Source organism: Triticum aestivum, chromosome 1B, assembly GCF_018294505.1.
Source record: "Triticum aestivum cultivar Chinese Spring chromosome 1B, IWGSC CS RefSeq v2.1, whole genome shotgun sequence".
Taxonomy (NCBI): Eukaryota; Viridiplantae; Streptophyta; class Magnoliopsida; order Poales; family Poaceae; genus Triticum; species Triticum aestivum.
The window spans coordinates 18,817,032-18,889,120 of record NC_057795.1 but is presented as its reverse complement, the minus strand read 5'-3'; positions in this window follow the sequence as shown (position 1 = coordinate 18,889,120).

The following is a 72,089-nucleotide window of genomic DNA, read 5'->3' as shown; positions in this document are numbered from 1 at the left end:
CAAAGATGGAGATCAAAGGAGCTATATGATATTGGCCATATCATGTCACTACTATTTAATTGCATGTGATGTTTATTATGTTTATGCATCTTGTTTACTTAGAACGACGGTAGTAAATAAGATGATCCCTCATAATAATTTCAAGAAAGTGTTCCCCCTAACTGTGCGCCGTTGCTAAAGTTCGTCGTTTCGAAGCACCACGTGATGATCGGGTGTGATAGATTCCACGTTCACATACAACGGGTGTAAGACAGTTTTACACATGCAAAAATACTTAGGTTAACTTGACGAGCCTAGCATGTACAGACATGGCCTCGGAACACAGAGACCGAAAGGTCGAACATGAGTCGTATGGAAGATACGATCAACATGGAGATGTTCACCGATGATGACTAGTCCGTCTCACGTGATGATCGGACACGGCCTAGTCAAATCGGATCATGTAAAACTTAGATGACTAGAGGGATGTCAAATCTGAGTGGGAGTTCATTAAATAATTTGATTAGATGAACTTAATTATCATGAACTTAGTCTGAAATCTTTGCAAAAATGTCTTGTAAATCAAATGGCCAACGCTCATGTCAACATGAACTTCAACGCGTTCCTAGAGAAAACCAAGCTGAAAGATGATGGCAGCAACTATACGGACTAGGTCCGGAACCTGAGGATCATACTCATAGCTGCCAAGAAAGCATATGTCCTAGAAGGACCGCTAGGTGAAGCACCCATCCTAGAGAACCAAGACGTTATGAACGCTTGGCAGTCACGTGCTGATGATTACTCCCTCGTTCAGTGCGGCATGCTTTGCAGCTTAGAACCGGGGCTCCAAAAACGTTTTGAGCAACACGGAGCATATGAGATGTTCGAGGAGCTGAAAATGGTTTTCCAAGCTCATGCCCGGGTCGAGAGATATGAAGTCTCCGACAAGTTCTATAGTTATAAGATGGAGTAAAATAGTTCTGTCAGTGAGCACATACTCAAAATGTCTGGGTTGCACAACCGCCTGTCCCAGCTGGACATTAACCTCCCGGACGAGGCGGTCATCGACAGAATCCTTCAGTCGCTCCCACCGAGCTACAAGAGCTTTGTGATGAACTACAATATGCAGGGGATGGTGAAAACTATTCCTGAAGTATTTTCAATGCTGAAGCCAGCAGAGGTAGAAATCAAGAAGGAACATCAAGTGTTGATGGTCAATAAAACCACTAAGTTCAAGAAGGTCAAGGGTAAGAAGAACTTCAAGAAGGACGACAAGGATGTTGCCGCACCCGGTAAGCCAGTTGCCGGGAAGAAGTAAAAGAATGGACCCAAGCCTGAGACTGAGTGCTTTTATTGCAAAGGGAAGGGTCACTGGAAGCAGAACTGCGCCAAATACTTAGCGGACAAGAAGGCCGACAACACTAAAGGTATATGTGATATACATGTAATTGATGTGTACCTTACCAGTACTCGTAGTAACTCTTGGGTATTTGATACCGGTGCCGTTGCTCATATTTGTAACTCACAGCAGGAGCTGCGGAATAAGCGGAGACTGGCGAAGGACGAGGTGACGATGCGCGTCGGGAATGGTTCCAAGGTCGATGTGATCACCGTCGGCATGCTGCCTCTACATTTACCCACGAGATTAGTTTTAAACCTCAATAATTGTTATTTAGTGCCAAGTTTTAGCATGAACATTGTATCTGGATCTCATTTAATATGAGATGGCTACTCATTTAAATCCGAGAATAATGGTTGTTCTATTTATATGAGAGATATGTTTTATGGTCATGCCCCGATGGTCAATGGTTTATTCTTAATGAATCTCGAACGTAATGTTACACATATTCATAGTGTGAATACCAAAAGATGTAAGTTGATAATGATAGTCCCACATACTTGTGGCACTGCCGCCTTGGTCACATTGGTGTCAAGCGCATGAAGAAGCTCCATGCTGATGGACTTTTAGAGTCTCTCGGTTATGAATCATTTGACACATGCGAACCATGCCTCATGGGCAAAATGACCAAGACTCCGTTCTCCGGAACAATGGAGCGAGCAACCAACTTATTGGAAATCATACATACCGATGTATGCGGTCCAATGAGCGTTGAGGCTCGCGGAGGATATCGTTATGTTCTCACTCTCACTGATGACATGAGTAGATATGGGTATGTCTACTTGATGAAACACAAGTCTGAAACCTTTGAAAAGTTCAAGGAATTTCAGAATGAGGTAGAGAATCAACGTGACCGAAAAATAAAATTCTTACGATCAGATCGTGGGGAAGAATATTTAAGTCACGAATTTGGTACGCACTTAAGGAAATGTGGAATCGTTTCACAACTCACGCCGCCTGGAACACCTCAGCGTAACGGTGTGTCCGAACATCGTAATCGCACTCTATTGGATATGGTGCGATCTATGATGTCTCTTACCGATTTACCACTATCATTTTGGGGATACGCTCTAGAGACAGCTACATTCACTTTAAATAGGGCTCCGTCTAAATTCGTTGAGACAACACCGTATGAATTATGGTTTGGGAAGAAACCTAAGCTGTCGTTTCTAAAAGTTTGGGGATGCGATGCTTATGTCAAGAAACTTCAACCTGAAAAGCTCGAACCCAAGTCGGAAAAGTGCGTCTTCATAGGATACCCTAAGGAAACCATTGGGTATACCTTCTACTTAAGATCCGAGGGCAAGATCTTTGTTGCCAAGAACGGATCCTTTCTGGAAAAGGAGTTTCTCTCGAAAGGAGTAAGTGGGAGGAAAATAGAACTCGATGAAGTACAACCTCTTGAACCGGGAAGTAGTGCAGCTCAGGAAAATGTTCCTGTGGTGCCTACACCAACTGGAGAGGAAATTAATGATGATGATCAAGGTACTTCGGATCAAGTTGCTACTGAACTTCGTAGGTCCAAAAGGACACGTTCCACACCAGAGTGGTATGGCGACCCTGTCTTGGAAATCATGTTGTTAGACAACGGTGAACCTTCGAACTATGAAGAAGCAATGGCGGGCCCAGATTCCAACAAATGGCTTGAAGCCATGCAATCCGAGATAGAATCCATGTATGAAAACAAAGTATGGACTTTGACAGACTTGCCCGATGATCCGCGAGCGATAATAAACAAATGGATCTTTAAGAAGAAGACGAACGCGGATGGTAATATTACCATCTATAAAGCTCGACTTGTCGCTAAGGGTTATCGGCAAGTTCAAGGGGTTGACTACAATGAGACTTTCTCTCCCGTAGCGAAGCTGAAGTCCGTCCGAATCATGTTAGCAATTGCCGCATACTATGATTATGAGATATGGCAGATGGACGTCAAAACGGCATTCCTTAACGGCTATCTTAAGGAAGAACTATATATGATGCAGCCTGAGGGTTTTGTCAATCCTAAGAATGCTAACAAAGTATGCAAGCTCCAGCGATCCATTTATGGGCTGGTGCAAGCATCTCGGAGTTGGAACATTCGCTTTGAGGAGATGATCAAAACGTTTGGGTTTATGCAGACTTATGGAGAAGCCTGCGTTTACAAGAAAGTGAGTGGGAGCTCTGTAGCATTTCTCATATTATATGTAGATGACATACTTTTGATGGGAAATGATATAGAACTTTTGGACAGCATTAAGGCCTACTTGAATAAGTGTTTTTCAATGAAGGACCTTGGAGAAGCTGCTTACATATTAGGCATGAAGATCTATAGGGATAGATCGAGATGCCTCATAGGTCTTTCACAAACACATACCATGATAAGATATTGAAGAAGTTCAATATGGATCAGTCAAAGAAAGGGTTCTTGCCTGTGTTGCAAGGTGTGAGATTGAGCTCGGCTCAATGCCCGACCATGATAGAAGATAAAGAAGATATGAGTGTCATCCCCTATGCCTCGGCCATAGGATCTATTATGCATGCCATGCTGTGTACCAGACCTGATGTAAACCTTGCCGTAAGTTTGGTAGGAAGGTACCAAAGTAATCCCGGCAAGGAACACTAGACAGCGGTCAAGAATATCCTGAAGTACCTGAAAAGGACAAAGGACATGTTTCTCGTTTATGGAGGTGACGAAGAGCTCGTCGTAAAGGGTTACGTCGATGCTAGCTTCGACACAGATCTGGATGACTCTAAGTCACAAACAAGATACGTGTATATGTTGAATCGTGGAGCAGTAAGCTGGTGCAGTTGCAAGCAGAGCGTCGTGGCGGAATCTACATGTGAAGCGGAGTACATGGCAGCCTCGGAGGCAGCGCATGAAGCAATATGGATGAAGGAGTTCATCACTGACCTAGGAGTCATACCCAATGCGTCGGGGCCAATAACACTCTTCTGTGACAACACTGGAGCTATTGCTCTTGCCAAGGAGCCCAGGTTTCACAAGAAGACCAGGCACATCAAGCGTCGCTTCAACTCCATCCGTGAAAATGTTCAAGATGGAGACATAGATATTTGCAAAGTACATACGGATCTGAATGTCGCAGATCCGTTGACTAAACCTCTTCCGCAAGCAAAACATGATCAACACTAGAACTCTATGGGTGTTCGATTCATCACAATGTAACTAGATTATTGACTCTAGTGCAAGTGGGAGATTGTTGGAAATATGCCCTAGAGGCAATAATAAAAGGATTATTATTATATTTCCTTGTTCATGATAATTGTCTTTTATTCATGCTATAATTGTATTATCCGGAAATCGTAATACATGTGTGAATACATAGACCACAACATGTCCCTAGTGAGCCTCTAGTTGACTAGCTCGTTGATCAACAGATAGTCATGGTTTCCTGACTATGGACATTGGATGTCAATGATAACGGGATCACATGATTAGGAGAATGATGTGATGGACAAGACCCAATCCTAAGCATAGCGCAAAGATCGTGTAGTTCGTTTGTTAGAGCTTTTCCAATGTCAAGTATCTTTTCCTTAGACCATGAGATCGTGTAACTCCCGGACACCGTAGGAGTGCTTTGGGTGTACCAAATGTCACAACGTAACTGGGTGACTATAAAGGTATGCTACGGGTATCTCCGAAAGTGTCTATTGGGTTGACACGGATCGAGACTGGGATTTGTCACTCCGTATGACGGAGAGGTATCTCTGGGCCCACTCGTTAATGCATCATCATAATGAGCTCAAAGTGACCAAGTGTCTGGTCACGGGATCATGCATTACGGTACGAGTAAAGTGACTTGCCGATAACGAGATTGAACAAGGTATTGGGATACCGACGATCGAATCTCGGGCAAGTAACGTACCGATTGACAAAGGGAATTGTATATGGGGTTGCTTGAATCCTCGACATCGTGGTTCATCTGATGAGATCATCGAGGAGCATGTGGGAGCCAACATGGGTATCCAGATCCCGCTGTTGGTTATTGGCCGGAGAGTCGTCTCGGTCATGTCTACGTGTCTCCCGAACCCGTAGGGTCTACACACTTAAGGTTCGGTGACGCTAGGGTTGTAGAGATATGAGTATGCAGCAAACCGAAAGTTGTTCGGAGTCCCGATGAGATCTCGGACGTCACGAGGAGTTCCGGATTGGTTCAGAGGTAAAGAATTATATATGGGAAGTCCAGTTTCGGCCATCGGGAAAGTTTCGGGGGTCACGGGTATTGTACCGGGACCACCGGAAGGGTCCCGGGGGTCCACCAGGTGGGGCCACCCATCCCAGAGGGCCCCATGGGATGAAGTGGGAGGGGAACCAGCCCCTGGTGGGCTGGTGCGCAGCCCTGGGCCCCCCTCCGCGCCTAGGGTTGGGAACCCTAGGGGAGGGGGCGCCTCCACTTGCCTTGGGGGGCAAGTCTCCCCCTTGGCCGCCGCCCCCCTTGGGAGATCCCTTCTCCAGGGCTGGTGCCCCCCTGGGGTCCCTATATAAAGAGGGGGATGGGAGGGCAGCTGCACCCTGACACCTGGCGCCTCCCTCCCCCCTTGCTACACCTCCTCCTCCCGTAGTCGCTTGGCGAAGCCCTGCCGGAACCCTGCTGCATCCACCACCACACCGTCTTGCTGCTGGATCTTCATCAACCTCTCCTTCCCCCTTGCTGGATCAAGAAGGAGGAGACGTCACGCTGACCGTACGTGTGTTGAACGCGGAGGTGCTGTCCGTTCGGTGCTAGGATCTCCGGTGATTTGGATCACGGCGAGTACGACTGCCTCAACCCCGTTCTCTTGAACGCTTCCGCTTGCGATCTACAAGGGTATGTAGATGCACTCCCCTCTCTTGTTGCTAGATGAACTCATAAATTGATCTTGGTGAACGTAGGAAAAAATTATTTTATGCAATGTTCCCCTACAGTTGTGACCACCTTGGTTGTTTTGGTTGCCCTGATTATTCTGAAATCCAGAGTTTGAACCACCGCCGCCTTAACCCGACCCGTGAAAACATGGACCTGAACCGCCGGACGGACCCTGATCATACCGGAACAGATCAGAGTTTTTGAACTCCTTCATAATGAAACAATCCTTCCAAAGGTGTGTTGCTGGAACCTCCTTTGTCCCATGCTTTGGGCAGGGCTGGTTTAACAGGCGCTCCAGATTCATGCCTCCACCGCGCTGGGGCGGTTTACCCTTACGACGCTGCACATTCCCTTGTGCATTGGTGTTAGCCACAAAATCCGAATTATCCGCTTTACGCTTACCATTGTTCCCGTGGTTTGTCTGGTTACTCTGTCCTTTTGAATCGGCATTCTTCTTTCCCTTCTCCTTCTTCTCTTCGTCAGAATCGGGATCTTTGGTATTATCAGAATCAGCATATTTAACCAGAGCTGCCATGAGTGTGACCATATCATTGCAGTGGCGTTTGAGCAGTCCCAACTTCATTTTCAGTGATTTAAACCGGCAATTACCCTCCAACGTCACAATTGCTGTATCCGCATTGATGCGGTCCGACGAATGCAGGATTTCTAAAACCCGGCGCACCCAATGCCTTGTCGATTCGTTCTCTCCTTGAACACAAGCCGCCGGATCCACAATGGACACGGGTTGTTTGCACGTATCCTTGAAGTTCGCTATAAACCGGGCCTTCAATTGATCCCATGACCCGATGGAGTTAGTAGGCAGGCTCTTCAACCAAGTACGAGCTGTTCCTTCCAACATCATGGTGAAGTATTTTGCACATGCCGCTTCATCCACTTCCAGCATCTCCATGGCCATCTCGTAACTCTCAACCCATGACTCGGGGGGTAAATCGGCGTTGTAATTAGGCACCTTCCGCGGGCCCTTGAAATCCTTGGGTAACCGTACATTACGCAGAGCCGGAGTGAAACACGGCACTCCCCATGAGTTGAAAGCCAGCCCGGTACCTCACTCTAATGACGCCGCTGGCTGAACCGGGGCGGGTTGATGATGACCCGCGTACTGTGCTGCTAATGCGGCCTCCCTTCATGCTCTGCCATTATCTACCACGTCCTGAGAATTTTCACCACCTCGTGCCGGATTAGGCCCTCGAGTGGCGTCATGGTTCCGCGCACTGCTTGACACCGCCGGTTCATCCATGTGCCTGTTGTAGCTCCTGCTCGGTCGAGGGGTTGAATGAATCCTCTCTCGGTTGTATGAATAAGCCTGCTGTTGCACCATAGCCGTCTGAAGAAGATCCCTGGCCCGCCGCGTCTCAACCACCGCTAGCGACTCACCCTCCATCGGAATAGCTGCCAATTGGGACGCTGCAGCGATCATGTTGTCAAAAGGGGTGGATAAGTGACTCGGCGGGGGTGTCGTGTAATGCGGCGGGGGTGTTGTGTATTGCGGCGGGTTATCTGTTTGTCAAGGTGGGCCCATCATCCGACGCTCCGGTCCTTGGCACGGCAGTCCGGTTTACCGCTGCCGGGTTGCTGGTTCCTGCTCCTGGCATACTGAAGAGATTCATTGCATTGTAATCCGCTGGCAAGCGAGACTGATGTCTCCTCCTCAATACGTCATTCAAAGCATTCTGATCCAGCAAGAGTCGATAATTTTCGTCCTGAATCCTCTGTGACTGGGCATCTAAAGCGGCCCGTTCCTCAGCCATCCTGGTTTCCTCAGCCGCTAAGTCCTCCTTGGCCTGAGTTATCTGATCCCGCAGCTTTGTGACCTCCGCGTTATGCTGATCTTGAGTCTCCGGGGTAACTGTTGTGGTTAACAACGCCGTCCAAGTGTCCAACAAATTGGAAAGAACTTGAGCCGGCCGGCACGCGGGGCCTCCTGTCCCGGCTGCTGATCCAGAATTCACTGCCGCTGCAGTTGAGTTTTGCAATGCTGGCTGTGTACTGGCCATGAAGATTGCAACCCGATTCGGCGGTTCGAGAAATTCCAGAATACTACTGCCATTGGAATACCCTTCGAACAGCCCATCCGGAACTTGATACAAAGACTCGGTCTCACCGGTGGATGACTCGCCATCGGAATAAACGGCCGTCTCACCCTCGGACACCGGTTCATATTCGATCCCATGGATACATCCTACAAACGCATGCTTCATGGCAGGCTGAATCTGGGCAAGACTCGCACGCTGAGCCGTCTTGACGAGGTAAGTGCAAATGTCCGACTCAGGGCCCGATTCGCCGATCTTGCCGATGAAGACGTGAATTCCTCCAAAGGGGACCCGGTACCCGTACTCGATTGAGCCGGCGTCGGGGCCCCAGCCTGCATCGTCGATGTAGAGCTTGCCACGACGACTCTTGGTCATCCGGCCCACTGCGTATCCCTTGAGCCCTTCGAAATTGCGCTCTAAGAACTTGAAACCATCATGCACGGTGGGCGCCAACTATCGTGGAATTATCACGTCAGATGTCCTAGTGAAAGGACTTAGTCGTGGAGCCATCGCGACCGGGTTAGCTTAGAGGGGTTAAACCGGAAAAAGGACACAGGGAGTTTATACTGGTTCGGCCCCTTGCGGTGAAGGTAAAAGCCTACGATCCAGTTGTGGTGTGCTTGATGTGGTCTCGATTACCAGGGAGAAAATATGATTTGCCTAGTTTTCGAGTTGTTGTCTCCTGTCCCTGAACCACTACCGGGTCGTCCCTTTATATACACAGGTTGACGCCCGGCCGGTCTACAGAATCCCGAGGCCGGCTCATACAAGTGTCCGGCTCGGTTTCTCCTTTCCCTGACTTACAATACAAGTTATACATCTATGACGGTTTACTACTATGGGCCCTAATCCACCATTGGGCTCTAGGCCTCTAGTCTTCATAGTTAAAACGCCATAGCCTTCATCTTCATGGGCTCTTGTATAAGAATCCTTGTGAGTGTAAAACGGCCCCTCCTGGGCGGTTTAACTCAGTAGTCATATCCCCAACACCGTGGGACAGGTGTCTTAGCGACTTCCAGTGAGGTTGCAATTTTTGATCTTTGTCAACATGGTTTCTGGTGGCGGATTGTCTTTGGGTCGTGAGATCCGTCTCGGCGCACTCACGTTCATCGCCGATGATTCGGCCTGGCTTCAGGAGGCCCCCCTCGACGTCGAGGCACTCCCCATCCGCAGGGAGGCGCACTTCCATGCGAGTGCTTGCGGCATCCTCCTGCGGCAGCGGTGAGTCAATATTGATCGGCTCTCGTGGCGTCTTCGCTTCCTGCGGGTCATCGCCGCAAGCGATCCGGCCGCTCGTGGTGCCAGCGGTGTGTGAAGCACGCGGTGGCTAGTCAGTTGGCCACTCCTCAAATCGCGGCAATCGAGCCTGATGATTCCTTTTATGGCTTGTTCGACCTGTCGACTGGCCATTCAGACACTCTCTTCGAGTGTGAAAGCAACGACCCCACGACAGAAGTTCTCATGGTCAGCTCCCAGTGAAGCCCGCTGTGATTTCCCCATGGCGCGGGTAGCAGCAGCGGTCACGCGCGTGACAACGACGAGTATTATCCCGAAGCTCTCAATGCAGAGCAGAGGGAGGAGTTGCAGCGCAGACAAGATCAGGCTTTGGAAGCTCTCCAGACCCCCATCGTCGGGGAGACCCCCGAGGCTCGGACTTGGAGGTTGCACGCGTAGCCACTTTGGTTGAGCGTGTGTGCCTGGAGAATCTTCAACAAGCACTCGACGACCGCGCCTGCAGACATATCCCAAGTTCTAGTCGACATCATCGGCAACTGTTTCCGACTGGACCTAAGGATGGTTGTCAGGTATTCTATACTCCAATCCAGAATGTTGCAGTAGCTGCATGTATTGCAGAATCGATCCAGCCGTCCCGTTCTGAGGCTGGTAGAGGCTTACAACAGATTTGGACATTGCTCAGAGCGGCGGGGGAACAAAACTAAGCTATTTCTCAGTCGCGCAATAGGATTCACTACAGGTCAGTTGTGGCAGATATAGTTCAGTCGGCTCGAAGCCCAAGATCGCCCTTGCGGCGTGAAAATCATGGTTACCACTAGGACCAGTACATGGGGAAGAGGCCACGGCCAGTTTGACCCTCAATATCACTGTGATGACCGCCGTCGAGTGCCTACACCCTCTCCGAGGGGGTGGATTGATGGGACACATAGTAATTCAAAAAAATTCCTACGATCACGCAAGATCTATCTAGGAGACACATAGCCACGAGACGGGAGAGTGTGTCCACGTACCCTCATAGACCGAAAGCGGAAGCGTTTAGTAACGCGGTTGATGTAGTCGAACATCTTCACGATCCAACCGATCCAAGTACCGAATATACGGCACCTCCGCCTTCAACACACGTTCAGCTCGATGACGTCCCTCGTGCTCTTGATCTAGTTGAGGACAAGGGTGAGTTCCGTCAGTATGATGGCGTGGCGATGGTGATGATGATGTTACCAATGCAAGGCTTCGCCTAAGAACTATGATGATTTGATCGAGGTGTGTAACTGTGTGTGTGTGTGGGGGGGGGCACCGCACATGGCTAAGGAAAAACTTGGTGTGTTCTCGTAAGTGCATCTAGCGCCCCTTAGTGATTTTGGTGTATTGAAGACTTATAGGTTACTGATGCGTTTATGAGTGTACACAGGTCTATAAGTCTATGAGGAGTTTGATATTTACAGAGAAAGTCGACCCCTAAAAATGAAGTTCTTCAACTGAAGACTTTGGATTTCTGAAGACTTTCTGAAGACTTTGAAAGTGAAGAAATTGGTGTGACCTTGAAGACTTGGCAATCATTTGAGGAACATGAAACGCGAAGACTTTTGTTTTCGTAGTTTCATTTTATCTTTCTTGAGTCATAGGAAACACTGTACTGTTAAAGGGGGTCGAGGAAATACTAAGGAAAAATTTCCAAGTGATGCTAAACTCAAAATCCTACACCTACCAATCCCTTCGAGTGAAGCCATTGGAAATCTCATACAGTTCAGTCATATTCTTCAGTGACAGAGATGAAGTTCTTTTGGTCTCTGAGGAATTTGTTCTGACTGAGGAGTTAGGAATTCACCAGTGCGGATTGCCTACATAGTGAGGAACATGATAGCCCTGAGGAATTTGAGAGTCAAAATTTTGACCGTTGCTATGCTATGCGCCAGCTGTCCCGAAATATCTTCCCACCTAACAGTCATATCAGACAAGGGCATTTATGTCTTATCATGTCAGATGCTCCCAAGGCTATAAATAGCCGTCCCCTACAACCACTAGCTGGTTGGCAACTCCGAGAGAAACTGACACTTGTCATTTGAGAGCATCCCATCCTCTGAGGACTTTGAGCGAAAATCATCAAGTGAGGAAAACCCAAACCCAACACACCTACATACCCAAAGTGATTGAGCATCACTGAAGAGTTTGATCCTGCGTGGATTCGACGCTTGTTACCTTTGAAGACTGTGCTTCTTCCAGATGGTTAGGCGTCATGGTCTAGAGCATCCAAGAGGAATTGTGGATCACCGAGTGACCTAGTCTGTGAAGGTTTGGAAGTCACCTGAAGACTTACCACGAGTGATTGGGCAAGGTCTATGTGACCTTAGCTCAAGGAGAATACGGTGAGGACTGTGTGTCCTCGAGTTTAAATACTCAGCTGCTCCAACCAGACGTACAACCGAGACAACAGTTGGAACTGGTCTACCAAATCATTGTCTTCACCAAGCTTACTGGTTCTATTTCCTGAACTCTTTCATTTCCTCAGTTCAGTTGTTGTGTGCTTGTTCATATCTATTTGAAGACTTTGACTGAAGACTTTCTCAATTTCCTCAGTTCAATTTCTTTAGTCTGTTCGTCTTCATCTTGTGTTAACCTGTGCTTACGCTTTTTGTACTTTGTGCTTGTTTTCATTCCATCATGATGACCATGCTTGTGTTCTGCTATGTTTACTTTTGAGTACTTATTCCGCTGCAAGTAGTTCTTCATTTAGGAATTTCCTCACCAACAAATTCCTGAGTGAAGAATTCATAAAAATTGCCTATTCACCCCCCTCTAGTCGATACAACGCACTTTCAATTGGTATCAGAGCTAGGTACTCCCTTGTTCTGTGTGATTTTGGTTTAACCGCCTGGAGTTTTAGTTATGTCGACCGCGGGTATGATCAAGGTCTCTGATGGGTGTCCTACCTTTGATGGAACGGACTACCCCTACTGGAAGAATAAGATGTGAATGCATCTTGAGGCAATTGATAACAATCTCTGGTATGTTGTGGAAAATGGTGTTCCCTCAGTCACACCTTCCCTAAATGCTGCTGATGTGAAGAAATTCAAGCAACTCGATTCTCAAGCGAAGAACATCATATGTGGCCATCTGAGCAAAGGGCAATATGGTAGAGTGAGTGCTTTGGAAACTGCTAAGCTTATCTAGGATAGGATTTCCAAAGTGAATGAAGGAGTCTCAACTCAGTATGATTCTCGTGTTGACGTTCTTCGCAATCTCTTCAACCGCTTCAAAAGACTCGACAATGAAAATGTTCAGCAAACCTTTGATTGCTTAACTGATATCTCAAATGAGCTTCAAGCGCTTGGTGCCACTGACATCACCGACCATGAGGTGGTGAAGAAATTGCTGAGATCGCTCGATTCTTCATTTGACACTCCAGCACTGATGATTCAAGAGCGTGCTGATTACAAGTCACTTGATCCTGCTGATATCCTCGAGAGGCTAAACACTCATGAGTTCCAGCTTGCTGAGAAGAGAGATCTCTATGGTTCGAGCTATGTCAAACCATGTGCTCTGAAGGCCAAGGCAGTCTCTGAGTCTGAAGAAGAGGACTCTACTAGCAGCCTTGGTGATCCTTAAGAATTGAGCCAGGAACTAGCACTGCTCGTGAAGAAATTTCAGAAGTTCTCAAGACGTGGTCGCTTTGGAAAATCATCAAGGAGTAATGATTCCTCATCCATTGACTACAAGAAGAGGCTATGCCACAAATGCAAGAAACCTGGTCACTACATTCAAGATTGTCCTCAGTGGGATAAGGAATTAAAGAAGAAGAAATACAAGGATTACAGTTCTGATGATGCCAAGAAGAAAAAGAAATCTTCAAAGTCTTCATCATCAAAATCCTCAAAATCTTCATCTCACAAGAAGAGAAGCTCCAAGAAGGCTCGAGCATTCATTGGCAAGGAAATGGACTCTGAGGCTGAATCTGAAGAACATGAGGAAGAGGAGGCATCCGAGGAGTCCGAGTCTGGTGTGACAAGTCTAGCTCTCGCCACGACATTCGTCAGCAAGTCTATCTTCAACTCTGAAGAAAATGGCTTCACCAACAGGGCTGATGAAGGCAATGACGACTACGCTCCCACCTATTGCTTCATGGCAAAGGGTGCCAAGGTAACTAAATACGCCTCCTCTGAATCTAGTGAGGATGAATCTGATGAAAACCTCAAGCCCAGCTACTCTAAACTTGCTAAGATTGTTGTGAAACAACAAAAGGTTATTGAAAAAATTCAAAACATGCTAGATAAAAGTGATGATATGTTGGGTGAAGAAATGGATCGTACTAAAACCTTGACTGAAAATCTTCAGAGACCTTAGTCCAAGTTTGACAACCTTCAAGGTCATCATAACACTCTCTTATCTGATCACGAGGAGCTTTCTTATGAATTTATTCAAAGAAAGCAAGATCTTGAGAAGCTAAGAGTGAGTTATGAAGATCTTTAGAAGGAGCGCGATTCATTACTTGCTCAACAAATCAACGCTACTCAGGAAGAATTTGTTCCTCCATGTCTGAAGTGCATTGAACATGAATCTGCTAATTCTTCACCTGAATTTTCAAATGATTCTAATGTTACAAATTCTTCACCTGTCTCTGCTATCACTAATTCCTCATCTGAGGATGTTGCTAGTATCACTGATGATGCAGGGCTGAAGGAATTGTACATGACAGGCATGTACAAAAGCCTTAAAGGGCATCAGACTCTTTGTGATGTGCTTAAAAAGCAGATCCTCAACAGGAACCCTAGGAAAGAGGGTATTGCCTTTGAGAGGAAACTCAATGCTGATGGAACATATTGGAAGCCTGAGCAGTACCACAAAACCTCATGGGTTGCTGCAAAGGGACCTCAAGTTGATCCATCCAATTTATCTGGTTTTTCATGTGAATCTCCTCATTCTTCTCATGAGTCATTTGACTCCAACTATAAACTGTTCAAAAATCAGAATGGTGAAGTATTTGCTAGATATGTTGGCACTAACTGCAGGAATGGTTCCCCTATGAAGAAAATCTGGGTTCCCAAAAGTTTCCTTGAAAGTCTTCAGGTGAATGTACTCATGACACCACCTATGAAGAATAGGAACTCCAGATCAAATTCTTCATATGGACCAAATTCTTCATATGGATCCAAGTCCTCATACGGATCAAATTCCTCACGTGGATCAAATTCCTCAAAAGGATCAAAGTCCTCACATGATCATCATCGTGTTAACCCCTCTGTTTCGCAGGGTAGAGCTAAGGGCTATGAATATGAGCATTATTCTTCCAATCATTATGCTCATAAGTCCTCGAAGAATTTACCCTAACCCCTCTCATGTGAGATGAAGTGGTCTGGCTACTATGCCACCTTTCTCATATGGTGCTCGCAGAGTGATGAATTCTTTGTCACCCCTTCAGATGTGGGTGGTGAAGAAAAAGAACTAATCTCTTATGCAGGGTTAGGTCTCCAGACGTGCTTAAAACGTCTTAAGAATTTGCTGGAGACCTGAACAGTGCCTGAAAGGACGCATGCTAATCATGAAGAAATGCACTTTCATTTCTCACGTCCTCATACTGTTTTATCTGTTCTTCTGCTTGATGAGATTGATCTGATGATATTGATGTCATATTCTTCACTGATGAAGTATATGAGTTCATAAGTTGTACTAATTCATCAACAGGATAATCAACCCAAAGCCAATGAGTGGGTCCTCGATAGTGGATGTATGAATCACATGACTGGTGACAAGAATCTATTGATGGATGCTCCTTTATCACCATCGCATCTTAAGGATATCATCTTCCCTGACAAAGGCAAAAGTCAGGTATTGGGTCTAGGTAAGGTTGGATCTCAAAGGATCGACACATGGACAAAGTCATGCTTGTCGAGTCCTTAGGATATAACCTCATGTCTGTCTCAATGCTTTGTGATCTCGATATGGTTGTTGTCTTTGGAAAATATCGTTGTGTTGTGATCATGGAAGTTGACCATGCCAAAGTCTTCGAAGGCTATAGGAGAGGAGACTTGTATATCGTTAATTTCTCTACAGGACCACAACCAGCCGTATGCTTACTTGCAAAAGCTTTAGAAGGCTGGTTATGGCATCCACGACTTGGTCATGCTGGCATGAGGAATTTGCACACGCTTGCGAAGAAGAAGCATGTCATTGGCATTGAGAATGTCAAATTCCTCAAGGATCACTTATGCGGAGCCTGTGAAGCTGGAAAGATGACAAAGGCCAAGCATCCAACGAAGACTATCATGACTACCACTTGACCATTTGAATTGCTTCACATGGATCTCTTTGGTCCTAATCATTATTCTGCTGTTACAAATGATGTATCTCTATATGGTTTTGTTATTGTTGATGATTATTCTCGTTATACATGGGTGCACATTGTCACTTACAAACATGAGGTGCAGGAAGTCTTCAAACGATTTTCCTCAAGGGCTTCAACCAACTTTGGTGTGAAGATCAAGCACATTAGAAGTGACAATGGGACTGAGTTCAAGAATTCTGGTCTTGATGATTATCTTGATGAACTTGGTATTACTCATGAGTTATCTGCTCCTTATACTCCTCAGCAGAATGGTGTCGTGGAGCGCAAGAATAGAACTCTTGTTGAGATGGCTCGCACTATGCTTCATGAATACAAGACACCTCATCGTTTCTGGATTAAGGCTATTGATACTGCATGCCACATCATCAATAGAGTATATCTTCACAAAGTCTTCAAGAAGACTGCTTATGAACTCCTCACTGACAAGAAACCCAATGTGAGTTACTTCAAAGTCTTCGGTGCTAAATGTTGGATTAGAGATCCTCATCACAACTCTAAATTTGCACCGAAAGCACATGAGGGTTTTATGCTTGGTTATGGAAAGGACTCGCACACCTACAAAGTCTTCAACACCATTCTTCACAAGGTTGTTGAAACTGTAGATGTGCGGTTCGATGAAACTAATGGCTCACAAAGAGAGCACCTACCTTCTGTGTTAGATGAACCAGCACCTGAGGAATCTACCAAGTTCAAGGCTACTAAGGATGTCATTCCCACCGAAGAATCTGCTGAGGAATTCATTCCAGAATGCGATGAACGTCGAGCTGGCGCACCTGAAGAAAATGGTGCTGAGGAAAATGCTCCTGAAGAGAATGCAGATCAAATTCCTTGACAACCCGCTCATCCTCGCATTGCAAACGAAGTGCAAATCGAGAAGATCATCGATGACATTGAAGCACCAGGTCCTCTCACACGCTCAAAATCTTCACATTTATCTAACTTTTGTGGGCACTTTGCTTTTGTCTCTATCACAGAGCCCACTAAGGTAGATGAAGCATTTCTGGAGCCTGAGTGGATTCATGCTATGCAAGAAGAATTACATCAGTTCGAGCTCAACAACATCCAGGAACTGGTCAAACGTCCAGATCCTCGCAAGCACAACATTATTGGCACAAAGTGGATCTACCACAACAAGCAAGATGAAAATGGTCTTCTGGTGAGGAATAAGGCACGGCTTGTAGCTCAAGGCTACACACAGGTTGAAGGAATTGATTTCGATGAAACTTTTGGACCTGTTGCTAGACTTGAGGCTATTCGCATATTACTTGCTTATGCTAACCATCATGATATTATCGTACAACAAATGGATGTGAAAAGTGCATTCCTCAATGGTAAGCTTGAGGAAGAAGTATATGTTGCTCAACCCCTAGGTTTTGAAGATCCAAAGCATCCTGACAAAGTCTTCAAACTCAATAAGGCCCTGTATGGCCTCAAGAAAGCCCCTCAGGCTTGGTACGATACTTTGAAGAAATTCCTCATAAAGAAAGGCTTCAAATCTGGTTCACTTGACCCAACTCTTTTCACTAAATCTTATGATGGTCAATTGTTTGTGTGCCAAATTTATGTTGATGATATCATTTTTGGCTGTACTGACCAACGATATAGTGATTAATTTGCCTATATGATGAGTGAAGAATATCAAATGTCTATGATGGGAGAATTGAAATTCTTTTTAGGTCTTCAAATTCGTCAACATCACAATGGCATATTCATTTCTCAGGAGAAATACCTCAAGGACGTATTGAGGAAATTCGGCATGCAAGATTGCAAAGGTGTCAAAATTCCAATGCCCACAAATGGCCATCTATGCACTGATGAAAATGCTAAAGACTTCGATCAAAAGGTATACCGCTCCTTGATTGGCTTTTTATTGTACCTATGTGCATCTAGACCAGATATTATGCTTAGTGTTTGCTTGTGTGCCTGATTTCAAGCTATACCGAAGGAATCACACCATAAGGCTGTGAAGCATATTCTTCAATATCTAGCTCACACACCAACACTTGGATTATGGTATCCCAAGGGCTCTTCGTTTGATCTCATTGGATATTTAGACTCTGACTATGCTGGTGATCGTGTGGACCGCAAGTCAATGTCAGGCACATGCCATTTCCTCAGACGATCTTTGGTCTGTTGGTCCTCGAAGAAACAGAACTGCGTATCACTCTCCACTGTAGAAGATGAGTACATTGCTGCTGGATCGTGCTGTGCTCAATTACTATGGATGAAGCAAACACTCAAGGACTATGGCATCAATGTGAAGAATGTGCCTCTCTACTGCGACAATGAGAGCGCTATCAAGATTGCTCATAACCCAGTTCAGCACTTGAAGACCAAGCACATCCAGATTCGTCATCATTTTCTTCGTGATCATGTGTTGAAGGGAGACATCTCCATCGACCATGCAAGCACTGAAGACCAACTGGCCGATATCTTCACTAAGCCCTTGGATGAGAAGAGATTTAGCAAGTTGCGGTGTGAGCTAAATATCCTAGAATCTTCGAATGTTCTCTGAAATGGACACTCATCCTAACACTAATGCTGACTTGATGACTTAGATGCGCAACACACAAAGTAATGTTTTTCTTCAATTAATGAAGACTAACCCTCTAAGTGTGAAGAAATTAGTGAAGAAATTGATTCTCAGAGCCCTACAACAATTGTACACGGTGTCTGAAATCAGCTTTCTTATACGTTGGGTTACGCCACCAACCAAAGTTGAATCTTCAAATTTGAGTTTTTTCTTCGTTTTGAAATTACTCAGTTTTTTTCAAATTCTTCAACTTTGCATTGTATTCACTCTTTCCGGTGTTGTTCTTTATTTGAATATATATATATATATATGTATATATATATATATATATATATATATGAGTTTATGTCCTCTACAACATTCACTTATTGCTAATTCTTCAAGTTGATTTCTTCTGCTAAGTGAATGTGATCGGACCCTTCCCCCTCTATGCTAAACTCAACCTAGTATGTTCACAAATACTTCATGTGCGTTCTATTTGAAACTCATTCAAAATCTTCACTGTGTCCTTGACAGCTGAAGAAATTACGAACGGAACCTTTAACTTATCTTATCTGAATTTTCGGCTTTGCCGCTCAAACCGTTCCGCATCCCACGACAATACTTATCTATTCACCCACGATCCTACACGATTGCCACCTCTCAGTATGTGGGTGACACATGTCAAGCGAATGAGAAGGGCCAGAGGCACGTTCGTCTGATTTCCTCGGGCGTACAGTGTTTCACTCCCACTATAAATACCCCTGCTTCTTCTTCACTTTGTTTTTTACTCCGCTCGCTCTCACTCCCACTCAAGCTTCCCAAACCCTAGCGCTGCCGCTACTTCATCGTCACCATGAGGAAGAGCTTCACTTCCTCGACCTCGTCGCCGTCGTATTCGCGCCGGTTGCGGATTTCTTCACTTCGCCGCCGCCGTAGCCGTCTTCCTCTACCGAGTTAGGGCGTGGAAGATCTGAACTGACGAACTTCACATCTACACTTCCTAGTTCATCGAGTTCTTCATTTCGGGTAATTAAAAGTTACTTTTATTGCCCTCTTTGATTCATATGTTTTCCTAAAAATCTTCAAAGGGTTTATTCTTCAACTCTTCACACACATGAACACCTCACATGTCATCTGCTCTTGATTCATTTCTCTAAGCGATGATTTACTTCAAGATTCCTCAATTGTGTGGATTTTCAATCTGTACAACTTGGGAACCTAAGATTAAGAATGCTTAGTGAAATTCTTCAAGACTCATCTGGTCAAATTCCTCAAACCTATTCTTTTTGAAAATCCTCTGAGAAGACATATGACCTCTCCAAATTCCTCGCAACTATACTCTGTTCACAGGTAGTCATGTCCGCTGCTGAATCACTAGGTTCTCATCAACTTAACTCATTTGCAGCATTCCTCGAAGAAAAGTTGCACACCTCTTGAGAAACTTCAGTTGTTCATATTACTCAGCTGAAGAAAATGGCTGAAGGTAAGAAGCCACAGAAGGGAGGAAAGAGGCCCGAGGTCAATACTGCTTTAGAAATTCCAGAGGACATTTATGCTGGATACTGCACTCCTGATGAGGCCAAATTTGGCAAGGAGGACAAAAATCAGCGCAAGGTGCACATACAAAAGATAGAAAGGAGATGGGCACAGGAATGGAGGGAGTACAGGTATGTTACTCCCAAGTACATGAAGAAATTTGCACTCAACCCTCCATGCTCAAGACCTCCATTGGCACCAGGCCAATTGGCAGATCCCACCAGCCTCAAGCATGGTGAGGACTATGCTGATGAATGGGCAAAGCGCCAGGCCAAACTGGCCAAGCAAGCAAAAGGATGCAGTGAGGAAATTCAATGCAGACTCCGCTGCTGTTGCTGCCGCTGCCGAGGCCTCTGCTAGTAAGCCGAAGAAGGCGATGCCTAAGAAGACTGCACATAAGTCAAGTGCTTCTCCTTCAATGCCCTCACGGCCAAGCTCCTCAGCAATGCCCTCAAGGCAAGATTCTTCAAAGCCCTCACGACCAATTCCTCATACTGCTCCTCCTCCTTCAAAGTCCTCGGCTCCTCCGACAAAGTCTTTAGCTGCTCCGACCAAATCCTCTGCACCTGTGCATCTCGCCACGTGCCAAAGGACTACATGCATCTCAATTGCCTTAGGAGCATCTCCAAGTTCCTCTGCTGCACCAAACTCCTTAGCTGGCCACTCTCTGCTGAAGAAAAAGGCCACTACTGGACGAGGCCTTCGACCAAGTCATCACAAGAAGCAGGTCGCCTTCCAAGTGCCCTCTGATGACGATGAGGCTGATGATGAAGAACTTGCCGAAATCATCAGAGACATGCAGGCTAGGGCTGCTAGAGCCAAAGGCAGCAATGTGCCACTACTATTGGATCCAAAGTTGATCCTCGACTTCATTAACCTATGGCACAAAGACCCTAACACACCTTTGCCGGAGATGAATCCTACTCCTGGTTAAAGTCATGTTCTAACTGCCTTGATTGAGGAAGAGAAGTGGAAATTAGAAGAAGACAGAAGGCTGAAGAAAGCGCAGTACAAGAAGCAGCACTACCTCAAGGACAATGTCCTCACTCTTACCCCTGATCAACTCATTGCCTTGCAAGCTGAAATCAAGCAACTGAGTGATGAATTCAATCGCTACTATGCTGATTGGAAGGGCGCGAAGGTCTGGTTTGTCAATTTGATGAAGAAATTCACTTCAAGTGCTGCTGCTCCTGTGCACATTGAAGTTACATCGGCTGAAGCATCTGCTTAGCCTACTGAAGAACATGCCAGCACCGCTGATGACAATTAGGCTGCTGAAGAAAATGAGAGTACCAGGGCTGATGACTGCATTCCAGCCGCTGAAGAAATTGCCAGGGAATCCACTAGCGGTGCGCCTGAAGAAAATGAAGAAGTCGGGGCAACTGCATCAGTTGTGCCTGAAGAAACTGAACCAAAGTCCTCTGCACCTCTTGCGCCCACACCCACTCCGATCCTTCCATCTGCATCAGATGCGAAGAAGACCAAGGGTGCAGAGCGTGCAGCTGTGAAGAAAAGGAACGCATCAACTTCATCAAATTCTTTAGCTCAGAAGAAGATGAAGCCTCTGACTAGCTCAATTGACAACCCAATTGATGTTGTTCCTGTCTCTTTCATGGCATCAAAGGACCTTGTTCTTTTTGGTGAAGATTATGTGATTCCCAGTGAATCCGATGGAGAGAATCCTTCTGCTTCTTCGTCAGAGCAGTTGGATGAAGAAATTGAAGTGGATGCAATCCCTTCAACCCTAGTTGTTTCCTCACCTATGCCTCAGTTCACTGCTGAAGAGGCAGGTGTTGAAGAAATAGAAGATGAGGATGTGTACATTGGCTGTACCACACCTGTGCTAAATGATGACTTTTGGGAAAGTCAGCACCCCAACTCTCCAATGTTCACTCCACTTCAAGCAATTTCTCAGTCCCCTGCTGCTACTGAAGTACAAATGGGATCTGAAGAACCTCATGCAACCCTGTCTATCCATGAAGAAATTCTAGCCACTAGTGCTAGAGAAATTGTAAATGAAGAATTGAAGACCCAGGCTGCAGCTGAAGAAGAGCCTGAAATTTCGCAGTCTGTGGATCCTGAGATTGTGATTCCTGAGGTGGTAATGCAATTAACTGACATTCCTCAACCCAAGCCAAAGGATCCCTTCTCAAAGAAGAAAAAAAAATTCAAGGCTGATGATTTCTTCGGCGAGCATGTGTTCTTCACTGAGTTCAACCCTTATGACAATGCTCGTCTTAGAAGGAAGCGTTTCTGGACTGCCAGCCAGGCCAACTTCTATTCTTCACTGCTCTTCAACAAGGACAAAGTCTTCGACCACGATCATATTCCTCACATGGACATGGAATCAATGCCTTGCTTCTCTCAAGTCCTCAGTATGCTTCATGATGCAGGCTTGCTCAACTTTTGCTCAGACATAGTTGATTGGAATGAAGAGCTTATTCTTCAGTTCTACGCAACACTGCACATCACAGGTGAAGCTAATGACATCAACTCTTGGGTGTTGGACTGGATGACCGAAAACACTCACTACAAGGCATCATCCTCTGAATTGCTTCGTGCCCTGCCAATTAGTCCTCCACCTGACGGTGCTTGTTGTTTGTACGATGAGCCTGAACTCACTGCTCATTACGTGCAAGTGCTCATGAAGCCTCTAAAGCCTGGTCAAGCCCCAAGGACCAAATTCCTCGTGAAGGAATTGATGTATGTGCCAAGAACCATCTATCGCATTCTGACAAAGACTATGAGTCCCATCAAAGGCCACGACTCATCTGATGAGGAAATTGTTGGGATGATGAAGAATATGCTATTCAACATCATGCATGGCATTCCTATTAATTATCATGATTTCTTCATGAGGACTCTGGCGAATGTTGCACTTTCACCGTTTGAGTTGAAGCCTTATGCTCCGTGGATCATGAGATTCCTCAGAACAAGGTCTTCACTCAACTACAAAGCTGACTTTCAGAATCACCTCAGCTACTTGCTCCCGATTGAAGTCCTCTAGCGGACATATTCCTCAGCTGATGAGAAGAGCAAGACACCAACTCTTATCGATGAAGGCATTCGTCCATTGGATGGCCAGTTCCGCAAAGCTGCATCTTATTCCGCCAATGATGACTCTGCCACTCATGATTCTGCTGCCAATGCTCCCAAGTCAAGTCCTCAAGCTACTGCTCCTCGTGTGATGACTGACCGTGAGCTGCTTCTAAGTCTTCACCAAAAGGTGGATCAAGACCACAAATGGGTTAAGCGTCAGTTTGGCTCTATTCTTCACAACATGACCTCTACACATAATGCAGTGAAGAAAAACCATTACTACCTTCATGAAGTTTTTGATCGCACCTGGCCTATTCTGTCTCATCTCTATGGTGAAGAAGATCTCAAGCAAATGGGCTTCAAAGAAGATTTTGACTGGTTTGCTCCTCCACCGAAGAAATTCAAGAAGGTCAAGGTTCTTTCCTTGGTCACCAATTCATATTCTTCATCGCGTGACACGGACAAGTTCGAAGACTTGGACGACACTGCGGCAGGCCCTACAACGAGTCAAGACCCCAATGACGCTGGCGCTCCTCCATCATCATGATATTCTTCAGGGGCGTTAGTCCTCATTTTTCAACCCTTTTGGTCATTCGATGACAAAGGGGGAGAAATTTGAGTTAGTCTTCAAGCGGTTCTATCTTATATGGGCGTTTTTTGGTTACAACTCTCATTGTTTTGATGACTTTGCTGGATCGAGTTGTAATCTTAAACTCTATGGTGGCCTGATACTTTTGCTGAGTTTCTTCTGCATGCTTATTCCTCATTAATGTCAATACACGCATGCTGAATTACATCAGTCACCATATTTCATCATGCATTTCAGATTCTTCATATTATATGTCAAATGCGTGTATGAATTACAAGATATAGGGGGAGATCTCCATGATTATACTCTTCAAGTGTGCATTTCTTCAAAAGCAAATTCCTCACTATGCACATCTTCAGGGGGAGTTCCTCTATATCTTGCAATCAAATTCCTCAACATTAGTATTTACACTTCATATATTTATCCCTATTGAAAACTTAACCTATAATGTCATCAATCACCAAAAAGGGGGAGATTGTAAGTGCATCTAGTGCCCCTTAGTGATTTTGGTGTATTGAAGACTTATAGGTTAAGGGACTGATGCATTTATGAGTGTACACAGGTCTATAAGTCTCTGAGGAGTTTGATATTTACAGAGAAAGTCGACCCCTAAAAATGAAGTTCTTCAACTAAAGACTTTGGATTTTTGAAGACTTTGAAAGTGAAGAAATTGGTGTGACCTTGAAGACTTGGCAATCATTCAAGGAACATGAAGCGTGAAGACTTTTGTTTTCATAGTTTCATTTTCTCTTTCTTGAGTCATAGGAAACACCGTGCTGTTAAAGGGGGTCGAGGAAATACTAAGGAAAATTTTCCAAGTGATGCTCAACTCAAAATCCTACACCTACCAATCCCTTCGAGTGAAGCCATCAGAAATCTCATACAGTTCAGTCATATTCTTAAGTGACAGAGACGAAGTTCTTCTAGTCTTTGAGGAATTTGTTCTGACTGAGGAGTTAGGAATTTGCCAATGCGTATTGCCTACACAGTGAGGAACATGATAGCCCTGAGGAATTTGAGAGTCAAAATTCCGACCGTTGCTGTGCTACGCGCCAGCTGTCCCGAAATATCTGCCCACCTAATGGTCATATCAGACAAGGGCATTTATGTCTTATCATGTCGGGCTGCTCCCTAGGCTATAAATAGCCGCCCCCTACAACCACTAGTTGGTTGGCTGCTCTGAGAGAAACTGACACTTGTCATTTGAGAGCATCCCATCCTCCGACGACTTTGAGCGAAAATCATCAAGTGAGGAAAACCCAAACCCAACACACCCACAAACCCAAAGTGATTTAGCATCACTGAAGAGATTGATCCTGCGTGGATCCGACGCTTGTTAGCTTTGAAGACTGCGCTTCTTCTAGACGGTTAGGCGTCATGGTCTAGAGCATCCAAGAGGAATTGTGGATCGCCGAGTGACCTAGTCTGTGAAGGTTTGGAAGTCACCTGAAGACTTACCATGAGTGATTGGGTGAGGTCTGTGTGACCTTAGCTCAAGGAGAATACGGTGACGACTGTGTGTCCGGGACTATGTGTCCTCGAGTTTAAATACTCAGTCGCTCCAACCAGATGTACAACTGAGACAGCAGTTGGAAGTGGTCTACCAAATCATTGTCTTCACCAAGCTTACTGGTTCTATTTACTCAACTCTTTCATTTCCTCAGTTCAGTTGTTGTGTGCTTGTTCATATCTGTTTGAAGACTTTGACTGAAGTCTTTCTCAATTTCCTCAGTTCAATTTCTTCAGTCTGTTCGTCTTCACCTTGTGTTAACCTGTGCTTACGCTTTTTGTACTCTGTGCTTGTTTTCATTCCATTATGATGACCATGCTTGTGTTCTGCTATGTTTACTTTTGAGTACTTATTCTGCTGCAAGTAGTTCTTCATTTAGGAATTTCCTCACCAACAAATTCCTCAGTGAAGAATTCATAAAAATTGCCTATTCACCCCCCCTCTAGTCGATATAACACACTTTCAGTTCTAGGGTGCCCCTGCCCCCGTATATAAAGGAGGGAGGGGGAGCTGGCCGGCCAAGCTAGGTGCGCCGGGAGAAGGGGAATCCTACTAGGACTCCAAGTCCTAGTAGGTTTAAACCTAAAGCAGAAGGGGGAAGGATGGGAGAGGGGGGCCGCACCCCCAACCCCTTGTCCAATTTGGATTGGGCTTGGGGGGGGGGGCGCCACCTCCTGGCGCTGCCTCTCCTTCCCACTAAGGCCCATTGATAACCCACAAGTGTAGGGGATCGCTACAGCTTTCGAGGATAGAGTATTCAACCCAAATTTATTGTTTCGACACAAGGGGAGCCAAAGAATATTCTTAAGTATTAACAGTTGAGTTGTCAATTCAACCACACCTGGATAACTTAGTATCTGCAGCAAAGTATTTAGTAGCAAAGTAGTATGATAGTAATGGTAACAATGGCAAAAGTAAAGATAGCAGTATTGTAGTGATTGTAGCAATAGCAGCGGTAAAGTAAATAAGCGAAGCACAATATGTGAAAACTTCGTAGGCATTGGATCAGTGATTGATAATTATGTCGGATGCGATTCCTCATGTAATAGCTATAACATAGGGTGACACAGAACTAGCTCCAGTTCATCAATGTAATGTAGGCATGTATTCCAAATATAGTCATACGTGCTTATGGAGAAGAACTTGCATGACATCTTTTGTCCTACCCTCCCGTGGCAGCGGGGTCCTAGTGGAAACTAAGGGAAATTAAGGCCTCCTTTTAATAGAGTATTGGACCAAAGCATTAACACATAGTGAATACATGAACTCCTCAAACTATGGTCATCACCGAGAAGTATCCCGATTATTGTCACTTCGGGGTTGTCGGATCATAACATATAATAGGTGACTATAGACTTGCAAGATAGGATCAAGAACTCACATATATTCATGAAAACATAATAGGTTCAGATCTGAAATCATGGCACTCGGGCCCTAGTGACAAGCATTAAGCATAGCAAAGTCATAGCAACATCAATCTCAGAACATAGTGGATACTAGGGATCAAACCCTAACAAAACTAACTTGATTACATGGTAAATCTCATCCAACCCATCACCGTCGAGCAAGCCTACGATGGAATTACTCACGCACGGCGGTGAACATCACGAAATTGGTGATGGAGGATGGTTGATGATGACGATGGCGACGAATCCCCCTCTCTGGAGCCCCGAACGGACTCCAGATCAGCCCTCCCGAGAGAGATTAGGGCTTGGCGGTGGCTCTGTATCGTAAAACATGATGAAACTTCCTCTCTCGTTTTTTCTCCGCGAAACGAAATATATGGAGTTGGAGTTGAGGTCGGTGGAGCACCAGGGGGCCCACGAGACAGGGGCGTGCTAAGGGGGAAGGGGCGCGCCCCCCACCCTCGTGGCAGGGTGTGCCCCCCCTGGCCTTCATCTTTTGCTAGTATTTTTTATATTTTCCAAAACTTATCTCCATGGATTTTCAGGTCATTTCGAGAACTTTTGTTTCTGCACAAAAATAACACCATGGCAGTTCTGCTGAAAACAGCGTCAGTCCGGGTTAGTTTCATTCAAATCATGCAAGTTAGAGTCCAAAACAAGGGCAAAAGTGTTTGGAAACGTAGATACGTTGGAGACGTATCAACTCCCCCAAGCTTAAACCTTTGCTTATCCTCAAGCAATTCAGTTGATAAACTGAAAGTGATAAAGAAAAACTTTTACAAACTCTGTTTGCTCTTATTGTTGTAAATATGTAAAGCCAAAACTCAAGATTTCAGCAAGATTATGAACTAACCACATTCACAATAACACTTAGGTCTCATGTTTACTCATATCAATAACATAATCAGCTAGCGAGCGATAATAATAAAACTCGGATGACAACACTTTCTCAAAGCAACCATAATATGACATAACAAGATGGTATCTCGCTAGCCCTTTCTGAGACCGCAAAACATAAATGCAGAGGACCTTTAAAGATCAAGGACTGACTAAACATTGCAATTCATGGTAAAAGAGATCCAGTCAAGTCATACCCGATATAAACTAATAGCAATGCATACAAATGATAGTGTGCTCTCCAGTGGGTGCTTTTTATTAAGAGGGTGAGGACTCAACATAAAAGTAAATAGATAGGCCCTTCACATAGGGAAGCAGGGATTTGTAGAGGTGCCAGAGCTCGATTTTAAAATAGAGAGATAAATAACATTTTGAGCGGCATACTTTCACTGTCAACACAACAACTATGAGATGGCGATATCTTCCATACTACATGCATTATAGGCGGTTCCCAAACAGAATGGTAAAGTTTATACACCCCCACCACCAACAAGCATCAATCAATTGCTTGCTCGAAACAACGAGTGCCTCCAACTAACAACAATCCTGGGGGAGTTTTGTTTAATTATTTTGATTTGCTTTGATCTTTTTGATCATGGGACTGGGCATCCCGGTTACCAGCCATTTTCTCGTGAATGAGGAGCGGAGTCCACTCCTCTTGAGAATAACCCACCTAGCATGGAAGATACAGACATCCCTAGTTGAAACATGAGCTGCTTGAGCATACAAAACAGAATTTCATTTGAAGGTTTGGAGTTTGGCGCATACAAATTTACTTGGAACGGCAGTAGATACCGCATATAGGAAGGTATAGTGGACTCATATGGAATAACTTTGGGGTTCATGGAGTTTGGATGCACAAGCAGTATTCCCGCTTAGTACAGGTGAAGGCTAGCAAAAGACTGGGAAGTGACCAACTGAGAGAGCGACAATAGTCATGAACATGCATTAAAATTAATCAACACCGAGTGCAGGCATGAGTAGGATATAATCCACCATGAACATAAATATCGTGAAGGCTATGTTCATTTTGTTTCAACTACATGCCTGAACATGTGCCAAGTCGAGTCACTCAATGCATTCAGAGGAGGATACCATCTCATCATACCACATCACAATCATTTTAATAGCATGTTGGCACGCAAGGTAAACCATTATAACTCATAGCTAATTAAGCATGGCATAAGCAACTATAGTCTCTAAATGTCATTGCAAACATGTTTATTCATAATAGGCTGAATCAGGAACGATGAACTCATCATATTTCCAAAAACAAGAGAGGTCGAGTTCATACCAGCTTCTCTCATCTCAGACAGTCCATCATATATTGTCATTATTGCCTTTCACTTGCACGACTGAACGATGTGTATAATAATAAGAGTGCACGTGCATTGGACTAAGCTGGAATCTGCAAGCATTCAAATCAAGAGAGAAGACAAAGTAATATGGCTCTAAATTAAATCAACAATCATGCATATGAGAGCCGCTAAACATTTTCAACATGGTCTTCTACTCTCAACCCCCAAAAGAAAAGAATAGAAAATAAAGCTATTTACACGGGAAAGTTCCCAACAAGTAAAAGAAGAACGAGAAATATTTTTGGGTTTTCTTTTAATTATTACTACAGGCATGGAAACTAAACTAACTATTTTTTTTATTTTTCTTAAAGTTTATCAAACATACAAGAAGAAAGCTAGAAAAAAGATTTAAACTAGCATGGATAATACAATGAAAGAGTATGAGCACCGACAACTAGAATAGTGTGTGAACATGAATGTAAAGTTGGTGAGAAATACGTACTCCCCCAAGCTTAGGCTTTTGGCCTAAGTTGGTCTACGGCCATGGGTAGCCTGGCTAATATCCGTAATTGTAGCTGGGGTCGTACTGAGATGCAGCAACCATTGCCTCCTCAGCTGCAGCCTGACGGCGGGCTGCTTCCGCCCTCCTCTCATACTCATTTGCTTCTTCCCTGGTGACAACATATCTTTGTTTTGCCTGATAAACAGAAAGGGTAGGAGCAGGGAGAGTAATATGGACAACACGGCATCTGTCAAAGATTAGTCGATATTGGAGGAATTGATCATTCATCTCAAGAAACTGATGACTAAACATAGCATTATGATCTAAATAAGCGGGAGGCAACTCTGTATCATTTTCATGTCTAGGTATCTCAAGATAATTAGCCACACGGGTTGCATAAATTCCTCCGAAAAAGTTTCCAGCTAAACCATTATGATGCAACCTACGTGCAATAATTGCCCCTAAGTTGTATTGTTTATCACCTAATATAGCACTCTTGAGAACACAGAGATCAGGGACACACATATGACATGCTTCATCTTTACCATTAATGCATCTACCAATAAAAAGAGCAAAATAATGTATAGAAGGAAAATGAATGCTCCCTATGGTAGCCTGTGTTATTTCCCTAGATTCTCCCATAGTGATACTAGCAAGAAAGTCTTTATATTCAGATTTACAAGGTTCATTAACACTTCCCCATTGCGGAAGTTTGCAAGCAGTAGTAAAATATTCTAGGTCCATGGTATATGATTTATCATAAATATCAAACATGACACTTTGAGAATTGCGCGAGGACGTAAATTTAAACCTTCTCACAAATGAATCAGTTAAATATCGGTACTGCGGGCACTTATCCTGCATGAATGCCTCAAGGTCGGCATTACGCACATACGCATCAAATTCATCCTTGATACCTGCTACAACCATAAACGGCTCCGACGGCCATTCACAAGGCCGCACAACAGCTTCCCTTGGTGGTTTGTCGTCCGTCTCACGTATCGCGAGCCTGGGTCCTTTCTTTCTTGAAGAACCACCTTGGTACATTTTCCTGAACATATCTCTTTTTTCTGCAATATTTTTGAAATTTTTAGTAACTTCAAAATAAAAGTAAATCAAACCGAACAAGATTGATAGCAACTACTCCTAAAAGTGCCTAGAGCCTATATCATGCATTAGAATTACTTGGGACCTCATAAATTTAACATGCAAGCTCAAGAACAGGGTCACCAAGGCAGCAAGAATTTGCAATGAATAAAGCACTAGAACAAAAACTAATTGGACCAAAGGAGGAGTCACATACCAAGCAACAATCTCCCAAAGCAGTTTTGCAAATGGAGCTTTGAGCAAGGAGATCGAAAATCGCAGCAAAATGAGCTAGAACTCGTGCTTGAGCTGGATGGGAATTTTTTTGGCAGGAAGATGGAGTGTGTGGATGCAGCAATAAGTGGAGGGGGCCCACCGTGGGCCCACGAGATAGGGGGCGCGCCCAGGGGGAGGGGGCGCACCCTCCACCCTCGTGGCTAGGTGCTTGACCCCCCTGCAGTGTTCTCAGTGCCTAAAACTCTCAAATATTCCATAAAAAATCATACTAAATTTGCCGGGCATTTGGAGCACTTCTATTTTCGGGATATTTTTTATTGCATGGACAATTCAGAAAACAGACAGATAAAACTATTTTTGCTTTATTTGTTCTAAGTAACAGAAAGTAAAGAGAGGGTACAGAAGGTTGTACCTTCTAGTTTCATCCATCTCATGATCATCAAAAGGAATCAACTAACAAGGTTGATCAAGTCTTGTTAACAAACTCATTCCGAATCACATAAAACCAGAGAAATTTTGAAGTGACATTAGGTTACCTCAATAGGGATATGAAAATCCCCAATAATAAGAATATCATACTTTTTCTTTCCAGTAGGAAGAGGAAATTCAAAACCTCCAATAATAATTGATGGAATTTTCCCAATAGAATTTATGCTGTGAACTTGAGGTTGTTTCCTCGGAAAATGTACCGTGTGCTCATTTCCATTAACATGAAAGGTGACATTGCCTTTGTTGCAATCAATAACAGCACCTGCAGTATTTTAAAAGGGTCTACCAAGGATAATCGACATACTGTCGTCCTCAGGAATATCAAGAATGACAAAGTCTGTTAAGATAGTAACATTCGCAACAACAACAGGCACGTCCTCTCAAATGCCGACAGGTATAGCAGTTGATTTGTCAGCCATTTGCAAACATATCTCAGTAGGTGTAAACTTACTTAATTCAAGTCTACGGTACAAGGAAAGAGTCATAACACTAACACCAGCTCCTAAATCACATAAGGCAGTTTTAATATAATTTCTTTTGATGGAGCATGGTATAGTGGGTACTCCGGGGTCACCAAGTTTCTTAGGTATTCCACCCTTAAAGGTATAGTTGGCAAGCATGGTGGAGATTTCAGCTTCAGGTATTTTCCTCTTATTAGTGATGATATCTTTCATATATTTAGCATAAGGGTTTGTTTTAAGCATATCAGTTAAGCACATGTGTAGGAAAATAGGTCTAATTTTCAGCAAAGCGCTCAAAATCCTCATCATCCTTTGTCTTGGATGGTTTAGGAGGAAAAGGCATGGTCTTCTGAACCCATGATTCTCTTTCCCTACCATGCTTCCTAGCAACAAAATCTCACTTATTATAATGTTGATTTCTTGATTGTGGGTTATCAAGATCAACGGCGGGTTCAATTTCTATATCATTATTGTTACTGGGTTGAGAATCTACAGGAACATCATTATTAGCATTATTATGAGGTTCATGTTCGTCTCCGAACTGTGTTTCAGCATCATAGATAGAAGTATCATTAGGATTCTCAGGTTTTTCTACATTAGGTTCACTAGAAGCATGCAAAGTCCTATCACTTTTCCTTTTCTTCTTCTTAGAGGATTTAGGAGCATCTAGATTATTATTCTGAGAATCTTGTTCAATCCTCTTAGGGTGGACTTCAGGATACAAAGTTTCCTGAGTCATTTTACCAGTTCTAGTAGCCGCTCTAACAGCAAAATCATGTTTATCATTTAGTTCTTCTAGCAATTCATTCTGAGCCTTAAGTACTTGTTCAGCTTGAGTGGTAACCATAGAAGCATGTTTACTAGTGAGTTTAAGTTCACCCTTAACTCTAGACATATAATCACTCAAGCGTCCTATCATATAAGCATTATTTTTCAATTGTCTACTAACATAATCATTGAAATTTGCTTGTTTATCCATAAAATCATCAAATTCACTTAAGCACTGGCTATGAAACTTAGTAGACCAAATTTCAACTTTATCATATCTATAGAGAGAATTTACCTTTACTACCTGTGTCGGGTTATCAAGACGATGTGTTTCTTCAGGTGGTATATTAAGACCATGTATCTCTTCAACATGAGGTAAATTCTTAACATCTTCAGCTTTAATAACTTTTTCTTTCATTGATTTCTTTGCCTCTTCCATATCTTCAGGACTGAGAAATAGAACACCTCTCTTCTTCGGAGTAGGTTTAGGAATAGGCTCAGGGGTTGGCTCAATTGGTTTAGGAATTGCTTCTGGAATTGGCTCAGGAAGAGTCCGCTTATTTTCATTTTTCAACATATTATTCAATAACAATTCAGCTTGGTTGACTGTTCTTTCCCTGAAAACACAACCAACACAACTATCCAAGTTGTCCTTGGAAGCATCAGTCAGTCCATTATAAAAGATATCAAGTATTTCATTTTTCTTAAGAGGGTGATCAGGCAAAGCATTAAGTAATCAGAGAAGCCTCCCCCAAGCTTGTGGGAGACTCTCTTCTTCGATTTGCACAAAATTATATATTTCACGCAAGGCAGCTTGTTTCTTATGAGCAGGGAAATATTTAGCAGAGAAGTAATAAATCATATCCTGGGGACTACGCACACAACCAGGATCAAGCGAATTAAACCATGTCTTAGCATCACCCTTTAGTGAGAACGGAAATATCTTAAGGATGTAATAATAGCGAGTCTTCTCATCATTCGTAAACAGGGTGGCTATATCATTTAACTTAGTAAGATGTGCCACAACAGTTTCAAATTCAGTGCCATAGGAAGGATCGGATTCAACTAAAGTAATAATCTCAGGATCAACAGAGAATTCATAATCCTTATCAGTAACAAAGATAGGTGAAGTGGCGAAAGCAAGGACATGTTTCATTCTAGCATTCAGAGTTTTTTGTTTCAGCTTAGCTAATAATTTCTTAAGATCCAATCTATCATTGCAAGCAAGAAAATCTCTAGCAGTTTCTTCATGCATAACATAACCCTCGGGAACAATAGGCAATTCATAAGTAGAGGGAGAACCTTGATCATCGCTTTCATTTTCAATAATTTCATTCTCCCTAGCCCTAGTAAGTTGTTCATCAAGAAATTCACCTAATGGCACAGTAGTATCAAGCATAGAAGTAGTTTCATCATAAGTATCATGCATAGCAGAAGTGGCATCATCAATAACATGCGACATATCAGAATTCTTAGTAGTAGCAGGTTTAGGTGTCGCAAGCTTACTCATAACAGAAGGAGAATCTAGTGCAAAGCTAGATGGCAGTTCCTTACCTCCCCTCGTAGTTGAGGGATAAATTTTAGTTCTTTGATCTTTCAAGTTCTTCATAGTGATCAACACATATAAATCCCAAGTGACTCAAAGAATAGAGCTATGCTCCCCGGCAACGGCGCTAGAAATTAGTCTTGATAACCCACAAGTGTAGGGGATCACAACAGCCTTCGAGGGTAGAGTATTCAACCCAAATTTATTGATTCGACACAAGGGGAGCCAAAGAATATTCTTAAGTATTAGCAGTTGAGTTGTCAATTCAACCACACCTGGATAACTTACACTACAAAAAAAATACACTTCGGTGATGATACGTGTTTGTCACAGTAGGTCGCTTTTTTGTCATGCATGTACATCCATGACAAATTTATGAAAGAATCAAGATAGTCATACATGTGTTGTCGTAGAAGTGTTCCATGACATTACCAAAATTATCATCACGAAAGTGTCCACTTCCATGACGATAAATTGCGCGTCATAGAAGTGCTTTCGTCAAGGGTAACCGACACGTGGCATCCACCGTAACGGAACACCGTTAAGCTATCGGGTTGGGTTTTGGATCCGATAACCCATTAACAGCCCCGACCAATGGGGATTTTCCACATGTAAAATCATCATTGGCTGGAGGAAACACGTGTCGGCTCATCGTTGGGACAGATGTCATCCACTCAGTGGACAGAAGGCACCTATGATACGTCGACACGTGGCACGGCCCAACAGAGGCCCATTCTTGTGAAAAGGCCGGCCTGTTTGACTTGGTCAACAGATGGCGGGCCGGCCCATGTAAAGCCTGTTAACGGCCTGTTCGCATATAGCCCATTTATAGCCCGCTAACCCAAGGCCCGTTATGCCCTATCCGAATTAGGCCCAGTAGCGTCATCTGGGCAATCCAATATGATTCCAGCCCATTTTCACTTCTGGCCCATGTATGGCCCATGACATATTTCGGCCCATATGAGGCCCTATGTAACTCTTGGCCTATTAATGGCCCGTGGTGAAACTGGCCCGTAATGAACAGTGTATCACTTTACACCCATTAACGACTCATGGTGAAACTGGCCCATAATGAATAGTGTATCACTTTATACCCATTAACGGCCCGTTATTCCGTTGGGCCGTTTCCAGCCCATGTTATTTTTCAGCCTTCTTAGAGCCCATTTATTCTTGGGCTCATTTCTAGCATTCGTTTACTTACGGCCTGTTGCTGTCATTTTCTGCTTGTGGGCCAAATTCAGCCCGTGGTTACAGTCGGCCCGTTTGTGGTCCGTTAATACGTTGGGTCGTTTTCATAACGTCATCAAATACGGCATATTAATGACGACCCATTATGGTCGGCCCATGAACGGACGATTCCAACTCTAGCCCGTTTACGGCCATATTGCGGCCTGTTATTGGCCCATGTTTGGCCAATCGATCATACTGCCCATATAAGGCCCATTGATGATACGACCCGTAGAAGGCCCATTGTTTCTACGGCCCGTAGAAGGCCCACTGTTTCTATGGCCCATAGAAGGCCCACTGTTTCTACGGCCCGTAGAAGGCCCACTATTTCTACGGCCCCTAGGAGGCCCAGTGTCACTACAGTAAATATTAGCCCATGGTTATTGTGGCCTAGTTTTAAAAAATAGGTTATTGCAGCCACTAGCAAACCGCGGAAAAAGAACTGCTATGACTACAAGCAAACAAATAAACAAGACAACAAGGAAATAAATAAGCAAGCAACTTACGCTAGGCTATCACGGCTATCACACATATTACATCCACTGGGCATCAAAGTTCGCCACCAGTGCAAATAAACGCGCTGACAAAAGAATATACAAAACTGAGAGCACTTCAGAAGGCACTAGGCCTGGCCAGGTCGGGCCCCCCAAATAGCTGAAGAAGCTGAGTAGACATCAGTTGTGTCAATGATAGAGGCATCAACACTAGATTTAAGGCACGATGGTGCACACGGCAGTCCTCTGACATCTTCAGTGCATCTTTGACTTCAAGTCGGAGCTGAGCTGACGCAAGCCTTTCTGCTTTAAGTTGAGACTGAAGATGTCGAACGGATTGAGGCAGCGACTACACAGAGGTTGTCTCACACCTGCTGGTGAGTAGCTTCAACTCACTGTCTTCATCAAGACAGTACCTTGGGGTCATCTCGCTGTCCTCAAGATGGTTTGGCTCACTATCTTCCCTAAATTTCTGCCTGGCGTAAGAGATACGACTCTAAAAGAGAAACATGGAGACATGTAACAGGTTTCACAATTATATAAGCAAATAAATGGATCTATTCTGCATAAGGAACATGTTTTTACAACTACAATTTGAAACTGGTAGTTGTTGCAAACATCCAATCAGATGTAAACAACAAAGCAAACAGCAGTGGAGGAAATGATGCCTATCCAAATCTATACTAGAACAAAGTTTGAAGGCTTGAGAAGGATGAACTTACATTACATGTTAACACGGGTTGGACAAAGCCCTTCTCCATGTTGATGGAAGGATAATTCAATAAATTCCCCATAGAAATTTCTTTATAAGCGTTGCCATTATTCTACATTTTGCAAAGAGTAAATATAGATCAAATAATATTGGAAGAAACATAGGATAATGAAGCTCAGGTGCAGACTGATGATACATAATCAAATAGCAATTAATTATATACAACATTACAAGGCAAAAGGGAGAGAGGTACTGACAAGAGCAATGCAGAGCCCATTATTGTTTTGAGATCGTATGATCCTTTTAGCAAGGAGAATCATCTGAAATTAGTTTTCATACAAGAGAGAAGGTAAGGCACAAGCAGAAATTTAGGAGTTCAAATTTTGAATTGATATCATAGACAGTACCATACGCTGAGCTCCCAGCAATTCTAATAGGGGTTTGGCCACTGGAGTAGGGGTAAAGTGTGGTACAGTTGGGCCTGTGTTTTCTGTGGCTACTGATCTATCTGATTTAACAGGTATCACTACCTTTTCCAAATACCTAGTTTGTACTCCTTGAGGATCTGCACTCACCCTCTTCGTTTTGGACATCTATTATGAAAGAACAACATTTGACTAGAAAAACATAGTGTGACGACACATGGAAAAGGTACAGAAATGGATAGGTATGGCATATACTAATATATGATGCTTAAACTAAGCAGATGGTGTAACAAAGTAGAAGTAATGAAAGAGGTCAGATGCAAAATATGTGTGACCAATACAACTTTGCAAAGTTAGAGCAAGCACCTTGATGGGTGAATAATATAGGCCATCCTCCACCATGCCATGTTTGTTAGCCGGTGGATCGTTCCGCAATATTCCTCTCGTGCGCCCATTCTCATATTCATTTTAATAATGTTCAATATCTGACATGCATGAAAACATAAAAACAAGTGAGATTTCCTTTGTAATGCAGAAGTGATTCTAATCCAATACTGCCTCCCTGTAAACCCCTTTGTGCTATCTCTGCAATTCTTTTAAAAGATGCCATGCATGCTGTAATTTGTTGTGTGCATTAATATAATGTGGCCTACTACTCAAAATATGAGAGCTCCAGAAGTGATGACACTTCACAGATGACAGCTTCAACATATAGTAAAGAAGAACAAGTCAAACTGACCTGACAGATTCAAAATATACTGAGAACAACTCGACATGACCAGTCGACCGCAAGAGAAGAGTATCATCTTAAAGAAGAGCAGAAGAGCAAGTAGATTGAAGATATTACAAGTCTTTCAATACAATGTCGGTTGGTCACCCATGATGAACCAGAGCGCACAGAGAAATACTATTCTTTCCGGTCTCTCCATATGTGGCTCACATGCATTTCGAAACTAAAGTAGGAACATTTAGCTAACCAATTAAACATCTCTCAGTTTTACTAATATCAGCAATAATATCTGATATGAAGTTGTACAACTAAGCTTGTTTAGCTCGATGGGTGGAGCAGTGCTATTATGACACGAACCACGTAGGCTGATTCTGATCATCATAAAATGGGGAAAGCATAAGCATGATGAGTACAATGTTGACCGTGGCAGTGGGATGGCAGATTTGAAGCTCCAAACCGTGCAAAGGGTAGTTAGCAACCGATGTTTGCTTCGAAATAACAACTAAGATTTGGTATGGACAAGAAAGTACGGTCAACAAGTGCAAAGAAATGCAATTATGTTGTCTCTCTATATGTCGCGACATGCATTTGGAAACTCAAGTGGGACCTTTAGCTAACCAATTAAATGTGACGGTTAACTAATATCAGTATCATATCATAATCATATTTGAACAACTAAGCTTTCGAATTCTGAGTGTTGTGTTGTTTAGCTTGAATGGTGGACTAATGCTAGTACGACAGAAAGCACCTACGCAGATCATAGTATAGTAGATAAAAGGGGAAAACCCTAAGCATCAAGAGAAAAATTAGGAAAGTGGAACTAGCTAGACTAGTGGGTGGCGCACATGCTTTTCGAAATGAATATAGGAACATTAGGTGACCAATTAAACGTTCTCTGTTTAGTGATATGAGCATCATATCAGATTCGTATTTCAAACGTAAGCTTTGGGTTGAGGTCTTGAGGAGCAGTGCTAGCACGACACGAAGCACCTACGATGATGGTAGTGAATATAAAGGGGGGGACCATAAGCTTTACGAGTATAGTCCCCGTGCCATGGCGGATCTGAAGGTGCAAACCGGACAAAGCTACTTCGCAACCAATGTTTGCTTTCAACTAGCCACTAGGATTTCGTACGGACAAGAAAAGTACAGTAAACAAATTACGATCTATTTTGCAGGTGAGATCAATAACTTAAGCACATATGGAAGAGAACCAACTCTCTTGCAACGCCGTGTAGGCCTATGCTGATACGTTGAGGGTGCTGCGGGTGCGATGGCTGTCGGCGGCGGGGAAGAAGACTTTAGATGACAAACGGCCGGGTTGGGGGATATATCCTGTTACCGTGGACGAGGTGGTGTAGGAGCGGCAACGGCACGGTGGACGACGGCGCCGATGAAGCGAGAGGAGGCGATGAAAGGATCCTGGTCCAGCGCCATGGATGAGAGATGCCCATCTCTTGCAGTGGACGACGGGGTAGGGGTAGTGGCTCCGGCAAGGTGGAGGATTGGGTGGCGGATGGAGGAGGCTGGCCGCAGTGCGGAGGTTGTCGTGCCGCCGACGGTGTATGAATGGGGAAATGGGGGGAGGGGGGATCTCAAACTTTGGGACGCGCTTCTCTGAAATGGGGGAAAGTTACGAACTTATTCCCCATTTAAAATTTTGGACATCGCGTCGGTTGGGGATAGGACGGTATTCTCGCATCTCCCAAATATTTGCCAGTAACTATTTCGGGAGAGGAGAGAGTGTTTCGCTGCCCACGGTTGGTGCCCACGGTGTATCAATGGGGCTGACAGGTAGGGCGGTTGTGTCACGTCTGATGTTAGTTACACATCTACCCCTATTTAAAATATTAGCCTACATCGATTTCGGATGAGGAGAGTTTGTTTTGCCGCCCACCGTGTATGAATGGGGAAATGGAGGAAGAGACACATGTCTTTCGGACGAGCTTGAATCAAATGTGTTTAGCCGCCCACATTTGGCGCCCACCATGTCTGAATGGGCTCAGAGGCCGTCGTGTCATGTCTGATTGAAGTTACTAGTCTACCCCTATTGACAGTAGTGTAAATCCGGTTGATAAGGATGTCAAGTGTCAGGGGTAGACAGTAATTTCCATCTTGCAAACACTTGCTTCAGGCAGACCACAAATTATAGTGGGTGTTTAGCCGCTTCGTTCAAAACTTGGGAGAATTAGCATTCACGTTTGCCCTGGGCCCTAGCAAACTAAATTCAAATCCAATTTGTATTCGGTTACGAATATCCATAGATAATTATATGTTTTTTATTTATTTCTTCAAAACCACAACAAAGATTTATTCCACGTTTATATATGATTATGATTTGGAAATGCCGTGATCTTCGAATTCAGTAGGATGGATACACTCTGAGTCAAACAGTTATTTCATCCAATACAATATGCTCACACGAAAAATAGTTCACCTTATGTCAATCATACAAGTACCGAGGATTACCTCGGCTAAAAAATCCGGATCATTACAACACATGGAGAACATAGGGGGTCTTGCAACATAATCCATTCAAAGACATGACACAACATGCAAGTATAATAATCTAATGACAATTTCAACTGGTATCTAAAGAAGAACCGGGATTACCTTGGGCTTCAGATAGCAGAAACAGTAGGACCTCCTCCGTCTTCAAATGCAACATTCTTACTTCCTCCAATTCTTGGGTTGCTTGCATAATGCGCGCCGCTAATTCCGTAATTTCCAGCCTCAAGATAAAGATTACCTCATTCATGGCAGCCACACCATCTCTTTCTGCCTCTAGTAGAGCCTCAAGCACTATAATATCTGTGCTCAGACTGCTCTCCGGCGGTGTTGCCTCTGAACTACTACCATCTGGTAACATGGATGGCGCACTGCTTCCACAAATAGATTCTGGGGTTGTACATTGTGTCCTAGTGTGAATGGCATCCTGAAAGGTTTCCGCTAGACATAAGTAAGAGATAGTTACCGTATGATCCAGGCAGTAAGCTTACATGGTAAACGACGGACGAATTATTGCCGAGCATGGCAAACTATATTTAAATGGTTCGAAGCAGCATCAGCCGAAAAGAAATTAAAATGGTAAGCTGAAACTAGGGATGTAAGTGGCAAATAAATGACATCCGCCAGTCCCATCTAGTTAGTTTTTGCTACCTCCCTAGTTCATTTTCCTCAAAAAACAAAAACTCTTTTGAACTATCATACCACTAGTGGACTTTAATCATGATTAAATGGGACCAGTTGACATCCCTAGTTGAAGGGAGTGTACCACCGCTATATTTAAGTTGCCAAGGCATCTAAGCAGTTGAAATAATCTGAGAAAGCACTTAATAGTGTGGCCTCATATAAACTACGAAGATAGTCTTGTGATAAAGTTGAGAGGAAAAGTTAAGGACTCAAATGAAATAGGCATGCATTTCTTTATGATAGTACAGCAGGCACTGCTGACATATTGGCCAACTCAGGTATAGCGTAACAAAAAACAAGCATTCGAATCAAGCAATACAGCAAAGCAGACAACTCAACTATTTGTAATTCGGTAGGATTATAGGTTGAGAGCACAAGCCAAGAAAGCAGCCCACTCGCATTACATTTCACATGTACTAAAACACACTGCTTACCATATGTGCTGTGAAGCCTCGCTGCTGTTGCAATGTTCTTTGAAGATATCGTCAGCATCCCGTGGTTGCAAATCTAGTTGTTGTAGTTTATTCTGCAGCCTCTATTTAGGTAAAATTAATTTTAATCGCATGCACTGGTCTGAATTGATCATCAATGGTTCATCTAAACTAATGAAAGAAGGGTGTGTGCATACACGACAATATATCTGCTTCCCTCTATTTTTATGCTTGTTCGAGGTGCCAGCCCCAAAAGAACAAATATTTTGCTTGATGGGGTTGGCAGCTCCATAATTAATAGAAGCATCAAATTAGTCATGCAACTTGGGAAGATCAAGAACACACAAACAAGTAATGAACAGAGGCTCGGAGCAGTGATGTAATAGCTAGCATCAGAAAATGTAGGGTAAAACGAACAAAAAGCAGCGGAACTACATGCTAGTTTGCTGATGTGTAATTAAGCATAGAGAACATTAAGCAGTCTGATGGAACCAACAGGTGGCATCAGAACAAAACTAAAGCATATTAACTATATGTGCACTAGTATGTAATTTAGCACATGTAACATGTTCAGTGCCAGAAGTATGGCCCTACAGGTGCAAGCAGAATAATGCGTCTCATGAAAAACTGAATGACGCCCTGAAGAAATTTAAAGGTGCGGTGCTTATGCTAGGAAAGTGAACGTAGGCGCCGGCCGTTGGATAATAGTACCTGATTCTCGGTGGCGTATGGGTATCGTTGTCATACTTGATAGCTAAGGATCGTCGATGGTGCTCGTGTTGCGGTTGAGTTTGGGCCAGCTGTCGCCGTCGCTGAAGCGGCTCCGGTGCTACGGTTGCGGCGCCTATCGACATACAAGAAAGCTCATCTGTGGTAAGTGAACAGTTGCACAATAAAGAGAAAAAACGAAGGAATACAAATCGAAATAACTTGATGAGGCTGCGGCGTCAGCAAAGCAGGGCTGGTGGAGTTGAATATGGCGTCCGTGGAGCGAGTCCGGTGTAGTGGACGAAGGCTTCGGCGGGCGCATTGTACAGTGCTTTCGGTGAGGCGGATCTGTTGCGGCGGACGAGGGCTTGTATGAAGGGCCAGCGAAGGGGCGGACGAGGGAGTCAGTGAAGGGCCTACGCTGTGGTGGACGAGGGCGCCGATTAAGCAGATCTGATGCGGTGGACCATGATGGCTGACAAGGAGATCTGGAGCGGTGGACAAGCCAGTCGCTGAAGCGGCTCTGGTGAAGTGGTGAGTTGGCAGTTGGGGGTTCCAAGGTGCGGAAGGTAGATCCGGCGGGGTGTGAGGTCCACCGCTGCGGCGGAGGACTAGATTCGGTGGCTTGCCGTGGTTGGGGTGTCGGGGAGGGGAAGGGGATGGGCTCTGGGGAAGAATGTTGGGGGCAAAGAGGGGAAAACAATGGAGTTACCAAAGCAGCCCTTTTCCGTTCATGTGGCAGGGGTAAAACAGGAATATCGCAGGGCTAAACTTTCGAGCGCGTGATATTTCGATGTGAGAGGGAAGTTTGAAAGCTTTTGGCGCCTAAAATTATAAGTATTCTGCTCTCGTACGGCCGACTATGATATCATGGCCGACAATTTGTTTGTTTTCCACACACAAAAAATGTGCAAGTTTTGAAAATCAATGTCTCCAACTCGAAACTTAGATTGTCCATTCAATTCAAATATGGATCATTGAGCTACTTCAAGCAAATACCATCATACGGTCCAATTCAAATGAAATTCCAAATGTGTTTATCCTAAATATGATGACAAAAGCAAAAATGTGTATGTGTATGAATAAAGTGGATGATTATAAAGTTTGAACATGCCTATATGTGTATATCTCTAGGTTTGATATATGAATTTGAAATCATGAAATCTCGGCTTAAAAATGTACCTTCATTTAAATGAATTACGAAAGCTAATGATGGAGTCAAATTCCAAAATTCCAACCTTAGGTTTGTAATTCTGGTACATCAATGTATATCACACATGTTCAAAAGTATCGTTATCTCATAGTACAAACTGTGAAACAAATTGATCAACCATGAGTGCACAATATCTCAATTACGCTAAAGTCCCTCAAATATAGACACCTCACTCTTTATCTGAAGTCAACCCCCCTACCACCACACACACACACACACATAGAGAAGTCGTTCTCTCCCCCAAACACCAACACACGAGCACATTAACACCACTCTCTCTTGTAAAGTCTGGACCCCAACATAGGTCTCTATCACTTTGTCTCTCGGGCATGCACACATCTCTTCCCTCACTCTCTAGGTCTCCCGCTATCTCTCTTACCCAAGCACACGCACTATGTAGAGTGTATATTTCCCATACACACAAAACGTCGCCCCCAAACGTCTATCTCCCTAGTTATGTGGTTCTCGCGCACTCACCTCACACACCACCCACACTGCAAACAAGCACACTTTGTCTCCTTGTGCACCACTCTCCTCTTTCTATCTCTCCCACATGCGGACCCGCCCCAGCTCCTTCCCTGTATACATATATGTCGTGACTCTTTGCATAGCTCCCTAATGTATAATCGTTCTCGATTTCGCACATTGTTCTCTACACCATCTATTCTAGATCTCTCATGAAGTCCCTATCACACACACGATGACTCTCTTCCCTTGCATCTCCGTTCATAGGCCAATTTCGGACAACATCAACATTGTCTTCCTATCTATACGCCATTTATGGACACAAACGACCCCTCTCCCCCCTCTCTTCCTCTCTATCTCTCTCCATCGCTAGCTCTCTCTTTCTCTCGCTCTCACACCCCTCTCCCACACACACACACTCGATGTCTCTTCCAAATAGTCTGCTCCCCCCGCCCGCACCCGTGCTATCCCGCTACTACACATGTCACACCATTCCCCCTTCCCTTATACTAGGTTTACATCATCAGTGGTCTCTCTACTCCACATACACTCTCTCCCTCTCACACACAAACGTGTGCACAAACACACACATACATGCCCAAACACCCATTTATCTGGATCCTCATCTCTCCCCATGTCTGCATGTGTATCTCACACACTCACTCTCTAATTATGTATATGTGTCTCCACGTTACACAACACAAAGCCCCATGTACATGTCTCTCTCTATCCTCCACACACATAGACACAAAGAATTTGTTATCATTGCCTCAGTCTCTAACATATCACACACGCGCACTATCTCTCTCTCTCTTGCAAACACGCTCAACAAGGGTTTCCCTGTGAATAACTTACCGTCTATTCATCAACAGTCATGGCAGTATGGCGAACATGATACGTGAAAAAGAATAAATCTACACGTGCTTAGACCACCTAGTATGACTACTAGGACTAGACCAAGCCAAAAAGCGCGCCGCCATCACCCCCTCCTTGTCGGCAACGGGAAAATCTTTGTTTTACACAGTCGAGAAGTCATTGTGCTAAGGCCCCACATGTCGAGGCGTTGAATAGAATGTAGATGATAGTTTACGGAAGCAAGTATCGATAATACGTTTGTATCTCCATACTTATATTTCTTCTCTTATAAAAAACCGAGTTGGTGATGATGGTACGTGTGCCATCTTGCAATATAGAGCATCCGATCTATATCTGACGGACGGAAATTAAACTAAAAGATACCCACACCCCTCTCCACATTTGCAGACAAGGCCTCCCCTTGTTCATCCTTATCTCCAACAAACCTCATTGTTGAGCAATTAAGAAAGGAAGCCTCTGGAACAAACTGGCCTGGTGGCTGCTGCTGGTGTCGTCAATCCCCATGCCTCCGCTCAGTCCGACCACCAACCACCACCACACCCCACTCCTCTTCACCTTATCTCATATTTCTCGAGATATCATTAGTTTTTACACATGGGATTACTCCCGCAAGGGTCAATCACAACAAGTGTTTTAAAAAAAATGCATCTTGATGTTTCGTGCAATGAACGGATCTTGCTAGTACTCCTAAACAAGACTAAGTTGGTGATGCTGGTGTGTCTGCCATCCGTCATTTCTGACCATTAGATCTACATCTAACGATTGTGAGGTAAGTTGTTGCCTTTTATCACCAACATCCCACTTGTCTACCAATTTGCAGAAAAACCCATAATTAGTATCTTAAAACCAACCACATCCCTCCCTGACCTCACCAAAACAGCCCAAGGAATATATTCTAATTGAAACATAATATATCTCTAGTGACATATGTATATCAAAATTAGAGTGTTTTGTACCAAGTTTGTGAATAAGTATTATTCTAATTATGATTCGTTGCAACAGACATGAACATTGCTAGTATTTCCAACCATGCATTTCTTTCCCTAGTATTCCATAGTTTCGAGTTTTCCATCAAGATATTAGTCACTCATGGTTGATATTTACTTTCAATCATGTACACATATGCGCTATGTAACTAGCCTTGCTTATTGGCTTCCAAAGCTTAACTTTCACTCCTACTTACAATATGTAGAGTATTTAACAAAAGACTACCACTTTCAACCAGCCCTAGGAAGAATCTATTGTACAAAAAATAGCAAAAACATACCCAAAATTTCTTAATCCACGCCAACAACTACTACTCCCTCCGTCCCATAATATAAGAACGTTTTTCATACTACACTAGTGTCAAAAACGTTCTTATATTACGGGATAGAGGGAGTACCTAGTACTCCTACCAATTAGGTTCGCTTAAACCCATTTATGACAAGGTTGGCCCACACATCCGTGTTGACGAGGTAGCTTAAACCAACACATTTTGTTTGACCGTTGACACGAGGGACCCACATCTGACCTTCTATCCTTTCACTAGTAGAAAAACACCTAATAGTCCCGGTTCGTAAGGGCCTTTAGTCCCAGTTCATGAACTGGGACTAATGGGTCGTTACTAATACCTCCAGCCATTAGTCCTGGTTCAAACACGAACCGGGACCAATGTGCCTCCACGTGGCCCTGTGCGCCGAGCCCAGTCAGGGGGCCTTTGGTCCCGGTTGGTGGCTCCAACCGGGACCAAAAGGCATCCACGTGTCAGCATTTCCAGTGGCTGGGGTTTTTGTTTTTTTTTAAAGAAGGGGGGGTTGGGGGTTTTGGGGGATTAATTTAGGTGTTTCATATATTGTGTTAGCTAGCTAATTAATAGAGAGAAGTGTCCTCTCTTATGTCCATGCTTGGTCGACGCTACATACTATATATGCATAAGTGATCGAGAGAACCATTGAGTACAGAAGTTCGTCATGCATACCAAGAGAAGTGATCGATCGACCTCTCCGTCTCCGAGAGATTGGCCGAACAACATGTTTTTGTATATCATTTATCCGATGCTACTGGCTACATACATGTACAATATGTATAAGATCTCTTAATTACAAACCCCTAGCAATTGAAATCAATTTGCACATGGTATTCTCCGGCTTTATTGATGAAATGGTCAAGAAAGAATCCCGCCAATTCCTCTTGAATTGCTTTCATGCGATCTGGTTCTAGGAGTTCATTCCGCATCTGCCACGTCTAATTTGAAGAAGGGGGTTGATTAATACATATATATGAATGAAACTCAACAGAAATGATGGTGTAATAAAATGAAATTGTGAATATTATAGCTTACGCACTTCATATTGTCTTTTAGAGTAGCCCCGCTTGTTTTTCAAAGTCGCGGTGTGGATGAACTCGCACACGTAGTATCCACAGAAATCATTCCCTTCTTCCTGCCACAAGCACTTTACGAGAAAAAGAGGTCAATCAAACTGATAATGAAGCATTATAAATGGCATTGATGAAAGTATAGCTATAGAATCAATGGAAGATGCGCGCAACTAGCTAGCCAGTAGTACTTACTTTCGGGTATGTATATCGCAGCTCCTTCGGCAGTCCCGGAGCTTCTGCGGTGAACTGTTTCCAAACCCTGCAAGACAAAGAAAATAATTATTATTACTTGAGATATCAGGAAATGAACAAAAAGTTGCCGATATGGTGCGATAATGATCGATTGAACTTACTTGCTGAGCATTTCAGTCATGCCTGCATAGGTTTTGGGATCTTTCCGTCTCGAGTCTAAGACGGTTACTAGTCCACGCTCAAGCTTAATCTCCATAAGAATATAGTGGTATCTGTGCACGCATGCATAACTCATCAATTACATTACTATAACCTTGCTCGAGTAATAAGGGAAACCGAATATGCACACGACAGTAACACTCACTTGACGTTGTAAGGAAAGAGTATGGTATCTTTGTTTTGATTTTTTATCAACGATCGTAGCAAGTTGTGCTCAGCCTCTTTGATGTCCTTTTCAACCAAAAATTCATCTATGATATTTGTGTTAATGAACCCAATATCATAAATTTCTTGTTTTTTGCACTCGACGATCTTCAATTTGCATAATATATTGAGGATAATTAATTGTAAATACATGAAATGAAAGAGCCGAGCTATATATAGAGACTTAATGACAGAAATAGTACTTTCAGACAGTAGCAAAAGACCATTAGTTTATCGAGGGCCTTTTGATTGAAGAACGCGAAGAACTCATCAAATGGAACAGTCAACAGATCATTTGCAACGAGGTCGTGCTCCTCTTTAATATTCAGATACAAAGCATTCGTACCCCCAGACTCTCTGCAGGTTTCCATGTACCAATTATGGAATCTTCGCATCATTGTTGTCAGAGATTTTTCATCTTTGACGAGAGGCTTCCCGTACTCGTATCTGTGTTCGTCCACCTCCAAGAAATCAGGAAGTTAATCGTCAGGCAGGTAATCTGCGAGATTGCCATAACCGGCCACTGTCCCCGGAGCATTAGACACATTGAGCGGGGGGCATGATTGTTGTGCTTGTTCGCCGAGCTGGGCAATTTTTCCCCCTTTGCTCGTTCTTTTAACCTTTTAGCACTGACAGTAGTTCCCGACCGCTGGGCTTGGAGATATGTCTGTTCAGTAATGTGCTCATAGTTGGTTCTCGGCGGAGACTTTGGTGGTTTCCTCAGGGCATCGATAGTGCGCTTTGCTTTCACCGGATCTACCTTCTCCTCCGGAGGTGGATGTCTCTTTGCTTTCACCCCTTCAAAGAACTCCTTCACGTGGGTCCGCACAATCCTATCGTTTTCCTCCTCGGTCCTCTCGTACGGTAACTTCTCTAGAGGCTTGAGAGGTGGACCGTATTTGTATTGCGTCCCGCCTCTGGTTGTGCTGCTAGACGCCGGAGCAGACGGAGCGGCTGCGGCGTCTGTCTTCTTTCGTCTTGCTTAAGAGGCGGAGGAGAAGGAGTACGACGCGCCGGAGCAGCTGGGACGGCGGCGGGTCTCTTCCGCCCTTGCTGGCGAGGCGGAGAAGGAGGAGGCTGCTGGCTGCTCGGGAGCGCCGGCGCAGGCGGAGAAGGAGGCGGAGTGCCGCCACGCACCGAAGAAGGAGGCGGAGTGCCGCCACGCGTGCCCTGATCGTCACTCGCCGGAGGAGGAGGCGGTGGAGGAGGCGGAGTGCCCTGACTCGCCGGAGGAGGAGGAGGAGGCGGAGGCGTCCAGTTCGGAAGGTTGATGAGCTCCTTCCACCATAGGCATGGAGTCTTCAGAGCAGAACCCAGCCTAGTCTCCCCTTCACCGGTAGGGTGGTCAAGCACGAGGTCCTCAAATCCCTCCGTTATTTCATCCACCATCACCTTAGCATATCCTTCTGGAATCGGCTGGCAGTGATAAGTTGTGCCGGGTCCACCAGGATAAATAGAGCCAACAGCCGCCTTGACCTTCAAATTCATCCATCGCGCCATAATGTGGCAATGTTGAGGCTCCGTTATAGCATCCACGGGATAGCTGGCAGGAGCCGTCAAGACATGCTCCGGCTGAAGCAGCTCGGTGGAAGCCACGCTGCTTCTCCGCTGAGATGGCGGGGTAGCTTCGGGGGAAGCTTCGGCAGGTCCTTTGCTGCGATCTTCTGCTTCTCATTCCTCTTCTCATTCCTCTAGCCCCATTACCCTTTCGTGCAACGCCTGCAGTTGGCCCTGCTCCAGTTTCTTCCTCCTCTCATGGGTTTTGTAACCCCCTTCGTCCGGAAAACCAACCTTCCACGGAATGGAGCCTGGCGTGCCTCGTGTCCGTCCAGGGTGCTCAGGATTCCCGAGGGCCACTGTGAGCTCGTCCTTCTCCCTGTCTGGTACGAACGTCCCTTTCTGCGCTGCATTGATATAGTGTCGAAGGTTCTTGACTGGTAGTTCCAGTTGCTCGTTCGTCCAACGGCACATCCCTGATACAGGGTCCAAGGTTCCGCTAGCCCCGAAGAACCAAGTCCGGCAACGGTCTGGCCATCTCATTATCTCTGGTTCGATCCCTTTTTCAAGCAGATCATTCTCCTCCTTGGACCACTTAGGACGGGCTTTGAGGTAGCCACCTGACCCCGTGCGATGGTGAAGCTTCTTCTTCGCAACATTTTCCTTGTTCATCACCGACATTTTCTTACTCTTTTCCGATGTCTTGTGGGCCACAAATGCGGGCCAGTGATCTTTGATCTTCTCATATTTGCCGATGAATTCTGGTGTCTTTTTTTCTGACAAAATGGTTCAACTCTTTTCTCCACCTCCTGAATAGGGTTGCCATCTTCTTAAGAGCACAAGACTTGATTAATTGCTCTTTAACTGGCTTCTCCGGATCCTCCTCTAGTGGTAGGGTGAAATTTGCCTTCAGTTGAGTCCAAAGATCTTCTTTCTGCATATCATTGACATAAGACACCTCAGGGTCGTCCTTAGGCTTATACCATTGTTGGATGCTGATCGGGATCTTGTCCCTAACAAGAACCCCGCACTGAGCAGAAAATGCGTGCTTTGTCCAGATGGGTTCAATCGGTTCGCCGTCGGGCGCGATTTCTATGATCTCAAACCTTTCATCCGAGCTCAACTTTTTCTTCGGGCCTCGTCTCCTTACCGAAGTTGTGCTCGATCCGAAGGGCTAGAAATTAAAAGGAAGAAAGACGAGAGTAATTAATATGTGTACATATACCAAAACAATGAATGCATCAATTAACTAGTCAGCATGGGCTTAACTAATATATATATACCTGGTCGGACTCGGTTCGGTCACCGGAGCAGTCAGCACGGTCTCCTTCTTGTACCTTCATTGGGTCATCACCGGAGCGAGCATGAACATTATAGCCCTCTTCTTGTACCGGCATTAATGGGCCGGAGCCATCATGAACATGGCCCTCTTCTTCACCCAGTCCTTCCTGACCAATGACGTCATTGAAAAATGACGCAATGACATCATTTCCTTCTGCGATTATCTCCCCCAACATCGCTTCTGTTGCTTCGTCTCGGTAGTGCTCCATAGTTTCTGCAAATATTTACAACATGTCAATTATTATTCAAACATGGTACAGATGGATATATATTAGTGGCAAACGTAGAACTAGCTAGCTAATCACAATAAGGAATCATGTTAGTGGCCTCGACGCTGCTTCTCTAGGGTTTGGGATCGCCTCAACACAACGCTTCAAGGGTTTGGGGTGGCCTCGACGACAACGCTCTTTTAACTTGGTAAATTTGGGTGGCCTTGAGAGTTTTGGTCGAGCGAGAGGGCCGAGCGGGGGTGCTGCTGTTGTATAGGGTTATCACGGTCGAGAGGGGGTATATATATCGACCGCCCCTCATGTCGAAGTTATCTCGAGGGGGCGGTGAGGGCGAAGGCGACAGACCCGATAAAACATGAGAAAACAAAGAAGAAATAAAAAGAGGAGAAGAAGAAAGGAATAGAGGAGAAGATCGAAGAAAAAAAAGAAGAAAATAAAAAGAGGAGAAGAAGAAAGGAATAGAGGAGAAGAAGAAAAAATAGAATTTTTCTATTTTTTCTTCTTCTCCTCTATTCCTTTCTTCTTCTCCTCTTCCTTTTCTTCTTTTTTGTTCTTCTTATTTATTTCTCCTCTATTCCTTTCTTTCTTCTTCTCCTCTTCTTTTTCTTCTTCTCCCTCGAGAAAGGAAAATAATTAAGGAAAAGGAAGAAGGAAGAAGGAAGAAGAAGAAGAAAGGAATAGAGGACAAGAAGAAAAAATCGAATTTTTTTTCTATTTTTTCTTCTTCTCCTCTATTCCTTTCTTCTTCTCCTCTTCTTTTTCTTCTTTTTTCTTCTTCTTATTTATTTCTCCTCTTCTTTTCCTTTCCTCTTCTTCTCCTTTTCTTCCTCTTCTTATTTTCCTTTTTCCTCTCATTCTTTTTCTTCTTCTTCTTCCTTCTTCCTTCTTCCTCTTTTCTTCCTTTTCCTTATTTTACTTTTTCCTCTACAGTAACCTAATTAAAATGCACTAACCTAAAATTGATATCTACTAACAACCTAAATAAAAAATTAGTACATAGAAAAAACATATATAAACAAAAAAATGCTATGAACATTATATTCATACATACATAGCCACATCCATTCATCATATAGCTACCACATACATATATACATTAATTATATATATGAAAACAATGCAATGAACAAAAAAAATACACATGTATGTATGAAAAAAAAGCACTGAACACAGAGCCTCGACGGCGGCGGCTTACAACGGGGGCGGCCGGCGAGGGCGACGGCGACAGCGGCAAGGGCGTCGGCGACGACCACGGTGGGTCGGGGCAGGGGCGTGGCCGGCGAGGGCGACGGCGGCGGCGGTGAGGGCGTCGGCGACTATCACGGCGGGCCGGGGCAGGGGCGTGGCCGGCAATGACGGCGTCGGTGATGGCGACGACGGGCGTTGGCGGGCGGCGTCGGCGGGGGCGGCGGGCGGGCGGCGGGCGGCGACGGGGCAGGGGCAACGACGGGGGCGCGCGGACGGCGTCGGGGCGGCGCGCGGACGGCGTCTGCGCGGCATGCAGCGTCAGGGGGCAGCGGACGGCGTCGATCTGGGCAGCCTGGCGGCGTCGATGGCAACTGGCGATGTGTTCGTCAAATTTTCCTAAGTGCTGTATATATAGCAAGAGCATTGGTCCCGGTTCGTGAAACCAACCGGGACCAATGCCCCCTTTAGTCCCGGTTAGTGCCACCAACCGGGACCAAAGGCCTCTTTTCAGCAGCCCAAAGGGCGGGAAGCGGCGGCCTTTGGTCCCGGTTGGTGGCACCAACCGGGACTAAGCCCCCCCCCCTTTAGTCCCGGTTGGTTCCACCAACCGGGACCAAAGGTCCCTGTGCTGCCTGCGTCGGGGCCAAAGTTTAGTCCCACCTCGCTAGTTGAGAGGGGCCCACAGTGGTTTATAAGCCCCACTGCCGCACCCCTCTCGAGCTCCTCTCCACCGTAGGCTTGCGGGCCTATTTGCTACTACTTTGCCTGATGGGCCTTCTGGGCCTACTGCGGGCCTGAATCCTGGCCCATGATAGGGTTTCTAGTCGTATTCAGGCCGTGGGGGGCCAGTAGGAGGCTTTTTTTTGTTTTTTTGTTTTCTTTCTTGCTTTATTTATTTTATTTTGTTTCTACTTACAACAAAATACTTATTGTTTCTATTTTTAATCATTTTCCAGTTTTTTTGTTTTGTTTTCTGCATCATTTTTTTTCTTTTATTTTGCTTTTTTTTTAATTCTTTTTTGCTTTTAGTTTTAGAAAAATTATAAACTTTCTGTTAGTGCCATTAGTTTTCAAATTTGAAAACACTTTTTTGTTTTTTTTTGTTTTCTTTCTTGCTTTATTTATTTTATTTTGTTTCTACTTACAACAAAATACTTATTGTTGCTATTTTTAATTATTTTCCAGTTTTTTTGTTTTGTTTTCTGCATCATTTATTTTGTTTTGTTTTTTGCTTTATTTTTTAATTCTTTTTGCTTTTAGTTTTAGAAAAATTATAAACTTTCTGTTAGTGCCATTAGTTTTCAAATTTGAAAACACTTTTTTTTTGTTTTATTTCTTGCTTTATTTATTTTATTTTGTTTCTACTTACAACAAAATACTTATTGTTGCTATTTTTAATTATTTTCCAGTTTTTTGTTTTGTTTTCTGCATCATTTATTTTCTTTTGTTTTTTGCTTTATTTTTTAGTTCTTTTTGCTTTTAGTTTTAGAAAAATTATAAACTTTCTGTTAGTGCCATTAGTTTTCAAATTTGAAAACACTTTTTTTGTTTTTTTGTTTTCTTTCTTGCTTTATTTATTTTATTTTGTTTCTACTTACAACAAAATACTTATTGTTGCTATTTTTAATTATCACGAGGGCCGAACCATAAGACATTAAAGCATTTCAAATGAACTATGAAAAAGTTGTAAGTTTGCATGGTATCATAAATTCACCCACATAGCATGTGTATGTACAAAACGGACAATGGTATCATACTCGTGTGTTACAAAGTTGGCATGGTATCATCATAATAATTGCGGGAGAAAGTCTTCACTTTTTCTTCGCTTGTGTCATTTGCTTATTGCGCCGTAACCATGGATAATCTTCATCGCTTATCAGGATGCTGGGGTCAGCCTTGACTTTGAAGGGAGGAATTTCATGAAACTTTTCATAATCTTCAGACATGTCTGTCTTGCCCTCCACTCCCACGATGTCCCTTTTTCCTGAAAGAACTATGTGGCGCTTTGGCTCATCGTATGATGTATTTGCTTCCTTATCTTTTCTTTTTCTCGGTCTGGTAGACATGTCCTTCACATAGATAACCTGTGCCACATCATTGGCTAGGACGAACGGTTTATCAGTGTACCCAAGATTTTTCAGATCCACTGTTGTCATTCAGTACTGTGGGTCTACCTGTACCCCGCCTCCTGACATACTGACCCATTTGCACTTAAACAAAGGGACCTTAAAATCATGTCCGTAGTCAAGTTCCCATATGTCCACTATGTAACCATAATATGTGTCCTTTCCCCTCTCGGTTGTTGCATCAAAGCAGACACCGCTGTTTTGGTTGGTGCTCTTTTGATCTTGGTTAATCGTGTAAAATGTATTCCCATTTATCTCGTATCCTTTCCAAATCGTAACAGTCGAAGATGGTCCCCTGGACAACAAGTACAGCTCATCACAAACAGTGTTGTCACCTCTGAGACGTGCTTCCAACCAACTGCTGAAAGTCCTGATGTGTTCACATGTAATCCAGTCGTCGCACTGCTCCAGGTGTTTGGAGCGCAGACTGCTCTTGTGTTCATCGACATACGGGGTCACCAAGGTAGAGTTCTGTAGAACTGTGTAGCATGCTTGAGACCAAGAATATCCGTCCCTGCATATTATTGAGTCCCTTCCAAGCGTGCCTTTTCCAGTAAGTCTCCCCTCATACCGCTATTGAGGGAGACCTATCTTCTTAAGGCCAGGAATGAAGTCAACACAAAACCCGATGACATCCTCTGTTTGATGGCCCATGGAGATGCTTCCTTCTGGCCTAGCACGGTTATAGACATATTTCTTTAGGACTCCCATGAACCTCTCAAAGGGGTACATATTGTGTAGAAATACGGGGCCCAGAATGACAATCTCGTCAACTAGGTGAACTAGGACGTGCATCATGATATTGAAGAAGGATGGTGGGAACACCAGCTCGAAAGTGACAAGGCATTGCACCACATCACTCCTTAGCCTTGGTATGATTTCTGGATCGATAACCTTCTGAGAGATTGCATTGAGAAATGCACATAGCTTCACAATGGCTAATCGGACGTTTTTCGGTAGAAGCCCCCTCAATGCAACCGGAAGCAGTTGTGTCATAATCACGTGGCAGTCATGAGACTTTAGGTTCTGAAACTTTTTCTCTGACATATTTATTATTCCATTTATATTCGACGAGAAGCCAGTCGGGACCTTCATACTAAGCAGGCATTCAAAGAAGATTTCCTTCTCTTCTTTGGTAAGAGCATAGCTGGCAGGACCTTCATATTGCTTTGGAGGCATGCCGTCTTTTTCGTGCAAACGTTGCAGGTCCTCCCGTGCCTCAGCTGTATCTTTTGTCTTCCCATACACGCCCAAGAAGCCTAGCAGGTTCACGCAAAGGTTCTTCGTCACGTGCATCACGTCGATTGAAGAGCGGACCTCTAGGTCTTTCCAGTAGGCTAGGTCCCAAAATATAGATTTCTTCTTCCACATGGGTGTGTGTCCCCCAACGTCACTCGGAACAGCTAGTCCGCCGGGACCCTTTCCAAAGATTACGTGTAAATAATTGACCATAGCAAGTACGTGATCACCGGTACGCATGGCGGGCTTCCTCCAATGATCTGCCTCGCCTTTGAAATGCTTGCCTTTCTTTCAACATTGATGGTTGGTCGGAAGAAATCGACGATGGCCCAGTTACACATTCTTCCTGCAGCTTCCCAGGTATATACTATCGGTGTCAAGTAAACAGTGCGTGCATGCGTGGTATCCCTTGTTTGTCTGTCCTGAAAGGTTACTAAGAGCGGGCCAATAGTTGATGGTCACGAACAGCAACGCCTTTAGGTGAAATTCCTCATGTTTGTGCTCATCCCATGTACATACACCGTTTCCATTCCACAGCTGTAAAAGTTCTTCAACTAATGGCCTTAGGTACACATCAATGTCGTTGCCGGGTTGCTTAGGGCCTTGGATGAGAACTGGCATCATAATGAACTTCCGCTTCATGCACATCCAAGGAGGAAGGTTATACATACATAGAGTCACGGGCCAGGTGCTGTGATTGCTGCTCTGCTCCCCGAAAGGATTAATGCCATCCGCACTTAAAGCAAACCATACGTTCCTTGGCTCACTTGCAAACTCATCCCAATACTTTCTCTCGACTTTTCTCCACTGCGACCCGTCAGCGGGTGCTCTCAACTTCCCGTCTTTCTTACGGTCCTCACTGTGCCATCGCATCAACTTGGCACGCTCTCCGTTTCTGAACAGATGTTTCAACTGTGGTATTATAGGAGCATACCACATCACCTTCGCAGGAACCCTCTTCCTGGGGGGCTCGCCGTCAACATCACCAGCGTCATCTCGTCTGATCTTATACCGTAATGCACCGCATACCGGGCATGCATTCAGATCCTTGTACGCACTGCGGTAGAGGATGCAGTCATTAGGGCATGCATGTATCTTCTGCACCTCCAATCCTAGAGGGCATACGACCTTCTTTGTTGCGTATGTACTGTCGGGCGATTCGTTATCCTTTGGAAGCTTCTTGTTCAATATTTTCAGTAGCTTCTCAAATCCTTTGTCAGGCACAACATTCTCTGCCTTCCACTGCAGCAATTCCAGTACGGTACCGAGCTTTGTGTTGCCATCTTCGCAATTGGGCTACAACCCTTTTTTGTGGTCCTCTAACATGCGATCGAACTTCAGCTTCTCCTTTTGACTTTCGCATTGCGTCCTTACATCGACAATGACCCGGTGGAGATCATCATCATCGAGCACATCATCTGGTTCCTCTTGATCTTCAGCAGCTTCGCCTGTTGCAGCAGCATCGTGCACATCGTCTGGTTCCTCTTGATCTTCAGTAGCATCACCGTATTCAGGGGGCACATAGTTGTCATCGTACTTTTCTTCTTCGCCGTCTTCCATCATAACCCCTATTTCTCCATGCCTCGTCCAAACATTATAGTGTAGCATGAAACCCTTGTAAAGCAGGTGGGTGTGAAGGATTTTTCGGTCAGAGTAAGACTTCGTATTCCCACATATAGGGCATGGACAACACATAAAACCATTCTGCTTGTTTGCCTCAGCCACTTCGATAAATTCATGCACGCCCTTAATGTACTCGGACGTGTGTCTTGAACCGTACATCCTTTGTCGGTTCATCTGCGTGCATTATATATAATTAAGTGTGTCAAAAATCATTACAGAACATCATGAATAGATAATTAAGTGACCAAATTAATAGAAGTTCATCATCACATTAAAACCAAAGTACATACATAGTTCTCATCTAACAACATAAAGCTCTGCAAAGCATCTAAATTAATTAAACCATACATTGAAACTATGTAAAACATTTCAATGCAAAAACAAATGCGATCATAATCGCAACCAATGTAACAACTGATCCAACGGCATAATGATACCAAGCCTCGGTATGAATGTCATATTTTCTAATCTTTCTAATCTTCAAACGCATTGCATCCATCTTGATCTTGTGATCATCCACGACATCCACAACATGCAACTCCAATATCATCTTCTCCTCCTCAATTTTTCTAATTTTTTCCTTCAAGAAATTGTTTTCTTCTTCAACTAAATTTAACCTCTCGACAATAGGGTCGGTTGGAATTTCCGGTTCAACAACCTCCTAGATAAATAAAATCTAGGTCACGTTGGTCGGCATAATTGTCATAAACAATAAATGAACCAATAGTTATGAAAAGATAATATATACCACATCCGAATCATAGACAGGACGTGGGCCGACGGGGGCGGATACCAAAACCATCGCACTATATAAGATGCAATAATAAAAGTAAGAAAATTATACAAGTATCTATATATATAAACATACAAGTAAGATCTTTTTTTCATTTCAGAAAGAAGATAAGAACAAGAGGCTCACCACGGTGGTGCCGGTGACGAGATCGGCGCGGGCGATCGACGGCAGTGAAGACGGCGACGGGACATGACGGACCGCTAAACCTAGACAAATATTGAGGAAAATGGAGCTTGGAGATCGAGCTTGGAGAGGAGAAAGCTTAAGTAGTGTGGCTCGGGCATTCCATCGAACACCTCGTGTGCATAGGAGGTGAGCTAGAGCACCACAAAGCTCTCTCCTCGTCGGCCACGAAAAACAGAGCACTGAGAGTGCTCTACTTGCGGGTGTATATATAGGCAATTAATTGGTCCCGGTTCATGGCTTGAACCGGGACTAAAGGGAAGCCTTTGGTCCCAGTTCAGGCCACCAACCGGGACCAATGGTGGTGGGCCAAGACCAAGGCACATTGGTCCCGGTTCGTCCCACCAACCGGGACCAAAAGGTCCAGACGAACCGGGACCAATGGCCCACGTGGCTCGGCCGGCCCCCGGGGCTCACGAACCGGGTCCAATGCCCCCATTGGTCCCGGTTCTGGATTGAACCGGGACTAATGGGCTGACCCGGCCTGGACCAATACCCCCTTTTCTACTAGTGTGTTATTCCCCCTCAAATCATTAATTTTCCTGAACATTACTTCAAACAGTACGGATGCGTGTTCGTCGGTGGCGCCGGTGATGAGCAAGTTGGCCGTCGATCCGCCGGACAGGCCGGACGCCGCGCTGGCCTCCCCACGGGTTGGCAGGCTGGCCCAAGCGTGACTCACGAGCGAGCAAGCCGCCGCGCTGGCCTTCACTCGAGCCAGCTGGCTGGCCTTGGCGCGGCACGCGCGAGCAAGCCGCCACGCTGCCGTGCCAATCTAGCTAGCAAACCTTGCAGACATGCAGCTGGACGGAGCTATCTTGCCTAGCTAGCGGCCACGAGCGCCGGACGGAGCTGGCATCCGGGCTGCCGCAACATGGGCTCCGTACCGCCGGCGGTTTCGACATCGCCTTCTGCTGGCGGCGGTAGCTGCGTCCCATGGCCGAGGATGACTAGGTGGACGGGCCGGAGGTAGGAGGTCACTCGAGGATTTTTGTTGGAAAGAGCATGTAAAATGGTTGATAAGGTAGTCTTATCTTAAGTCTGCCACGTATGCAAGTGGTAGTAGTTTCTTGGCATTTTAGTGGTTTCTTGCATTATTAGGGGTTTCTTGTAAGGAACAATGCACGTACTACTAGCGACAAAATGCGATTCTAGGTTGCGTTGTACTCCAACGAGTACTACTAGTGGTCACGGGAGTATATACCTTGTTTTGTGGGTTCGATCCCGGCCGAACACACGGCGGCCTTTTTTAAATAGTACTACTACACTTCACTGCGAGCCAATATTTTACACAGGTAGTTTGAGTTTTGAAGTCAAACGGACGTGCGGCCCCACAATGTGAGTGCACTGGATAGCCTAGCCACGTGAACGGGTTTTCCTTCCCAGCATCCCGTGGCTCGCGTGCTCGCCCTAGCCGCACCTCGCTTGCAGCTTCCTCATCAGCTAGTAGCATATTTAAACTAGCGCCTCCTAGTTAAGCCCGAAGAGCCGGAAAAGCCTGGCGGGGCATTGGGAACTATGCAATATGGCTCTATACGTAAAGTGCTCTACTACTACTCTGTAGCTTGTGGTGTTGCATGCATGGACTTCACTCCATTATCGGCTCTACTATAAAAGAAATTCCTATTGACGTGTTTTTTTAAATGGAGGCAAAAGCTTTGCTTCATCTCATTCATAAAGAAGGAACTACTAACAAAGTTCGACGAGATCCATTACACCTCCACAAATGGAAGCGAAAATCCTAGTATCGCTGTATCAAATAACACAAATGTTCTGCCCCCATAGTATCCATCGCTGATAAACAGGCTGCTAGTGTGTGTGTGAGAGGAGCGACTGAGTAGGCCAGCTACGTGAGAGGAGCGGCTGAATAGAGCACCGAGAGTACCCACTAGGCCACTACGCAGGTGTACTTTCCCTGCATTGATAGTACAACGATGGTTCTAGAAAATAGTAGTACCCTCCACTTCCAACTGTAGCTCCTTGGCCCTGAGATTCAAGAGTTCAAAACTGGTGCACTATACTAGAACTAGACAAGAAGTACAGTACATCGCACTACTAGTTGAGAAAAGTAGTACTAGTACTGCTACAGTACGAGTACGTACTCCTCCGTCACATAATGTAAGACGTTTTTTGATACTAGTTGGCGTGTACAAAAACTGGCAAAAACATACCCAAAATTTCTTAATCCATGCCAAAAACTAATACCTAGTGCCAAAAATTTCTTACTAGTGCTATTATTTACAGTATAATGCAATCCCATAACGTGCCATAATGCTATTACTAGTAGTAAATAATAGCCTCACCCCTTCGATGATGAACGATCTACAGTTGGAAGGGACGAGGCCCTGCGGTTACTACGCTCTTATCTCCTCCTCGTCAGTTCCCCTCCTCCCGAAGAGAAGGCAGTTCGTCGCTGCTCCCATGGATTCGCCAGGCGGTTCTCCTCCTCGTCGGGGCTGGGAGACCTTGGACGACGATCCTCTAGGAGAAATCGCATGCCACTCCGACGTCCTCACCGCCGCAAGACTCGGTGCTTCCTGCACCAACTTTTTCAAGACGCGCTTAAACAGGCTTGGGAAAAGGCCATGCTTGTTGGTCTTCCATGCGTCCTCGAGGAGAAGGTTCTTCTATGGGACAATCCTTCGAACAGTCCACCGCTCCCTGGCCATGGTTGCACGTTGACTCCGCTAGAGTTGTCAACGTTGAGAGGTAGTCGGATTTTTTCCGATGATCAGGTCAGTAATGGAGTTTGATCATGTAGTACTTGGTTATTCCATTTCCATCCCGTAATTTCTCCACTGCCCACCGTCTTATATATAGGTCTGGGTCGGTGCCAACAAAGATTGGCTTGCATACCTCCGGCCGGATACCACCATCATTTTGCACAACATCCACAACAGTGCGGCCGTTCCGGTAGACCCCTTCTCCACCATTGGGATCGGCCTTCTGGACTGGCTGGGATTGAATAAGTATGATGATGCCTACATGAGATTGAAGAAGATAGCAATTGCAGGCCCGCCGACAAAGCGATGCGGCTACGACGATTACTATCTCATCACGGTGTTCGACATAAGGATTGCCATCAATGCAAGAGGCAGTAACGGCAGAGGCTGGCGCATGTTGGCGGCGGCAGATTTGTACCCCTACACGTTCAAAAACACCGTGCGCCATCTAGTCCGCATCTTCACGGTGACAAGCCAGGGGACTTGTTTCATCTGGTTGCCATCCTACAGTATGGGAGATTACAAACGGAATGCACAAACCATCATTTGCATCCCTAACGGTAATCCATTATTTTGCAGGGACCAGTCATCCCCCGATCAAAATAAGATCGCCGATCCTAGATGTGCATTTGCATCCGTGATTCGGTCTAACCTGGAACCTTGTAGCTGACTTTGGCATATTGGGATCAACTATCTTAGCAGTTGTTATCCATGGTACCACTGATGTGCAACATGGTCACACAATCTACCATGATCAGACCATCACCATCTACCCAGGTATTCCATTTTTTAACCCTCTCGCCTTATCTTTCATTGTTGTACTAGTAGTATACTTAGTAGTACTAGTAGGAGTACTTTTTAACTTGGAGGATGCGTATAGCTAGCTAGGCCCTTGAAGACTTGAACCCACTAGCTGCCACCATTTTTGTTTTTCCATGTCTTACTATCTCATCCATGTAGCCAAGAGTGTGGCTATATATAATAAGCCGGTTGTTTTACTTCCTCTATACCGGAGTAGTACTATTTGCTGCACAGTATTACTGACCACCGTATTTGAGCACAACACTATTATGCATGGACCTTGACTATGTACGTCACCATGTGTCCACATCTGGGATGCCGCGTGTACCAGATGAACGACACCGAGTTTGACCCCCGTGATGCTATGTGGGTGCCGAGGAACACTCTTGGAGAGTACTCGCTTTTCATCGGGGACAACTACCCCATTGTGAAGCAGATGCCACCTCCCGTGCATGACACGGAAGGCCTGCCGTTCATGAAGCATGGTTGTGTCTTCATTGTGCACCGCCGGATGAATGACATGCTGGGACACGCTATCCCTGATTTATGCCGCTTCAGCTTGGATGAGTCTCCATCGTGTGGAACCGGACTAGAAAGCTGCGACAATGATTCCCGTTGCCCACCGCTATGGATCGTGCCATCCATGAAGAACACCCGGGACTAGAACCTGGAGGAGGACATGTAGCCCATCTATAACGTGTAAGTGGAGTACGGTAATTGTGAATGGTAGCGTTGTGAATATATGTGGACTAGTCGTGCACAAATTTATCACATGAATTGGAGATGAACTTGTGTGGCATACTGGCATTTGTCCTTTAGAATTTATTACTAGTAAATGTATTATGTGTACGTGCAACTTGTGTGGTTGTTGCACGGGCTCCAACACGCTCTTTGAGAAAAAAAGGTGGCATAGCTTTGGATATACGTGACGTGGCGGCATCATACAGTAGCATCATTCGCTATAGTTGTAGTACACTCCTACTAGGACAACAACTCCTATAAAACCTTGCGCTTGGCTCTTTGCCTCTTCGGGAGGTTCAACAGTTCGTACTCATGTGAACCTTGCACTTGGCTCTTCGCCTCTTCGGAAGGTCCAACAATGATGATACTACAGTACAATATGCTTCTAGCAATCTGACACCGATTGAACTGCTGCACGTCCACCGCGAGGGCGAGGGCGAGGGTGAGGGAGAGGGATAGGGCGATGTAGTCAAAACCCTCTCCTCATCCTGCGAACCACCACGCACGTGGGCGAGGGAGAGGCATAGTAAGCAAGATTCTCCTCGTTCGGCAAGTTGACGGGACACATCAAAGCAGTACTAGTACTAGTAGTAGTCCATACTGCGTCCTTTCCGATTAATATGGCTTAATTTGAAACGAGTAAAATACACTGGCAGTCAACGTATGTAACAATACACTCTTTACGGTCACTATATATATTTTTGCGGTGATTATACGATCACTAGCTCATCGTAGAGCACCGTATTGCACCCTACTGACCGGCCACATAGTCGAAGTGGCACTTTGTTGGCTGGTTAAATTGTCACCTGGTTTCTGGGTCCCACCTATCAGTTGGCAGAGCAAAGAAATCAGTTAAACAAAACTTTACGCAGGCGCGACACGAGTCCAACCCTTGTGCGCGAACCGCCCTAGCTGTGTATCGGCTATAAGAGATGTAGTACTAGTATCATGCATATGAGACTAGTGTATGATACTACATCTATAGTGCATAGTATCATAAAGTAGTGTCATAGATGGTCTCATTTATTGCCATGCATGAAACATACTCCCTCCTTTCCGGTTTATAGGGCTTATCTCAAAATTTTGGTTTTTCCATTTTATAAGGCTCAATTTGGTTGTTTTCCATCACATGTTCAGATTCCAAGGTGCATTAAATCATTGCATGCAAGTATTAAGAGAAAATTGACCAACGCATGTACTTTATGCATGCATGCATTGCAATTAATGCATTGATAAACATAATTTTTTGAGGAAAACGAGAGCATTAATTAGGTGCTTTTGCAAAACTACAAAAAGTATTCCACCACTCACCATCTACCTTGATTGGTGAGATTTTTGAATTGAGCCCTATAAACCGGAAAGGAGGGAGTAGTAGCATAACATTTATTATGTTACGGTATCTACCTATGTTACTACTACTACCCTCTCTCTCTTCTTTAATGGTTTGCCACATAAGCATGTTTGCGAGTCCCAAGTACATGATACTAGTTATGTTACCCCCACTATGGCCAGCCTAAAACAAAGAGTGCAGTACATGATGTACATCTACACTTCCAATTCATTTAGCCTTTAATCTAAATCGATATTGATTGACCAATGCACCAACTTGTGTTGTAGGTATAGGCTACATGTCTATCCTTAATTACAACATGCAACGGCCTTCATTTAATCTTCTTCTCTCAATGGTCGCATGCACACATAAGTCTGATACTTTTGGGCGTTAATTATGCCCTGGTCAATGTGTAAATCTCTAAATGTACAATCTTTCATGGACGTAGAGAGTAGGTTGAGCACTTGAGCGTGAGCGTGTGTGTTGCATCGTGTGTTGTGTGCCGCATGGGTGCGTGAGTGTTGCGTTCATCCATGTGTACGTGTGAGTGTTGCATGTTGCATGCATGCATGGGGCTTACTCCCTCCCATTGACATGTCCATATTTCAAGCTTCCTCTGTTCCCTCCATATGGTGATACTCCCTTTGTTCCCAAATACGGAGTAAAAGCCTCCCTCTATTCCCAAATACGGAGTATTTGTCTTTCTACAGATTTCAACAAGTGACTAGTTACGGAGCAAAATGAGTGAAGTAAGCATAGAGGCATAGGGATACTATAGAAAGGAAGTACTCGCGATCCATTATTACCCATCTCGGTCAGAGAGAACTATTCAACTAGTCTTCGCAGTGAAGTGACAATACACGCTGCAGCAGATGGGACACGTAATTAATAAGCTGAACCAGCATGTTGGTGTTACTAAATCAGCCTTACCCAGTACTGCCATCATGTTTGCCAGTAGAGCACGCTTCCGCAAATAGGCCTACGCACCTCTGTCCTCCATTAACTGACATATGGGCCCTCTTGTGGTAGACCCACATGTCATCGGTGTAACTATTTACACTCCGAAGGATGGTATATCCTGGTAGTAGTACTAGTAGAATTGAGATTTAATGCACTTTCTTCCCCGTCTTCCACTCTTCTTCCTCCTCTCTTCTTCTTCCTCCTCTCTTCCCCATCATCAGCCGCACACCATTTACCCCCGCTCACTGCTCGCCCGCCCGCGCCATCTTCCTTGGTAGCTCACACATACCATATCCCCCGCTCACTACTCGGCCACACGAGGAGAAGGTTCTTCGCTCGCCCGCCCGAATCCACTTCCCGCCTGGCTCGCAGGCACCGAAAACCCCAATGGCAGAACCGACTGACACGCAGAGCCACGATTGGAATTCCCTCCCCGATGTTCTCTTGGAGAAGATTTGTAGTCGTATGGACCTACTCAGCACCGTCCGTCTGGCCGCATGCACGGTGTCTTTGTACCATCTACTCGTCTGCAACCGACCGGCTCTTTTCAAGACACCCTGCTTGCTGATGCCCGATCCTCGCAGGTGGCCCAGACACCGACTTGACGATCCTACGGAGGTTGTCGTGGTGCCCCTCGACATGCTACCACTACCCGTCCACCTGTCCTTCATGCGCGGCCACTACTGGGTGGGCATGAAGCACAACTGGATCGTCCTCATCCACCACTCCTGTAGTCTGTGGCGTCTCGTGGATATCTACACCCAGCGAGAGATCACCCTTCCATCGTTGCATACTGCCGCCATCGAGCCTCGCGGCCCGCCGGACACTCCTGCCTACTACGCACGAGACGCGTCAAGCTTTTGGCTCAACCTCTGTTTGCAGAAAGTTGTAATCTGCGAAGTGCCCACACCATCAGAAGACTACATGGATTACAATCTCATTGCCTTGTTCAACATGGGATTAGTCTATCTGGAATTCGGTCGCCATACATGGTTATGGCTCATCATCAATCCTGTTGAGGCAACATTTCTGTCTGATGCTATAGTGCATGATGGCATCGTTTACACGGTCGACGCACAAATTGGCTGCCTATACTGGTGGAATCTATTGTCGTGTAATTGTTTTATCTCATCTCATCTTTACCTTATGAATACGACTGCCTGTTCATTTGTTACAAATTTAGAATACATAGCATGTCTATAACCACATCATTGCTATATGTTCCTCTCATTTCCTAGATTTTTATGACCACACATGTTATTGTTAGAGTTGATATGAGAACAATTGGCATCTAATCATTGTTAGAATACATATTATGAGCATAACATCATGATTGCTATATGTTACTCTCGTTTACAATATTTTTATAACAACGCATGTTATTGCTTAGAGTTGATATGAGAATAGTAGTAGTAAGTGCTATGGTAGAATATGAGTAGGCGCTGTCATAGATGTTTTCCTCTCATTGTTACATGATGTTTGAACCATGACATGTTGCTAGAATATGAAAGCCATTGGCTTATTTTTTTAACTTGGGGTATGATTACGACCACGTCATTGCAATTCTCTGTCTATGATATGTGTCACTGTTATAATAATCTTAATTCCACACATACTCTGAACATGATTGTTTATTTTTGTCCTTTTGGTCTCCAATTTGAATTGTTGCAGCAGACGCAAATGCGCTGGCCTTCATGATTCCAGGACCTGGAATCGTACCAGCCGATGGGTGGTGGTTTATCGCTTGTTCAGCTGACGGTGGTCATTTAATGCTCATTCGCACGTACCAAATTGACCAAACCATTATATCAAACCACATGCAGTACAATGCATGGGGCGTTCGTGACATTGATGGCTATGGTTGCTTCGTGTTCGAGAAAGATCCCAGCTCCATTGGGCCAGGCGTATTCAACTGGAGGCGGGTTTACAGCCTCGGCAACCACTCCTTATTCCTCAGGCTCAATTATCCGATCATCCAACCAATCATCGATCATATCACCGGTGATGATTACGATGCTATGCAACCTCCATTCGTGAGGGGGGATTGTATTTACACATCATACCATGGGTTTCATGAATCACCATATCCAGAGATTCGTCGACACAACTTGTTGCCAAATAATCTTCAGTGTGTGAAAGGCATCAAGCTTCCATGCGATGGATGGCTTTTGCAAACCCGACATGCGGCGATGTGGTTCATGCGAACAGCAAATATGCACAACTTGATTCATGCTGATATCTAGATTGAGCCATGTATTCTGCTGTTGTAGCACGACCCTCTTTTGTTGGATATTATGTACTATTGTTAGTTTGAATCACTCATCTGGTTTGAAGGATAGTAGATACCTTCCTGGGATCAAGTGCATCCTGCTACGTCTTGAGCTTGTGTTAGTTTTCCCCGAAGAGGAGAGGGTGATGCAGCAAGTGTAGCGTAAGTATTTCCCTCAGTTTTGAGAACCAAGGTATCAATCCAGTAGGTGGCTCCTCAAAAGTCCCACGTACCTACACAAACAAACTAAGAACTCGCAACCAACGCAATAAAGGGGTTGTCAATCCCTTCATGGCCACTTGAGAAAGTGAGATCTAATAAACATAGTAAGATAAGATAAATATATTTTTGGTATTTTATAATATAGATGCAAAAAGTAAAGATGCAAATAAAAGTAGATTGAAAGCAAATATGATAAGAGATAGACCCGGGGGGCATAGGCTTCACTAGAGGCTTCTCTCAAGACAGCATAAGTATTATGGTGGGTGAACAAATTACTGTCGAGCAATTGATAGAAAAGCGCATAGTTATGAGATTATCTAGGCATGATCATGTATATAGGCATCATGTCCATAACAAGTAGACCGACTCCTGCCTGCATCTACTACTATTACTCCACACATCGACCGACTCCTGCCTGCATCTAGAGTATTAAGTTCATAAGAACAGAGTAACGCATTAAGCAAGATGACATGATGTAGAGGGATAAACTCATGCAATATGATATAAACCCCATCTTGTTATCCTCGATGGCAACAATACAATACGTGCCTTGCAACCCTTTCTGTCACTAGGTAAGGACACCGCAAGATTGAACCCAAAGCTAAGCACTTCTCCCATGGCAAGAAAGACCAATCTAGTAGGCCAAACCAAACTGATAATTCAAAGAGACTTGCAAAGATAATCAATCATACATAAAAGAATTCAGAGAAGATTCAAATATTATTCATAGATAAACTTGATCATAAACCCAAAATTCATCGGATCTCGACAAACACACCGCAAAAAGAGTTTACATCGAATAGATCTCGACAAGAGAGGGGGAGAACATTGTATTGAGATCCAAAAAGAGAGAAGAAGCCATCTAGCTAATAACTATGGACCCGTAGGTCTGTGGTAAACTACTCACAACTCATCGGAGGGGAAAGGATGTTGATGTAGAAGCTCTCCGTGGTCGGTTCCCCCTCCGGCAGAGTGCCGGCAAAGGATCCAAGATGAGATCTCGCGGATACAGAAGGTTACAGTGGTGGAAATTGTGTTTCATGGTGCTCCTGGATGTTTTCGGGGTACATAGGTATATATAGGAGGAAGAAGTACGTCGGTGGCCGCCCAAGGGGCCCACAAGGCAGGGGGCACGCCCTATAGGGGGGGCGCAACCCCCTATCTCGTGGGGTCCTCGGAAGCTTCTTGACTTGCACTCCAAGCTCTCCGGATCACGTTCGTTCCAAAAATCACGCTCCCGAAGGTTTCATTCCGTTTGGACTCCGTTTGATATTCCTTTTCTTCGAAATACTAAAATAGGCAAAAAAAACAGCAATATGGGCTGGGCCTCCGGTTAGTAGGTTAGTCCCAAAAATGATATAAATGTGTAAAATAAAGCCCATAAACATCCAAAAGGGGTAATATAATAGCATGGAACAATCAAAAATTATAGATACGTTGGAGACGTATCAATCATCCCGAAGCTTAATTCCTGCTCGTCCTCGAGTAGGTAAATGATAAAAAGAGAATTTTTTATGTGGAATGCTACCTAGCATAATTCATAATGTAATTTTCTTTATTGTTGCATGAATGTTCAGATCCAAATGAATACAAAATAAAAGTTCATATTGATAAAAGAAATAGTAACACTTCAAGCATAATAATCAAAGTAATCATGTCTTCTCAAAATAACATGGCAAAAGAAAGTTCATCCCTACAAAATCATATAGTTAGGCTATGCTTTATTTTCGTCAGACAAAGATGTTCCCAACTTCTATACCCCCGATGACAAGACAAGCAATTGTTTCATATTTAAATAATCTCAAACTTTTTCAACCTTCACGCAATACATGAGCGTGAGCCATGGATATAGCACTATGGGTGGAATAGAATATGATGATGGGGATTGTGTGGAGAAGACAAAAAAGGAGAAAGTCTCACATTGACGAGGATAATCAACGGGCTATGGCGATGCCCATCAATTGATGTCAACATCAGGAGTAGGGATATCCATGCAATGGATGCACTAGAGCTATAAATGAATGCTCAACAAAAGAAAACTAGTGGGTGTGCATCCAACTTGCTTGCTCACGAAGACCTAGGGCATTTGAGGAAGCCCATCGTAGGAACATACAAGCCAAGTTCTATAATGAAAAATTCCCACTAGTAAGAAAAAGACAACTTATGAGACTCACTATATGAAAAACATGGTGCTACTTTGAAGCACAATATATGAGACTCACTACATGGAGAACAAGGTGCTACTTTGAAGCACAAGTGTGGAAAAAGAGATAGTAACATTGCCCTTTTTATTTATTTTCTTCCCTTTTTTTCTTTTTTCTTTTTTTCCTTTTTTTCTTTTTCTTTTTTGGGCCCTTTTTTTATTTTTGGCCTTTTTTTATTTGGGCAATGTTCTAATAATGATAATCATCACACTTCTATTGATTACAACATAAGAATTACAACTCGAAACTAGAACAAGATATGACTCTATATGAATGTCTCCGGCGGTGTACCGGGATGGTGCAATGAATCAAGAGTGACATGTATGAACATAATGCATGGTGGCTTTGCCATAATTACGATGTCAACTACATGATCATGGGATGGCAATATGACAAAAGTAAAGTATGTCATGATGAACGGAACGGTGGAAAGTTGCATGGCAATGTATCTCAGAATGGCTATTGAAATTCCATAATAGGTAGGTATGGTGGCTATTTTGAGGAAGATATAAGGAGGTTTATGTGTGATAGAGTGTATCGTCACGGGGTTTGGATGCGCCGGCGAAGTTTGCACCAACTCTCAAGGTGAGAAAGGGCAATGCACGGTACCGAAGAGGCTAGCAAAGGCGGAAAGGTAAAAGTGAGTATAATCCATGGACTCAACATTAGTCAAAAGAACTCATTACTTATTACAAAAATTTAGAAGTCATCAAAAAATCAAGTACTACGCGCATGCTCCTAGGGGGATAGATTGGTAGGAAAAGACCATCGCTCGTCCCCGACCGCCACTCATAAGGATGCACAAGCCAGGTACACTTCATGTTTCAAATTTGTTACACAACTTTAACCATACGTGCATGCTACGGGACTTGCTAACTTTAACACAAGCATTCTTTAAATTCAAAATCACCCAACTAGCATGACTTTAATATCACTACCTCCATATCTCAAAACAATTATCAAGTATCAAGTTGATCATAGCATCCAATTCACTTCCTATGATAGTTTTATTATACCCAACTTGGATGCCCATCATTCTAGGACCAACTTTAAGACCATAGCAAATACCATGCTGTTCTAAAAGACTCTCAAAATAATATAAGTGAAGCATGAGAGACTAGAAATTTCTTCAAAATTAAGACACCACCGTGCTCTAAAAGATATAAGTAAAGCACTAGACCAAACACTATCAAGCTCAAAAGATATAAGTGAAGCACATAGAGTATTCTAGAAAATTCTAATCAAATAGGCTTCTCCCAAAAGGTGTGTACAGCAAGTATGATTGTGGTAAACTAAAAATCAAAGACTAATATAATACACTACACTCCAAGCAAAACACATATCATGTGGCGAATAAAAATATAGCTCCAAGTAAAGTTACCAATGAACGAAGACGAAAGAGGGGATGCCTTCCCGGGGCATCCCCAAGCTTTAGGCTTTTGGATATTCTTGAGTATCTTGGGGTGCCTTGGGCATCCCCAAGCTTAGGTTCTTGCCACCCTTTATTCCATAGTCCATAAAAGCTTTACCCAAAACTTGAAAACTTCACAACACAAAACTCAACAGGAAATCTTATAAGCTCCGTTAGTGAAAGAAAACAAAACCACCACATAAGGTACTGCAATGAACTCATTCTTTATTTAATTTGGTGTTAAACCTACTGTATTCCAACTTCCTTATGGTTTATAAACTAATTTACTAGACATAGATGCATTGAAATAAGCAAACAACACACGAAAAATAGAATCTGTCAAAAACAGAACAGTCTGTAGCAATCTGTAACTAACGCAAACTTCTGGAACTCTAAAAATCATACCAAAATAGGACGTACTGGAAAATTTGTTTATTGATCAGCAGAAAAAAGATTCAATGCAAAAGCCCGTTTCTGTGATTTATTGATTTTTTTCTCGTGAGCGCAAAGTTTCCGTTTTTCAGCAGAATCAAATCAACTATCATCATAGTTTATCCTATAGGTTCTACTTGGCACAAACGCTAATTAAAAGATTAAAACACATCTAAACAGAAGGTAGACGCAAGATTTATTCCTAAACAGGAGCAAAAACAAAAAACATAAAGAAAATTGGGTTGCCTCCCAACTAGCGCTATTGTTTAACGCCCCTAACTAGGCATAAAAGCGAAGATAGATCTAACGAATGTCATCTTTGGCACTAAATTCATAAGTAGCATGCATGATAGATTCGTAAGGTAATTTTACTTTCTTTCTTGGAAAGTTCTCCATGCCTTTCTTTAAGGGAAATTGGAATCTAATGTTCCCTTCCTTCATATCAATAATCGCACCAATCGTTCTAAGGAAAGGTCTACCAAGAATAATAGGGAAAGAAATATTGCAATCTATATCAAGAACGATAAAATCTACTGGCACCAAATTTCTATTTGCAACAATAAGAACATCATTGATCCTTCCCATAGGCTTTTTAATGGTGGAGTCTGCAAGGTGCAAATTTAAAGAGCAATCTTCAAGATCATGGAAACCTAGAATATCACATAAATTTTTCGGAATCGTGGAAACACTAGCACCCAAATCACACAACGCAAAACACTCATAATCTTTAATTCTAATCTTTATAGTAGGTTCCCACTCATCATTAAGTTTTCTAGGTATAGAAACTTCCAAATTAAGTTTTTCATCATAAGATTGCATCAAGGCATCAACAATATGTTTGGTAAAAGCTTTGTTTTGACTATAAGCATGAGGAGAATTAACAACGATTGCAACAAGGAAATACAACCTTTTAAAGAGCAATTATCATAGTCAAATTCCTTGAAATCCGAGATAGTGGGTTCAACATTATTAGAAGTTGAGGATTCTCCAATCTCACTTTTACCAAATTTAGCATCAAGATCTAAAGATTCCGAATTCTTGGGACGCCTTCTTGGCAAAGTTGATTCATCATCAGTCCCATAATCATCAAAATTCATATTGCAAAACATAGATCTAATAGGAGACACATCAATAACTTTAAGATCCTCATCATTATTTTCATGGAAACTAGAAGAACACACTTTTATAAAGATATCTTTCTTAGCACGCAATCTAGCGGTTCTTTCCTTGCACTCGTCAATGGAAATTTTCATTACTTTGAGAGACTCATTGATATAATGCTTAGGAGGGGAAGATCTAATTTTTAAGAGAATCAACGTCAAGCGAAAGTCTATCAACGTTCCTAGCCAAATCATCAACTTTGAGCAATTTTTCTTCAAGCAAAGCATTAAAATTCTTTTGAGAAATCATAAATTCTTTCACACTATTCTCAAAATCAGAGGGCATCTTACTAAAATTACCATAAGAATTATTGTAGGAATTTCCATAATTATTAGAGGAATTACTAGGGAACGGTCTAGCATTAAAATTTCCTCTATAAGCATTGTTTCCAAAACTATTCCTACCAACAAAATTCACATCCATAGATTCATTATTATT